General features: G+C 30.9%; 5 protein-coding genes and 2 long non-coding RNA genes across 15 annotated transcripts in view; 4 read left to right on the top strand and 3 right to left on the bottom strand.

Moving 5' to 3' along the window:
• The window catches only part of LOC145959871 (uncharacterized), a 664-nt gene extending 619 nt beyond the window's left edge, over positions 1–45 (bottom strand). Inside the window, exon 1 of the long non-coding RNA XR_014435204.1 lies at positions 1–45. This exon is cut by the window's left edge and continues 192 nt beyond it. This is a non-coding gene — a long non-coding RNA (uncharacterized LOC145959871).
• The window catches only part of LOC145959867 (F-box only protein 21-like), a 12,737-nt gene extending 5,992 nt beyond the window's left edge, over positions 1–6,745 (top strand). The window contains exons 3-9 of one of the 2 annotated variants that reach the window (XM_083079068.1): positions 1,111–1,349; positions 1,433–1,863; positions 2,002–2,129; positions 3,618–3,735; positions 3,835–4,029; positions 5,183–5,525; positions 5,631–6,745. In XM_083079068.1, the coding sequence (XP_082935194.1) occupies positions 2,104–2,129; positions 3,618–3,735; positions 3,835–4,029; positions 5,183–5,525; positions 5,631–5,788 (840 nt within the window). In that variant the 5' untranslated portion in view covers positions 1,111–1,349; positions 1,433–1,863; positions 2,002–2,103 and the 3' untranslated portion in view covers positions 5,789–6,745. The remainder of the gene's footprint in view (positions 1–1,110; positions 1,350–1,432; positions 1,864–2,001; positions 2,130–3,617; positions 3,736–3,834; positions 4,030–5,182; positions 5,526–5,630) is intronic. The other variant, XM_083079069.1, reaches the window with a different exon arrangement.
• A 1,838-nt stretch (positions 6,746–8,583) lies between these two features.
• LOC145959861 (uncharacterized) lies at positions 8,584–12,378 on the top strand. Its single transcript, XM_083079060.1, has one exon. The coding sequence runs from the start codon at positions 8,705–8,707 to the stop codon at positions 11,720–11,722; it is 3,018 nt and encodes a 1,005-aa protein (XP_082935186.1). The 5' UTR covers positions 8,584–8,704; the 3' UTR covers positions 11,723–12,378.
• Positions 12,379–15,346: 2,968 nt separating this feature from the next.
• LOC145959868 (uncharacterized) lies at positions 15,347–32,173 on the top strand. 2 transcript variants are annotated; one of them, XM_083079072.1, is made up of 6 exons: positions 15,347–15,654; positions 18,401–18,643; positions 18,737–18,802; positions 19,525–19,609; positions 31,287–31,391; positions 31,509–32,173. In XM_083079072.1, exons 1-6 carry the CDS (start codon positions 15,497–15,499, stop codon positions 31,539–31,541), a joined length of 690 nt encoding a protein of 229 aa, XP_082935198.1. In that variant the 5' UTR covers positions 15,347–15,496; the 3' UTR covers positions 31,542–32,173. The 2 variants fall into 2 exon arrangements, with proteins under 2 accessions (XP_082935198.1, XP_082935197.1); XM_083079071.1 differs by having other exon boundaries at positions 19,486–19,609.
• Positions 32,174–34,340: 2,167 nt separating this feature from the next.
• Positions 34,341–45,259, top strand: LOC145959864 (uncharacterized). Of its 7 annotated transcripts, XR_014435202.1 has the most exons (11): positions 38,714–39,681; positions 39,783–39,963; positions 40,050–40,231; positions 40,313–40,402; positions 40,933–41,151; positions 41,369–41,425; positions 41,636–41,844; positions 42,316–42,475; positions 42,607–42,684; positions 44,387–44,789; positions 44,874–45,259. XR_014435202.1 is itself a non-coding variant. In XM_083079064.1 (10 exons), the coding sequence occupies exons 4-10, from the start codon at positions 40,339–40,341 to the stop codon at positions 43,218–43,220; spliced, it is 834 nt and encodes a 277-aa protein (XP_082935190.1). In that variant the 5' UTR covers positions 37,100–37,377; positions 39,783–39,963; positions 40,050–40,231; positions 40,313–40,338; the 3' UTR covers positions 43,221–43,234. The 7 variants fall into 7 exon arrangements, 4 of the variants coding, with proteins under 4 accessions (XP_082935190.1, XP_082935192.1, XP_082935189.1 ...); XM_083079064.1 differs by lacking the exons at positions 38,714–39,681; positions 44,387–44,789; positions 44,874–45,259 and adding exons at positions 37,100–37,377; positions 43,174–43,234; XM_083079066.1 differs by lacking the exons at positions 44,387–44,789; positions 44,874–45,259 and adding an exon at positions 43,210–43,282.
• A 19,466-nt stretch (positions 45,260–64,725) lies between these two features.
• LOC145959869 (uncharacterized) lies at positions 64,726–68,830 on the bottom strand. Its single transcript, XM_083079073.1, has 5 exons — positions 67,883–68,830; positions 67,454–67,808; positions 67,196–67,323; positions 66,787–66,908; positions 64,726–66,711 (listed from the first exon to the last, which is right to left on the bottom strand). The coding sequence occupies exons 2-4, from the start codon at positions 67,593–67,595 to the stop codon at positions 66,843–66,845; spliced, it is 336 nt and encodes a 111-aa protein (XP_082935199.1). The 5' UTR covers positions 67,596–67,808; positions 67,883–68,830; the 3' UTR covers positions 64,726–66,711; positions 66,787–66,842.
• Positions 68,831–69,070: 240 nt separating this feature from the next.
• Positions 69,071–70,117, bottom strand: LOC145959870 (uncharacterized). Its single transcript, XR_014435203.1, has 4 exons — positions 69,902–70,117; positions 69,655–69,798; positions 69,388–69,563; positions 69,071–69,269 (listed from the first exon to the last, which is right to left on the bottom strand). It is a non-coding gene; the product is annotated as an uncharacterized LOC145959870 (long non-coding RNA).
• Positions 70,118–72,089: the final 1,972 nt, after the last annotated feature.

The following is a 72,089-nucleotide window of genomic DNA, read 5'->3' as shown; positions in this document are numbered from 1 at the left end:
TTAAATAAAAATGATAAAATTTTTTAATATATCAATAGAAATGTGTTAAAAATAACCTTTTTCAATAAAATGTTCATAGTTACATGATTCTTCAATTTTGACCCATACTTTATCGTCTCTGTATTGCAAAACGCAAAACAAATAAGTTGTGTTAACAAATTCATTCATGAATGCCATAATGAAAAGAAATAAAGACTGTAAAAATAATGAAGGTTATGATTGGTCATAGTGTGATGAAACATAAAAATTTGTCTACAGTTACTGTTATACAAATGAATAAAGAAGATTAACCAGATATTTACTAATATGTTAACATTGAAGCAAGTGGCACATGAAAACCATAATTCTTATTAAGTTATGAAGATAATAGACTATAATTAATCAATTTGTTTAAGGTTTCGAACACGAACACAGGTTAACACGAACATGGTATCACGCTAATAAACGATAGCCATTTATCAATCTACTATTTAACGGAAAAATATCAAATTTATTAACTATCGTATATTGAAATAATATTAACTTACCACACGTACACTTTATCTTCACTATATGTATAAAGAATATTATTCACATCACCTTACGCTTGAAACACAATAAAATGGCTTTAGCACGCGTAAATGTGTATGTCGCTTCTTGCCGCGCAGCAATCGTGCGCGGCAACCAGAAAAACAAAAGTCGATATCTCTTTATGATAAATAACAGAAGAGATACGTCGATTTAACATATGGAAACTGTTATAGAGAGAAAAATAACACAATTTATCTGTTCATTTTAACATATAACATATTTCATCAAAAATTCGTGCATTTACATATTAATTGTTGTTTTAACTCTTAGAAACGGTGAATATTAACTCAATGCAGAAATGTCAAAATAACACATCGACAATATGTTACATTAACATAAGAGTATATTGAAAATTTAACACAAAAATTTTTACACGAGAAAATTTTAACAGAAATATAAAATGTTTTTTACCGTGTATGTATTATATATAATTAAAAAATATAATATATGTGTTTACTTTGAAAAGTAAATATTGTGTATAATTTATTGCTGATATTTGTTGTTTAACATATTTTTGAAAAACATTCTTTTCAATTTTAGATTTCCCTTGTCGAAAAGAATACATAACAAAATGAAATTGGAGAAAGTTGTTAACCATTTGGAAGCAGGTGTAAAATGTATCGAAGAACTACGGCATTATGTGTCACTAATGTCTTATAATAAGATACAGGATATCAAAGAAATAGAATTGAATAGATTTCTGCGTTCCATATCTGAACATTCTATAATTTATAGTTTTGTTCTCGATGATATAGAATTATTTCTGCACAATTATCATGGTAAAATTTAATAAACCAAATTGCCACTAACATTATAAATTAATGTAAATATTGTACAATTAATATGTAAATTTTATTTTCAGGCACGATTCTAATTTGACAGTTAAATATTATTTTGGTCTAATTTATCATTGGTTAAAACAGTATCGGTTAGCATATAAGCAAACCAAATTTATATACATGCCAAAGGAAAAGCAACTTTTAGAAAAGCAAATTACTATTATCACACAATATTTTCGACCACATGTATCTTACTCATCCGTTGATACATGGTTAAATGATATTGCACAAGAAGTACTATCCCGCCTTAAAAATAAATATTCTACACATTCTCGACGTCTTCTGAGCAATTTACTTTATGGAGAAATAACAATATCAACGATAACTTCTGGAATCAGACAGAAGCCAAACAGATTATGTATATTCTTGATGAAATTATGTTTTCTAATTCAAGTATTCATAAATTACATCAATTATTAGTAACATTAGATGCCGAAAAAAAATTATAAATTCTGTAAGTTATTTTTTTAGTATATTAAATTATAATTTTTACATATTAATTTATAACTTTATTATGCACCGTGCAAACTATGCGTTTTATATCTTATAAATGTTCAATATAATTTTTTTCTAATAAAATTTAATGATATAGATTTTAAAACATTACGGAGGATGTCTACTGTCTATTATATATCACAGCGTAGCTAGAAGACTTGGTGTATATTGCTTCCTGAGTTATAAGAACAACTTTATAATGACAATCATACGGAAACTAAATTAGTTAGTAACAATTTTAGCTGCAGAGCTTTTCAACCTATCTGATATACATACAGGGTGTTCAAAAAGTCCCGGACCGGTTGAATATTTCATAAACTATGCACTTTAGAAAGAAATGTTTCAGACAAAAGTTGTATGGCTTGAAGGGGGCCATAAGATGGCGTCATTGGTTTGACCTTGAAAAGTCGTTTGAAGGTCACGTGAAGGTCACCTTCAATTTCTTAAATGGAACCCCCTATTTTTTGTTATGACCCCCTTATTCTTGTAACTTATCTCGAGAGCTTTCCAAAACACTATAATAAAATGTTTTTCCCTCAAGTACTTTTTGAGTTATAAGGCTTGAAATAATTTCTTAATTTTACATAAACCATAAAATATCTAGTAAAATATTCATTTTTCGATTATCTTACCTTAATACTTTTATGTACAAAATAATGAGAGGAATCAATTGGTGTAAAGAAAACACATAGTTATTTTTAAGAAAAAATATGGAATTGTTAATTGCAAATTACATATTTTTTCTTCAAAAATATTATGTGTTTTCTTTACCAATTGATTCCTCTCATTATTTTGTACATAAAAATGTTAAGGTAAGATAATCGAAAAATGAATATTTTACTAAATATTTTATGGTTTATGTAAAATTAAGAAATTATTTCAAGCCTTATAACTCGAAAAGTACTCAATGAAGAAATACTTTATTATAGTGTTTTGGAAAGCTCTCGAGATAAGCTACAAGAATAAGTAACAAAAAATAGGGGGCTCCATTTAAGAAATTGAAGGTGACCTTCACGTGACCTTCAAACGACTTTTCAAGGTCAAACCAATGACGCCATCTTATGGCCCCCTTCAAGCCATACAACTTTTGTCTGAAACATTTCTTTCTAAAGTGCATAGTTTATGAAATATTCAACCGGTCCGGGACTTTTTGAACACCCTGTATATATGTATATATATATATATATATATATTGTTACGCCCGGGGCGGGGACTTCGATAAATATCGAAGTCGCGCGGTAAAGAGATCGGCCGCTCGCGGGACGCGCTAAATAAACAAGCACCTTAAGAAACTAATGAACTTTAATGCACTGCACAATTACAACACAAACGGTAACTCAGAACGTAAATACACAATATTAATAACACGGATCGATTCGTAAGAGAAACGCGTCCACACAGCCTGACAGCTGGCTCCAGACTAAAATGACAGCCGCCGCTGTCAACAACCTCTTGACAACGGACTTCTTCTCGTTCCACGACGGACTCGACCGCGACCCGAACCAGGGACGTAACAATATATATATATATATATATATATATATATATATATATATATATATATTGTATATATATATATATATATATATATATATGTGTGTGTGTGAGTGTGTGTGTGTGTGTGTGTGTGTGTGTGTGTGTGTGTGTGTGTGTGTGTGTGTGTGTGTGTGTGTGTGTATACATGTGCAAATAATTGTTTTTTAATATTTTCAGTTGTATAGAAGGTTATCAACGGGCAGAATATTTTTATATGAGAAAATCGAGGCTACCATATCCCTGGAATATTACCAGAATAATAGATCGCGTTATGCATCCACCGGATAACTTTTTGGTAAGCAACTTTGTATGTATAGATTTTTTACTAATCTTAGTAGGAAGTATTTAATGAAGATAATTATCAATTATAAGTCTTATATATATCATTTTTCAGCAAATACGAAAACTGATATTTGATCTCTATAAATCGATAACTTATTATAATCTTCGGAATGGTTTACGATTGAAACAAGTACCTTACAGATGGAAAATGATGTACATATTGAATATTTTAACACGCAACTTAAGAGATAATATTGAAGATATACTTATGGATTATGAATACACATATATTACACGTTCAATAAAGGTAATGTATAACATATGTGCACAGCATGATTGTTCGTATCAAAACAATTTTTTTCTTTGGCAAAATTGCGTCTAAACATTACTTTTTAAATGAGAGCAACTTTAAATTAACAAATAAACGCTTTAGATTACACTTGAATCAGAGGCGGCGCGCGCACGGCATATGTGGCATTTGAGCGTATACGCTATTTTACTATTTCGCTAAAGGTTTTTCAAGAATTATCAATGATATATCTAAATATCGTTATTTTTAATATAACATATTTAATTAAGAGGAGATTTCTTTAAATTCATATTATCGAAGCAACGAATCTGAAAATAAAATAAGTAGATTAGATGAGACACGAATAATTTTAATGCAAAATTATTGCTTCAATGTTCTAAATATTTTTTGGCTCTGAAAAGGGCCGATTTTAAAGCACATATTCGAAATGCAAACCTTCCATTTGTATACACATATTCGTTCTGTAAATAGGTATATGAATATGCTCTAAAGCATTTAATCGGCCCTTTTCAGGGCCAACAAATTTTTAAAACATTGGAACAATAATTTTGGATCAATATTATTTACAAGTAATTTAATCTTACTTTAGTCGTTGCTTCGTGGTATTAATTAGAAAATCTTCTCTTATTAAGTAAATTGTATTGAAAATAATGGTATTAGATATCATGCATAATTCTTGTAAAACCTTTGGCGAAATAGTAAAATAGCGTACACGCTGAAATGTCACATATGTCGTGTCGCCTCTGATTCAAGTGTAATCTAAAGCGCTTATTCGTTAACTTAAAGTTGCCTTTATTTAAAAAGTATTGTTCAGACGCAGTTTTATCAGAGGAAGAAATTGTTTGTTTTGATACGAACAATCATACTGCATTTCTCATCCGCGAATTTTGATATATCCTGTATACACATATGTATATATATACAGGATGTATCAATATACACACACACACACACACACACATACACACACACACACACACACATGTATATCTATATGTATATGTATAGATATATGAGTTCAGAAGTCAATATACAATGATAACTGTCTATATTATTTAAATAATTACAATAATTACTTTTGAAAACATTTTATAAGAGATATTGATTAAATTTTATTATTACTATACACACATTTGTTTTGTTCATGTAGGATAGATCTAACATCGTCATAGATGAACAAGCGGAAATAAGAAAGAAAGAAATTAAATTTACGATTGGTATGATCGTAACATACTCGCTAAACTTGTCTTTCTTTGACAGAATTATAACTTACGATGGCGTGATAATTGGTTGGCATTACAAATGTAAAGCTGCATTCGTTCATAATAATGTGAATTCTTTAATTCCTCATCTGAGCGAATTCTACGATAATAAGCATTTACGTCCATATTTATGTAGTTATCAAACTTGCAAATCAGACAATTCCAGATTTATCTGTCAACCGCACTATATAATTCTTGCAGAAAAGAATATAATGTTTTACGGACCACAAGGTATATATGAAATATTAGTAGCATTCTCTTTTATAAATTATATATATTTTATATAATTTTTCATCTCTCTACACGCGCAATATAATATATTTCTTTTTATTTTAGATATGGTATCAAAATGTTCACCAAAATGGATTAGGAATGTAGACATAGGACGATATTTTACTAAATTTGAAAGCAATTATTACGTACCAAATGAAAAATTAGCAAGGAATTATCCAACTGATATCGCTGTTATGCATGAAATATGTTCTAATCAGTAGTGTATATAATAATATCCATTATATATATATATATATATATATATATATATATATGTATACATACACACACACACATGCCCTTTGCCAAATTGATCGAAATATTTGAAATTGTTGTATTAAAATAACTATAAGCTTTGTCAAATAAGCCTGGGACTAAAAGGGTTCAAATCAAAGTAAGTACAAAAACTTGGCATGGTCGCGCATAACTCATATATTTTTATTAACATATTGATAATAATTTCTGACAATAATTTGCAAATTTTAATTTTAAATATATAATTCGTGAATCTTGATTTTAAATACTTATAATATTTACTAATAAAAATTTATGAGTTATAATTCAGGAACATCAAGTTTTTATATGTCACTTTAGTCTTAACTCGTTTAGTTCAGGGCCTAATTTCAAAACAACTATTTCAAATATTTCGATCAATTTAGCACAGAACACTTTTAAATTCAAAATTAGCTTTCGATGACGCGTTAAAGGTTAATAAAGTCAAAATTTACTATTTGCAAGAAAATCTATAACATAATTGTTAGGGAAATGGCAGGTTGGGATGTGAATAATAATCTTAATTATTATTACGCGTACTATTTATTAAATTCGGCACTGCCCGTATCGAGTACAATTAGAAAAGTAAAAGAACAAAGGCTTGAACGGTTAAACGTGCACTCGCATGACTTGCCGGAGAGAGAAGGTCAGATAGTATATAAAGTAACTAGATTTGTAACAATAAGTAAAAGGAACTAGTCTTCCATCTAGAATCATATAATCTTAACATATAATTTAGGCATGAACAAAAGCACACATAAATCTACTACTTTAACAATAATAATGATATTTTATATATTATACAAAATATTTATCATACAGAAATTAAATTTATTTTAAAAACAAATCTCTTCTAATAAAAATAAAATGCATTATAATTTTATGGAAAAAATCTGTGTATAATATTTTTATGGCAAATATTATTTCAAATTACATACTCTTACAAATTGAATTGCTTCTCGATTAATTATAATTATTGATTTCATACTTGGTTTTGACTTCTTATTTTTTAGAAGATACTTTTTTTGGAAAAAATTGTTTTTAGTTTGTATTATTTTCCGAGTTTTAGGAATAAATATTTTTTAAGCTCTTTGTTCCATACAAGTTGGCATATTCTTTATGTGGCGTATTTTTTACCTTTGTCAGGTATTTTTAATGGGATCAATAAATATATTGGAAAAAATTACTTCTCTTTTTTGCACCATTCTGGGATACTTTTATAACCTTTAATCACTTTAGTATTTTTTTCTCGTTTGTTACACTATTCTGCGTAACTCTTCTAATCTCGCATATGCATAATTATCCATATGATGATATGTGATTTTATCTCTTAAAGCGTTTTTCACATTGTAGCAAATAATCGAACATGCGCGATGTGAACTTGAGACAAAATCGCTTTCCGTTTATGCATGCGAACATACGTACGTGAGTCTGAACCTGGAAAATATAAAGAATAAAAAATGTTACAATTCTATGTAAAATATCTAATTCATGTAATTCAATATACGAGACTTCCGGTTGACAGGCGATAGAGGAAAGTACTAGTAGTTTAGAAGGAAAGTAAAAGAGAGTGAAAATTGTGTAAAAAGAGGAGCTGAGCCGAAAGGAGAGTGAAGTGAGTGAGCAGAAGATAAAAGGAAAACGAGGAAGTGAAGAAGAAAGAGGAGGTGACGGGAAAACAGAAAAATCAAGGAAAAAGTCAGAAGGCGGCTGTAGAGGTTAGAAATAACCTCAAAGGAAAAGCAGAGAAAGTAGGGAAGAGAAGCCGGCGAGGATAGTCGGTAGGTAACAAAAGAGATCAGGAAGAAAGGTCAGAAAGTTCGAAAGGAATGCAACAGATGGCGAAGGTGGGCAGACCGACGGGAAGCAAAAATAAACCGAAAGAAAAAACGTTGGAAAATTTCGGGATGAGCAGGGACTCAGAGGCGGATACAGAAAGGAAGATAGAAGGAATAATGAGAGCTTGCAAAGACGAAACGGTAACAGAAATGAAAGAACATTTAACGATGGTGATGGAGGAGATAAGGAAAGAAATGATGGAAGAGATAAAAAAACAAATGACGGAAGAAAGGAAAGAGAGAGCAGAAGAAAGAAAAAGAGAGAGAGAAGAATGGTCGAAAGAAAAAGGAATGCTGGAGAGAAGAATAGCAGAACTAGAATGGATTAATGAGAGAAAAGAAAGGAACGAGAGGAAAAATAACATAGTGATCAGAGGAGTAAGTTGGAAGACAGAAAATCTGGAACAAGAGATAACGGAATACATCAAAGAAAACATAGAAGTAAACGTAGAGATAAAAAGAGCGAACAAAATTGAAGTGAGAGGGAGCAAGGAGATAATAATTGCTGAAATAAACAAATGGGAACAAAAGAACAACGTGATGAAGAAAAAGAATAAATTGAAAAAAGGAATAATAATAGATAACGACCTAACTAGGAAAGAAAGAGAGATACAGCGAAGACTGAGAGAATTAGCAAGAGAAGAAAGAGAAAAAGGCGACGGAAGAGTAAAAGTAGGATACAAGAAAATATATATGAGAGGAAAATGGTACAGCTGGAATGAAAAAAAAGAACAATTGGAAGAAAGAGGAGGAGGCAAAGAGTGAAGGCGCGATGGACAAGGAAAAGAGAGAGGAGAAGAAGAGGAAAGAGGCCTAAAAATCTGCTTCTGGAACACAGCTGGAGTAATAAACAAATGCGAAGAGACATGGAAATACTTAGAAGAATTTGATATAATAGGCTTAACTGAAACATGGCTGGAAGAATACACATGGAACAAAATCAGGAACAGATTGCCAAACAAATTCGAATGGTTCTGTATTCCAGCAACCAAAGAAAATAAGAGAGGCAGAGCCAAAGGAGGGATAATGACGGCAATATGCAAGGAACTGAAAGGAGTAAAGGTTAAAGAAATTAATAAGGAGGCAATGGAGATAAGTCTAACGCATAATAGAAACAAATGGAGAATTGTAACACTTTATAGCAGAAATATCGAAGAAATTCTAGAAGCAATAATGGAGGAAATACAGGAGGAAGAGGAGAGCCATCTCATGCTGGGAGGAGATTTCAACGCGAGAACGGGAGAAGAAGGAGGACCGGTAGGATCAGGAGAGGAGGAAGAAGAAGAGAGAAGAAGATCAAAGGACAAGGAGATAAATAAAGAAGGAAGAATATTGATAAACAAATGCAGGAAAAGAGGCTGGATGATTCTTAATGGCAGTTATGGAAAAGAGGGAGAATGGACGTATATCGGGGAACAAGGAGCGTCAATCATAGACTACGTAATAACAAATGACAAAGCTATAGAAGAGGTTAAAATGGTAGGAGAAGGAAACAGGACTGAATCGGACCACATGCCAATAGAGGTGGAACTGACGGGGATGGAAAGGAAAAAAGGAAAGAAAAGTGACATGATAATAAAAGAGAAAAGCGTTTGGACGGAAGAAGGAGTGATGCAATATCACGAAAAATGCGAAGGATGGCAATGCACACAAGAAGAGAATGGGCGGATATGGAAAGAATTAGAAGGGAAAGTAAATAACTCGATTACGAAAATCAAGAAGAAGATAATACCATGGAAGTTCGGAAAAAGAGAATGGCACAGCAAGGAATGGAAGATGAAGAAAAGGGAGCTAAGAAAGACACTTAGGAAAGTGAAAAGAGACAAGATAGACAGAGAAGAGTATATTAAAAGAAGAAAGGAATATAAAATATGGTGTAAGGAAGAAAAGGAGAAACATGAGAAAGAGGAAGAAGAAAGAATAAGATTAATCAAAACAGAGGCAGAAGCATGGAGATATATAAACAGATACAGAAAGAAGAGAGAAGGAGTAGATGAAGAAATAAGTACGGAGGATTGGAGACTACATTTCATGGAATTACTAGGAGGAACGGAGGAGAGGTGGACAATAGAAGAGAAGGAAGAAGAAAAAGTACAAGAAAGGGAGGAATGTTACAAGGAAGAAGAAGAAGAAGAAATAACTAGAGAAGAGATGATAGAACAATTAAAGAAGCTGAAAAAAGGGAAAGCACCGGGAGAAAATGGAATAGAGAACGAAGCATGGAGGTTAATGCCGAAAGAAGTAGGGGAAGTATTGTTTAAATTGTTGAACAAAATCTGGAAGGAAGGAGGAATACCGGAGGAGTGGACCAAAGGGATAATAAGCCCAATATACAAGAAAGGAGACAGGAAGGAGGCGAAGAACTATAGGGGAATAACACTAATGGATACGGCATACAAAATATATGCTAGCATACTGAACGGAAAGATGAAGAAGGTGGCGGAGGAAAGGATGGAGGAGGGACAATTCGGTTTCAGGACAGGAAGAGGGACAACAGATGCAATCTTCACACTGAACTACATAGTCAACAGAGAATTATCAAAGAGTAAAGGTAAGATCTTTGCCTTCTTTGCAGACCTCAAAGCGGCATTCGACAGAGTGGACAGAGCAAAACTAGGAGAGATGCTGAGGGAGGCAAGGATCGGAGAGAGACTGAGAAGGAGAATTATGGAAACATACAAAGAGACAAAGAATATAGTAAAGGTTGGAAATAGAAAGTCCAAAGAATTCTGGACGAAATGCGGAGTCAGACAAGGATGCCCCATGAGTCCAACATTATTCAATATATACATAATGGATCTGGAAAGAGAAATGAAAAAGGAGCAAACGGGAGGCGTAGTGATAGGAAAAGAGAAACTATGGTCGATAACATATGCAGACGATATTGTGTTGATGGCGAGAAGCGAAGTAGAACTTAAAGGGATGATGAAAAGATTTAAAAGATACATTGACAAGAAAGGATTAACCTTAAGCGCAGGGAAATCAAAGGTAATGGTATTCGAGAAAGGAAGAGGACGCACAAAGAGAAGAGAATGGAAATGGGGAGAAGAAGAAATAGAAGAGGTAAAAGAAATGAACTACCTAGGTTACATTATGCAAAAGAACGGCGGAGCGGAGAAACATATAGTAGAAAGAATGAGAAGAGCGATGGTGGCGATGAAGCAGACCTGGAGCATAGGAGAAAGGATATTCGCGGACGACTACGAAAGAAGAATAAAGATGTTTAATGCGTTAGTAGGAAGCGTGGCTCTATACGGGGCAGAGATATGGGGATGGGGAAACGAAGAAAGGATGGAGAAAATAAAGAGGAAATATATAAAATGGATACTGAAACTAGACAGGAGGACACCAAACTACATACTGGAAGAAGAAACAAAAATGAAGGAACTGAGAACGGAGGCCATAAAAAGAGCAATAAAATATGAAGAAAAGGCAAGGCAATCGGAGAAGAAGATAATAATAGAATGTATGAAAGAAATAGAGAAAAGGAGAGAAAGTGGAGAAGAAAGTAAATGGGAAAAGAAAAGGAGAAGGATACTAGAGGAGGCAGACATGGGTAAAGAAGAACTGAAAAAGAAGAGAGAAGAAGGGGAGACAGAGATATCCGAAAAGATAATGGAAAGAATTGAAGAACGACAAAAAGAAGAGAGGAAGAGGAAAACAGAGGATTCAAGATATAACGATATATATAAAAAGATAAAGACAGAAGGAGTACCGAATTATCTGAAAGGAAAAAAGAGTAAGAAAGATAGGAGCAGAATTGCAAGATATAGATGTGGTAGCGAAGTGAGAGGAGGATACTACTGGAAGGAGGAGACAGAAAGAGAATGCAGGATATGTGGAAAAGGAGAAGAAAGCCTAAAGCATGTACTAAAGGAATGCGAAGCAACAAAAGACGAAATATCAATGGAAGAATTCTTGAGCGAAGAGGGAAACGGATTGAATATAATGAGAAAAATAGACAAGATACGAGAAGAGAAGAGGACGGAGAAGGCGGATAAAACCATCGCAAGTCAAGGAAACCCGAGGTGCAACGAAAGATAGAGACAAGAAGTAATAATGACTAAGAACAACAACAAAATAGGAAGCCAAAGAAGCCAAAGAAACCAAAGATACCAAAGATAATAAAGATAGAACACAAAGAATTACTAAACTACAAAGGGAGATCTAAGAGTTTTTACACACTCCATATAACATATAATACATAACATTTAACATTTTACTCATTTAGACTAGATTAGATTAGATAGGAGCTAAGACAGATAATGTTTTCTTATTCGCAACGTTATTTTCATTATATTTTTATTTTATTTTTGATTTTGATTTTATTCTGATTTTACTTTTATTTTACTCTTATCAGCAGTTACAATTTAATTTAATTTTATTTTATCTTATCTTATTTTATTTTATTTTATAATATCTCATATTACTTTCCCCGCCTGTTACGCTAAAGTTTAGATTTTAGATTTTAGATTTTAGATTTTAGATTTAGATTTTATTTTATTTTATTCCATTCAAGTACTGTAACTTACACCTTACACTCTATACACTTTATATATTATACTTTATTCTATTTCTATTTCTATTCTATTTTAATTTTATATATTATATCACATTTTATATTTTATATTTTATACGTTAATGAATACAAAACTTGTAAAGCTCTGTAAGACTGGAAGTCCATCCAAAGCCGTAAGGCATGGATTAAGAACAATAAATAATAAATAATTCAATATACATCATTTCTTAAGATTGCCTGCACCAATCTTATTCAAACTGGAATCGCAATCGAAAGCTTGTATTCACATTATATTATAAAAGTGTCATTAAATTTTTGATTACGGCTTTAGTTTTTGAAATATCTTGTCGAAAATTTACTTGATATGAAGTTCCGGATAAGTTACTTGATAGCGCCGTGATTGCACATAGGAAAAATCGTTGACAAGCCGAAAAAAATGTTTATGTACTTTTGCTTCCTCGTTGCTTGATTACATGGGATAAGGATCTTATGTAATCTTTTAGAAAGAAACATAAAAAAACGAGACAATTAATAGTCAATTAATAAATTAATTCTTAATTTATTAATTGGTTATTAATTTTTAATTGATAAAATAAATCATTAATTATTAATTATGTTGTATGCTATTATTTATTACAAGATTTAAAGCAAAGAAAGAAAAATATTATTATTAAATTATTGATTATATAGTGAGATCTTTATGATAAATAATAATTATATTTGAAAGTATACGGGGACATATATTACATTAGCATGTGTACATCTATATTAGTGTATCATTCTTGTAGGTGTTACAAAAATTTGGAAGTCATCACTCAGAATAATGTTAAAAACTTATATTCTGACTGCTTATTAATAAATAATTTAAAAAAATAAGAAGAATAAAATAAAATCAAACTGTGTAAATAAGTAAAAAAAATATGTTTACATGTAAGAAAAGTCAGATTTTTTCTTATCTTTATTAAGGCGAAGATTGATACGAAAAGATCAAAAAATAGCATTCAATTCTCGAATATATTCTTAAGTTAAAATTTAATATTTAGATCGTAAAATTTATTTGACAAGATTAAACTATATTAATATTCGGATATTAATATTCATCTATGTCGGTTTTTTCCATTCTTGCGGTCGAATGTGATTTATTTAATAGTTATTTTAAGTTTCATTAAATAAATAAACACAATGAAATATAAAAATGTCACGGACGGCCTCCGCAAGTCTGCCAGCCGAATCGGATAACCGCAATCGGGATCAGGGCTCGGGAGAATAACACTGAAAAAAAATGCGATTTGTTTGGTGTCAAAATAAATTAAAATAAAATATATACGTCCTTTGATGTGCGTGCGTGCGTGCGTGCGTGCGTGCGTGCGTGCGTGTGTGCGTGCGTGCGTGTACACGCACCGGCAGGAATGGTGTCCCGGTATGCTTGTGTGACACTTACTGACGTCACACTCACACAAACAAAGCGCGCATGTACGCGGGCCGGGCAGCGAGAGAGAAAGTAGGGATAGAGTAGTGGGGGGCATTCTTTGTTGCGTCCTTCGCGCACGGCACAAGAGCGAGAGGGAAAGCACTATAAGACGTGATACCGATTTAGAGGTGTCCGATAATCGTCTCTCTCGCTCGACGCTCGAACGAGAGAGTGCGAGCGAGACAACTATACAGGGTGATTCCAAATAACCCCCTTGTCCCTGAAATGACACATTCTTGAATCAATTCTAAGACGACTTTTCCTTTGGCAAAATTTCGTCCGAAGCTTAGTTTTTGAATTATTAAAGGAAGTAGTTAACGTATGACGGGTCGAATACAAGAGGCAGGCAAGGGTGACGCGATTCACCGTCAGACGCGGGTGCTTACGCGGGGCGCCTGCTGCGATCAGCTGGTCGCTATACACATACAGACACACATGCGAACACATACATTCTCTCTCTGTCTGTCTGTCTGTCTGTCTATCTGCCTGTCTGTCTCTCTCTCTCTCTCTCTCTCTCTCTCTCTCTCTCTCTCCCCCCCCTCTCTCTCTGTCTCTCTCTCTCTCTCTCTCATTCGCTCATTCGCCTGTTTTTTTTTTTTTTTTCACGAGAGAGGGGAAAATGCATTTTATGCATACCCACCGGTCGATCCAGTGAGTTATGTGGGACTCGAGTACCAAGTCGAATTACCAACTCGGTACTCCCTACCCACTAAAAACCCCTCTCTTTTCACGAATTTCCTTTGACACACTGTCCCTCTGACTTCCCGAGATCTGTTTTCACATAACGTCAAAAAATAGTTATTATTACCTTGTTCGATGACTTTTGATGTATTGCTGTAATTGCTTGAAGGAGAAATGAATTTATAGATCGTACGTTCTCAAATTTAACGTAGATATCACGTTGCAAAAGACAAGAAATCCACACTAAATTATTAACTGAAAGTTTTTCTTCTTTCATGAACTGTATTCTTTTATAAACTTTAACGTAATCACGTTTATTTACTCACTCGATGAGACGAGAAATTTACTAATGACTCTATCACTAATCACTATTAATCACTGTCGAATAATAATTGTTGGCGATTAAAAATCACTCGATGAAAGAAACACGCGCGGACACGTTACTACACGACGCGACGACGCGACAATGCGACGATAATTATTCGGCGACTGCAAGCAGTTTTTTGTCATGGTAGGTTGCGGTAGGTTAAGGTACTACTGGCGCTATCGAACGCGATCATGTGTTCGATTGAAGAATGCGGTAAACATAATAAACATTTAACATATTAATATTATTATTATCATGAATGTGTGTGATATCCATACATCGTATGATATCTATTTAAAAATTAATTAGATTAAATAAGTGTTTTTAAAATATTTATTACTTTTACTATTATCATATAAAATATTAATATTAAATATTTATTAAAGGCAAAAAATTCCATTGAAATAACATTGGAATAAGACCATAAAACTATACATCTCAAGAAGTGAAAAAAAATTGTTCAGAAATACTCTCCAAAGAATTTGTCACACGTACTTGCTGCTATGGTCCGACTTTTTTGACCAATCAAAACGGAGGTGTCCCTTTTGTTCTGATTGGTAAACCAAATGCTGTGAATCATTTCTAAAGAAAGTGCATCTTTAGTTTGAACCACGTGCAACGTCAAACGAAGTGCATGTGATAGATGCAGTGTTACAAGTAGGAGTAAAATTTGTGCGCACACATTCGTGATTAATTATATAAGTATATAAACGAAATTAATAGTGCGAAAATAAATAATATAGGTTGCGAGCTATTTTATAAACCATTGAATTTTTTACGATGACTACAGTAACACATTTGCCAGATGAAATAATTGCTACAATATTGGAATATAAGAACATTAGCGTGGAGGATATTGTGAATCTTAAATCCACGTGTAAGAGATTACAGCATACAACATTTAGCACCAAATTTTGGGAAAAGAAATGTTTTCAGAGGTATGATTTTTAATATTTTTTAATTAAATTTTTTATATTTATTTCATATTTGGTCGATTTTCATCGCTCAACGAACTTTCATGAAAATAATAGTAAAAAAATAAAGTTAAAGTTATTACATTGTTATCTTATTAATTTATATTGCGTTTGTTGCTTCATTGTATATTGAGCTTTTGATATTACAATTTAATAACGATTGTAGTAAAGGATCAAAATTTGGTAAAGCCAAAATTTTAATACGTCTAATGGCTCAACGAATCACAATAAATTTTGTTAATCATTTCCAAGTTGTTCTATTGATAAAGATAGTTTACTATCATTCGAAATATATGACTCATTGTTATCGTAGATTATAATTTCATCCTTTTCTTGCATAGATTTTATTATTAAGTTGTAAACATATTTCCTTTTTTTATTATTGTCTTCAGTTATAGCACGTTAAAAATGTATTTTGACTTGGATTATTTTAAATTATTAAAAATATATGTTTAAAAATATAGTCTATTTATGTGTTTAGTAATTTTTTAAATATTTTAAAATTATCTTATTATGTAATTAAGAAGAACTCTATTTTATAACATAAAACACATATGAAACGAAATTAAATAAAAGTGCTGTCACGATTTTTCATATTTTAATATTAAAATTTGTAATAACGTGATTACTTAATGTTCACCTATATTAATATTCATAAAGATGTTTCTTTTTTACATTCATTTGTTTCAAGCGTTTTTTTTTATATTTTTCAATATTTACTTATATAATATTCTAATTGGAAATCATACATATAGTATAATGGAATATCTGGAACTCATAATATTACAGGTATTTTATTCTTGAAATTTTCTGTTCAAACTTAATGGTATTTACAATGTTATAAGACCTAATCATATGCAATCAAGTTTATCTATTTGTAGATTGTAAAAATTAAATACTATTTTATTCTAAAATATTTTATCAGATTTTATTTTTATTTTTAAGGGCATGCGTAGACCTAAATATCTCTATACAATTATTTTCCACTTGATTTTTCATTCAAACATGATATAAAATTAAATTAAATTAAATTATGCGAGATTTTATTGCAGTAGATGCATTTCGATATTACAATCTGATAATTATGCAGATATAGACAGCCATTTCCGATTTCAGTAATTTTCACATATATTGTCATGGTCAATACTCTGAGTAATTTCATAAAGATTTTTGCCCGCGCTAGTTGTTTATTAAGTTATCATCAAAAAGTGTTTAATGATTAGAACACAATTTTACGTCATACAATGGTTATATAATGTAATTCAAACCGAATTTTAGCTTTAAATCAGAAATAAGTTTGAATTTTATATCTTCCTGAAGTGGAGTTTCACCGTAAAGGAGAGAGAGGGCAGAACCCACTGTATTCACGCATGTACTTTGTAAGGCAAAATAAAATTTACTCTTATTGTTAGCGAGTCAAGGTTAGATGCACAGTGAACTTCACTTCGTCTTGCAAAGTACCTGCGTGGACGCAGTGATTTGCGCTCCCTAATTTTACATACACACACAAACACACACACTCACCCACGCACGCACACATATACTCACAAACACATACAAACATTCATATATATAACATACTCGTACGTGTGTGTGTGTGTGTGTGTGTGTGTGTGTGTGTGTGTGTGTGTGTGTGTGTGTGTGTGTGTGTGTGTACGAGTATATGTTATATACATATATATAGTATTCGAAAATTATTAAATTAAATATTATTAATATTTTAACCAAAAGTGTTGGACAGAAGGGGACATTTGATAGTGACATTGATTTGACCTTGAGTGAACGTGCCAAGATCATATGGAGTTCAATTTTGTCTCTTGAAAATCCTGCGGAGGCCAGAAAACGCTAAATGACCTTGTACTCTCTATTTTTCATTTCATTTTCTTATAGCTCATCTCGAGAACTTTCCAAAATACTATAAAATATTTTTTGTCAAGTACTTTTCGAGTTATGAAGATTGAAATAATTTCTTAATTTTAACCATAAAATATATCTCGTAAAATATTCATTTCTCGATTATTTTATCTCAATACTTTTATGCACAAAATAATGAGAGGAATCAATTAATGCAAAGAAAACATAACTGTTTCAAAAAAGGGTCTGTAATAGTTAATTTCAAATTACATATTTTTTCTTAAAAACAATTATGTTTTTTTTACACCAATTGATTCCTCACATTATTTTGTGTATAAAAGTATTGAAGTGAGATAATCGAAAAATAAATATTTTACGAGATATTTTATAGTTTATATAAAATTAAGAAATTCTTTCAAGCCTCATAAAAGTACTTAACAAAAAATATTTTATTATATTGTTTTAGAAAGAGCGAAATAAGCTGCTCTCGCGAAATAAGCTGCAAGAATATATAATAAAAAATATGGAGTTTCATTTAATAAAACAAAGTTCAATTCTATATGACTTTGTTACGTTCACTCAAGGTCAAACCAATGTCACCATCAGATCTCTCCCTCTCCGAACCCTACAACTTTTGTCTAAAATATTTTTTCATTCGACCACTTTCTGCGATATTAATCGAGATGCACAATTAAAATAAGACACCCTGTATATATATATATATATATATATATATATATATATATATATAATTAAAAAATGTAATGTTTTTATTTTGAAAAATAAATATTGTCTATCATTTATTGCTGATGTTTGTTGTTTAACATATTTTTGAAAAATATTCTTTTCATTTTAGATTTTCCTTGTCGAAAAGAATATATAATAAAAAAAAACGGGAGAAAATTTTTAACCATTTAGAAGCAGGTGTAAAATGTATCGAAAAACTACGGCATTATGTGTCACTAATGTTTTATAATAATTTATCGGATATCAAAGAAATGAAATTGAATAGACTTCTGCGTTCCACAGCTGAACATTCTATAATTTATCGTTTTGTCTTAGATGATATAAATAGAATTATTTCTGCACAATTGTCATGGTAAAATTTAATAAACCAAATTGCCGCTAACATTATAAATTAATGTAAATATTACAATTAATAAGTACAATTAATATGTAAATTTTTTTTCAGGCACGATTCTAATTCGACAGTTAAATACTATTTCGGCCAAATTTATCATTGGTTAAAGCAGTATCGGTTAGTATACTAGCAAACCAAATTTATATACATGCCAAAGGAAAAGCTGCTTTTAGAAAAGCAAATTACTATTATCGCACAATATTTTCAACCAAATATATCTTACTTAATCATTGATACATGGTTAAATGATATTGCGCAAGAAGTATTATTCTACCTTAAATTTCAATATTCTTCATTCAATATTCTTGACATCTTCTGAGCAATTTACTTTATGGACAGATAACAATATCAACGGTAACTTCTGGAATTTCTGGGAATCGATTATACGTGTTCTTAAAGAAATTATATTTTCTGATTAAGTGTATATCAATTATTGGTAACATTAGATGTCGAAGAAAAATTTATAAAATATGTAAGTTATTTTTTATTATATTAAATTATAACTGTTATGTACTGTGCAAACTATGTGTTTTATATCTTATAAATTTTCAATATAATTTTTCTCTAATAAAATTTGATAATATAGATTTTAGTATATTACCAAGGATGTCTATTGTCTCTTATATATCACAGCGTAGCTAGAAGACTTGGTTTATATTGTTGTCTGAGATATAAGTCTAGTTCTGTAATGGCAATCCTATCGGGACCAATATAGTTAGTAACAATTTTAGCTCCAGAACTTTTCAACCTATCTGATGTATATATACATGTACAAATAATTATTTTTTTAATATTTTCAGTTATACAGCAAATGGTCAATCGATAAAATATTTTTATAGAAAATCGGGGCTACCACATCTCTCGAATATCGCCAGAGGGATATGTCGTCTTACGCATCCACTGGATCCATTACATAACATATTGGTAAGCAATTTTTTATGTATAAGTATTTTTATATTAATTTTAGTAGGAAGTAATTAATGAAGATAATAATCAATTATAAATCTTATAAATAATATATTAGTCAATGAATCAATATATTCTATGAGCAATAAATAAAATTTTATTTTCTTTTATTTTCTTTTCTGTAATTGAAATATTGTTTATATATATATATATATATATATATATATATGTATGTATACATATACACATGCAGCATCAATACATACCCATTCCTCGTTGTTTGTTACGGTGCAACTTTTCTTCACTTTTACATATACATATATTACACATTTATTGATACTTTTACATTTATTTATTAATATATTTATTTTATATATATATTTTTTTATTTTATTTTATATATTTTATATACAGGGTGAGCCATTTTAATTAACGTACGCAATTATTTCGGAAACAAAGCATTTTAGAGAAAAATGTTTCAGACAAAAGTTGTTTGGTTTCGAGGGGACCATAAGATGGTATCATTGGTTTGACCTTGAAGAGTTATTTGAAGGTCACATGAAGGTCACCTTCAATTTCTTAAATGGAACCTACTATTTGTCATTGCACATTCTTGTAGCTTATCTCGATAGCTTTCCAAAACACTATAATTAAGTACCTTTTCGTTAAGTACTTTTTGAGTTATGAGGCTTGAAATAATTTCTTAATTTTACATAAACCGTAAAATATCTTGTAAAATATTCATTTTTCGATTATCTTACCTTAATACTTTTACGTACAAAATAATGAGAGGAATCAACTGGTGTAAAAAAAACACATAGTTGTTTTGAAGAAAAAATATGTAATTTGCAATTAACAATTTCATATTTTTTCTTAAAAACAACTATGTGTTTTCTTTACACCAATTGATTCCTCTCATTATTTTCTACATAAAAGTATTAAGGTAAGATAATCGAAAAATAAATATTTTACAAGATATTTTACGGTTTATGTAAAATTAAGAAATTATTTCAAGCCTCATAACTCAAAAAGTACTTAACAAAAAAGTACTTAATTATAGTGTTTTGGAAAGCTCTCGAGATAAGCTACAAGAATATGCAATGACAAATAGTAGGTTCCATTTAAGAAATTGAAGGTGACCTTCATGTGACCTTCAAATAACTCTTCAAGGTCAAACCAATGATACCATCTTATGGCCCCCTCGAAACCAAATAACTTTTGTCTGAAACATTTTTCTCTAAAATGCTTTGTTTCCGAAATAATTGCGTACGTTAATTAAAATGGCTCACCCTGTATATAAAATATATAAAATAAAATTAAAAAAAAAAATATATATATATAATATATAAAAAAAAATATATATATATATATATATATATATAAAATATATATACAGGGTGTTTCATTTTAATCCGACCAGTCGAATATCTCGAAAACCAAGCCTGGGAGAGAAAAATATTTCAGACAAAAGTTGTTTGGTTTCGAGGGGGCCATAAGATGATGACAATGATTTGACCTTGTACAGTCATTTGAAGGTCACATAAAGGTCACCTTAAATTTCTTAAATGGAATACCCTATATATTTTTGCACATTCTTGTAGCTGACATCGAGAGCTTTCCAAAACACTATAATTAAGTACCTTTTCGTTAAGTACTTTTTGAGTTAGGAGGCTTGAAATAATTTCTTAATTCTACATAAACCGTAAAATATCTAGTAAAATATTCATTTTTCGATTATCTTACCTTAATACTTTTACGTACAAAATAATGAGAGGAATCAATTGGTGTAAAGAAAACACATAGTTGTTTTGAAGAAAAAATATGTAATTTGCAATTAACAATTCCATATTTTTTCTTAAAAACAACTATGTGTTTTTTTTACACCAATTGATTCCTCTCATTATTTTGTACATAAAAGTATTAAGGTAAGATAATCGAAAAGTGAATATTTTACAAGATATTTTACGGTTTATGTAAAATTAAGAAATTATTTCAACCCTCATAACTCAAAAAGTACTTAACGAAAAGGTACTTAATGATAGTGTTTTGGAAAGCTCTCGAGATAAGCTACAAGAGTGTGCAAAAATATATAGGGTGTTCCATTTAAAAAAATTGAAGTGACCTTCACGTGACCTTCAAATGACTCTTCAAGGTCAAACCAATGATACCATCTTATGGCCCCCTCGAAACCAAACAACTTTTGTCTGAAATATTTTTCTCTCCCGGGCTTGGTTTTCGAGATATTCGACTGGTCGTATTAAAATGAAACACCCTGTATATATATATATATATTTTATAAAAAATTATCTTTTTTCAAGAACTCTTATAAAGAAAAGGGTCTTGCCTAAGAATATCGTATTATTTGATATAATTATATTTCCTATTCGGCACTAATTTGTGCGTAAATTAATATATTAGTTTCAATGGTTTGTTTGATGCAACTGAAAAGATTTGTGTTCTTTCATATAATTAATTCTAAATTAATTGATCTTAGAGAGATTGAAAGATGTTATTCATCGTCGTGATAATATACAATTGCTAATCGATAGATTTATAAAGTGTTGATTATAAATCGATTATTTATTATAATGTAAAGCAATATGCCATTGAATCAAAATGAATGAAATGTTGATTATTAAGTAAAATACATTCCTCAATTTTAAAGCATTTCTCCTCCCACTTCTACAATTTTCCGTATATAGTTTTTCAAAATAATTCAATTATTTTATGCGGGTTTGGTTTTATTTTATACAACATTTCGATAATCTAATTTTATATTAACTTGATATATAAAAATCTATTTTGATTAAAGACCGCTTTAAACGATTATAATTTGCTGTCCGAAATATAATTATATTTGTAATTTTACATTTATAATTTTTTTTGTCATTTAAAATACAAAGAAGTAAAATATACATATATCCAAATTGTGAATGTATACATATTAGGATATGTCATACAGAAAATTATAAATTATAAATATATATACTGTTTCGAGAACGTTAAATAACGCTCGAAATTTAGAATGCCGGGACACGCGTCGAAAGACACGTCGAAACAAGGGATATACGGAAAGAGGAGCAATGATCAATCAAGGAATAGAAGTCAATGGTCGTAGAATGGTTTGCACACATAAAATTTAATGTTTATTTCACTCAACGAACTGTTGTACACCCGAATTTACTTACATAATTGTTCAGCACAGAGAAACGCGAAGAGAGTTTCTTGGTCCGACGGCTCCGTACGTGAGCACCGGGAGCGAGCGAGAGCGCACTATGGTAGAGAAAGAGCGATAGTCGCACCGAGCCGCTCAGCTGATGCGTGAGAGCGCGAGAGAGAGCTGGTTGCGGAGGGCGAAGCGCCTTGATTTCGCGAGAGGGTCTCGGGCTTTCGCGGATGCACACGAAACTTGCAAGCTGCACGATAAACGAACGAGACTCGCCAATGATAAGACAGAAAATCGCGTTGTGATGCGAAGTATTGAAATGCTCACAGAAATGCTCGCGTATTTTACTGAGTCCGTTTAAAACGAGAACCGAATTGACTAATAACGAATGTCTTACTCGAGTGCGATCTTTCGGTCGTCTGGGTTCACGGGAGAGGCTTTCTTCCCTGTTTTCGCTGTTCTGCGAAAACAGGTGATTTCGGAGAACCAATCCTCTCGCGTTACGTGGAATCGCGTGATTTTATTTTCGAGTGAGAATCCGACTGTTTTTGCTTGTTTTTGGATATCAAACAAAGAATCGGTGGGTACGTAAACGTTGCGAGATTATCGCTCGACATTGGGTGCCAGGTTTTTTCGTTGTTGTTTCGCGACGGGGTCTCGAGATTGCGCGCGCGCGGGGGGTGCAAGAGGGGCCTTTGGCCCCCTTCCCACAACCACCACGCCGGTAGACAAGGGGGACCTTGCTTCATGTGGAAAGTCGCAAACCTATGTGAAATTTTGCAAATATACACCTCGTTTCACATCATTTATATCATTAATTTCATTTGTTAACAACTTTTTAATAAGCAGCGACCTCCAATTATTTTATAAGCAAAAGTTACTTAGAATGATGCCCTTAACAACATATATGAAAATAAAAGTCATCGGGGCAGAGGTTGGAATTGTATAGAATTACCAAGCTTTTTAATAGCCTCATTTTTTGTTAATAACTTTTTTGTCCAAAATCGATATTTTCAAAGATATTCAGCGAAATGGCTGCGTTCAGCAGAAAAAGCTGCTTTGCAACTGTTATAAAATTCGTGAGCCTGATTGATGTATGCTCTTAATTTTGACTGAATCTAAGAGCATACACCAATCAGATTCACGAATTTTACAACAGTTGCAAAGCAGCTTTTCCTGCTGAACGCAGCCAATCTTTTGAAACTTTGAGATGGAGGTAGGGGCTAAACTATTCGAGTCCGCCTATTATATATATACATGAAATTACTCGGGATGTCCTTGACAACATATGTCAAGGTCAAGATCATCGGCGTATAGGCCGCAATTGTCTAGTTTTACCATTTTGTTTATCATCCGCCACCACATATAAAATGTTTAATGAGTGAACTTTCGATTAGCATACAAACAGCGATTGATTGATCTTCCTTTTATTGTCGAGAGGTAAATTATCTACGTTATTATTGTTCAATTTTTTATTTTTAAATTATTTTTTATAGATTTTTGAGTTTTGGGTGTCGCGACAAAATTTGCAAATTGGTAGTTCAGATCACATAGATGAAATTGACGAAGCAAAAATTGGAAAAAAAAAATATCAGAAAGGTCGAGCAGTTACGGGTCAATGGGTGTTCGGTGGCATCGATAAACAAACAAAAGACAAACAAAAGACAAACATAAGACAAACAAAAAGAATATTCATCGAACCGGTTGCAGCAAGAAATTCAAAAACTTTATTGGCAGTCATAAAACGATGAATCGCGTCACATTCCATCATTTATTCTGATGATTGTTGGAAATCTTACAATTGTTTAAGAAAAGCAGGATTTGTTCATTGCACTGTAAACCACAACATGAATTTTGTAGATCCGGAATCAGGTGCTCATACGCAAAATATTGAACACGTATGGCGAGATTTATGTGCTGCAATTCCGAAATATGGAATTAGACAAAAACATTACAGTGCTTACATCGCTGAATTTTTATTTAAACGAGAATATGAATACAGGAATAGAATCGAATCATTTTTTCAACAAACAATAGTAAACAATGTATCCTATAACAGCCACAGATTATTTAAACTTATAATAAATCATATAATTGTAGCTTCTAATTCATTTTTTTCTAAACTTACGAAAGTCGGTGACATATGTTACAAAGTTATGTAGAACCATACAAAACGGTATACATTATATCTGCGACATCGAATGTTACCTAATTTGTAGGTATGTACTGAATACATTGCGCATTTAATGCATGTTTTTACTATGTTTTTACTACAGAATTAAATTGTTAATAACTTCTTAAACAATGATCGCCAACTAAAACTTTTTGGAGGTTACTCAGGATCATGACCTTGACCACATATATCAAGGTCAAAATCATCGGTGAAGTTGCCGTTCTTCTAGATACCATGATAAATTTAATATTTAAATTAAATAATAAATATTAAATTAAATAATTTATTAAATAATTTAAATTAAATAATAATTAATTTAATATTTAAATAATTGCTTTACTATCAATTGTATTTTTATATAATTTATTTTATTTAATTTAATATTTAAATAAGTGCTTTACTATCATTTGTATTTTTATATAATTTATTTTATTTTATTTAATATTTAAATAAGTGCTTTACTATCATTTATATTTTCATATATGGTATGTATACAATAATAGAATTGAGTGAATTATATAACATCTATAAAAATATATGTATATATATATTTTTTTTTATAAAAATACAAATTATAGTAAAGCATGATTGTTTAACTAAAACAATTTATTTAAAATATCTAAAATATTGTAAGAGAAAATTACGTATTTCTAAAATATATTTATACACTTTATATTTTCTATACATTTTTCTGTATATAATTTTTAAAATTTTATATATATATATATATATATATATATATATATATATATATATATGTATATTAGGGTGTCCCTTATTTCTACATGATAAAAAAAAAATTGATTTTTTTCGGTCTCACCCTCTAAAAAGTTTACAATTGGTATAAGAATCACACACAAAAAATTTCAGCCTTCTAGATTAATTACTTCCCGTGCCGACAAAGGCTTTAAGTCTGATAAAAAAGAACGTAATTAAAAAAAACATCAAAATTGAATTTTTTAATTTCTGTAGGCAAATAATGTTTTACAACCCCAAATAATTATTATATAATATATAATATATAATATATATATTTATAATATATAGAATAGATATTTAATAGAATAATAAGGCAAAAGAATTTGAGCTCTATGTTTTAAAAAACATAAATGCCAAAATAGCTAATAAATTTATATAACAGGTAGTAGGGTTATAAATTAATGATAAATAATTATCTAAATAGCAAAAAATATTTTTTAATAAACCAGAAACATAAATATAACTTTTAAAATTAGTAGGGTTCTTTTAAAGTATCCTTGTTACAATTTGGATATAAACGTCTGTGTTCTTGTACACAACGCAGAAGAAATTCCTATTGCTCTGCATTTCTTACAACACGTCCATTATAATCTTAAATTAACTTCACTGCCCTTTCAGCGATATCATTTATTACTTTTAAGGATTTTATAACTTCTTTTCCATTTAGATAACTAACATTTGTGTTCCATGTAATTGGATCTTGGTTCAAAAAATCTGTATTGATTCTGAATCGTGAAAACAATTTTAAACTATTATGTGAAATGAACACATCTATAGTTTTTTCTAAAAGATAAAATAAAATTATTAGCTAAACATAAATTATATTTTAAATAGTTAGATTAGTTAGTTATTGGTGAGAATTCAATGTGACAATAAATTCAAAACCGAGAAACTGAAACATACCTGTAAAATTATGGTCAATATCTTTTGGCAGGATTATGAAACGCTTTGTAGGATTAATAGTGCCTTCATTTTGAAGCGATTTTACCATAAGTTTTTTGGTTTCAATTGATATAGTATCATCAAAAAACGCTAAAGCTGCTGTTTCTTCGGATAAGTACCAAAGGTGACCGCATAATTTTTTTATTGCTGCCTTTGAAGTGTCTGGGTCGATTTTTTCATAGAATTTTAAGTTTTTTATAAAATTTAAATCTTGACATGGAGCTTTGTGTAGTAATAGGCAATGAAACCATGCTTGCACATAAAATCGGATGATGAAAATACAAATGTCACGCAGCGAATTTCTTTCGGCGGAAGAAATCGTATACTCTTTACGAAATAAATAAATTTTTAAACAATAAATGCTCGACTCATCCATCGAGCTTGATGCATTGCACCAGGAGGATGAATTTTTAAATTGCTTTCTGAATCGCCATTAAGAAATATAATTACCAATTCAAGTAATTCATTATAATCATGTCTAAAATGTTTATTTTGCAACTTGCACTGAGTAAAATTGAGAATTTCTTCTTTTACATCTTTCAAAGCAGTATAATACTCACTGTCTTCTATGCCTGACACATAGTTAGTCTTATTAATCTTATTCCAGTTTTTCTGAAATTTCTTGAATAGTGGAATATCAGGGCTTGATGTTACCTGTGGAAGTTTACATTCGAAAACACTTCGGAGAATAAGTTCATAAATATGATGTCGACAAAGTAGATCTTTCTTAAATTTTTGTTCTATCAAAATCATTGCTCCATTTAATCGTCCTGTGTTAGAAGCTGTAGTATCACAACATAAAGCTTCGAGAATGTCTGAAAAGTCCCAATTTTCCAAAACATTACACACGGCCGTTACTATTTCTTCACCTGTGGATCTTTCTAATTTTGGTACACCAAAGAGTTGTTCCATGTTTTGACTACTTACAACTATTGGCATACGTTCAACAGGCGAGTCTCTAACATTTAATGATGATAAAAGCTTTCCATCCCAATGAGCAACAACATAATTAGGTGATATTTCTTGAAATCTAGATTTAATGATTTCAGCACGCTCAGCTCTTAAAATCTGTCGATATCGATGGATTGAAGATCGATTTATTATTAAATCATCTGAATTATGCCCTAAAGCCTCCGCCACTGCATGCAGGACATACACTGAATCTCTCACACTTAATCGACATCTGTCTAAACTTCCAACGAGCGTAATAAAATTGATGCGACCTCTCCTTTTTTTAACTGCAGGTGGTGATAAAGATTCTGACTGTTCTGCATTGTTCAAATCTTGTTCGGAAACATTTGATTCTGATTGCTCTGCATTGTTCGAATGTTGTTCGGAAATATTTGATTCTGTATCAAACTTATCAGATAATGACATTGACGCTGTTGTTGACTGAAGTGCTATTTCTCTCTTTTTCATACTGAATTTTTCTTTCTATTTCCTTGTTCTTACGTTCTTGTGATCTTTCTTCTATCATTGTTACTTTTTTATCAATCGATCCAAGACAGCCTATCCTTTCTCGCTGTCTTTGATTTATTAAAAATTGTTTATCTTCTTCAATTTTAATAATATTTAAAGCATCTAAATGTGCAATGTCAAATAAGTTATCCAAATTTTCCGTAAATTCTATTTCCTTTTGCCTATAAATTTCTCCATTTCTTTTGAATTTTTTTGTAAAGAACGCCATTTTTCATACAAGTTCATTAATTTAGACACGCAGTGTTGAAGAGTCCTGATAGGAATTCTTGCTTTTTCCCAAAAAATGACACATTCACGAACAGCTAAGTTTGCACTTTCACGTACATTTTATTTTACGCATCTTATATTATAAAATAATACTGAAAGCACTTGTCTATTTGATGGTAGTATTGAACCAAGAATTTGAGTATTTATACTACCAACTAAAAATATGTTAGTATCACGTCGAAGTACTACAGCCATATTAATAAATTTAGTAAAATATTTAACTTCGTTTATATGCACAACATCCGTCAAGGAGCTAAACTTGTGCTTGACTGATTTAACACAAGTTTCAACATGTCAGCGCACGATCAACAAAAACACATCAAAAACTTGCGAAACAGTGCCTTCATCCAAATAAATTTTTATAACTATCACGACGTCAGAGACAAATTAATCATGAAAACTTTACAATTCTTTTTGTTACATTTATGAAGTAAATACACTAATGTGGTGTGTTTATTATGTATTGAATTAATTATTAAATTTACATCATACAACAATATAGAACGTCATACAATAATGTTGTTGTATTGATGCAGCAACAAATTTACTAAAAGTTACATTTCGATTTTCATATTATACGTGCCATTTGACATATTGTTTGGCGTAAATTGTGATTATTTTTTTTCACATTTTTTGTCATTCTAAATATGAGAAATATAAATTAAGTCTGATCAGTCATTAGAAATTCAACATTGATAAATTTCGTGAATTAATAATGTTTACGTACCTATCAAGTTTACGTACATCGGTCTATTTGGATTCTTAAAAAAAATTTAAGTTTTTACAAATAACTTTAATTAATATTTTTTATTTTTACATTTAATTGATGTTATAATTATAAGAAATTATAAGAATATAATATTAAATTATAAGAATACATTTAATAAGAACATCTTTACTTAAACAGTCTATTCTAAAAACATCAATGGCTTGTCGGCACGGGTTAACAATGATAAAAAAAATTTTAAAAAATTAGAGCTTATTTTTATCCACATTGAAAAGATTTTATGGGGTGAGAGCAAAAAAATTCCGAGATCGAAAAATAAGAGACACTCTAATGTATATGCATAAAATATAAAATTTTAGAAATGAAATATATTTTTAGTATTAGTCATAAAAATTTCTTGATCGTAAGATTTAAACAGTGCAACGAAATTGACGACAGAGATACGCTTCTCTTGTGCATTAAATTTACCGGTTCTGAGAGCCGAGGCAAAATGTAAGTTGCAAAGTAACTAACGCACAAGTGCCCCGCAAATGGACGCAAATAAATGCGACGTCTCCCTTTCGCCCCTCGGCGAGCGCGAAGGGCACATCAGAAGCAACACGACGACAGAACGATGGGTCCGTCGACGGATAATATAATCCGTCGAATATACTTTGTCCGGAATTATCAGCAGATTGACCGGCAGTTCTCCCCTTCCCTCTCTGTCCTTCTCTCTCTCTCGCAGAGAGATACCCCTTAACGAAATGTCTTTCTCTCTCTTCCCTACCTCCTCGTCCTTCGGATTCACGGATGTCGTTATAAAAGCCGGCGCGCTTTCTTCAACGGCTTATTCTAGTTCTGATCTCCTGACTTGTGTGCGCGATCAATCCTCACTTTATATCGATCATGGAGCATGTCGTCGGCAAATACCAGTACATAACGTGCGAGAACATAAACGAGTTTCTCAAGGACATCGACAAGTCCGAGTTCTCGGGCATTTTGAAGTCTACACTGACCGTGGAAATCCAGATGAACGACGATCAGTTTACGGTCACCATCATCAATCCGGAAAGGAGTGTCACCAGCACCTTTAAGCTCGGCGAGGTCTATGACGAGTGGTTTCCGTCCCAAAAAGTCCCTTTCAAGGTGATGTGAGCACAGAGTGTCAAAAGAATGAGCGAAATAATCAGAGAAATAAAGCTTCTAAGAAGATTCTGAAGGCGCTCAGCTAGATCATTTATTTATTAGTATGAACTAAGTTTCTTCTGCGATAGCTCTGAGGACTAGATGGTTTGATGATAAACATAAATCTATCTTATCCAAATATGTAATTCGTAAATTAATAGGTAATTGATATCTTTAATTTTATCCTTGAAGAGGTATGTGTATCCCCAGGACGTAAATGATAGATTTATTTATTTAAAAAATTAAAAAAGAAAATAAGAATCAACGCGCGGCAGTTGGAGCTCAGAGAAGCAACAACACTTCTTTCTTTTTTCAATATTAGTTTATTAAAAAACTCATATTACAACAACAAAAAACGTTTTTTAATAAATTAATATTGAGAAAAGAAAGAAGTGTTGTTGCTTCTCTGCGCTCCAACCGCGCGTTGGTTTTTATGCCATTTTTTTTTTAATTTTTTGATTATTTGAGCCAAATCTCTAATTATTAAATTTATCTATTTAAAATTTATTTTTAAATTGATATTAAAATTTACTTAATATTTATCCTTTCAAAAAATTATATCTGAATGATATTATAATTGAATAAAATAATTATTGTGTTTATATAATATTAATTATTATATAACATTAATTTGACTTGTGGAGGCGATTTTTCAATCTTTTAGAGAGATCTTAAAGAGGGAACAAGTTCGTGTTTAATGTACGTACTGTTAATGAGTATTTTGAAATATGCTAACAAACAAAAGAAAAAAAGGAATTTTTTTTCTTCCTTTTTGCGTTTCAATTAATTATTCAATACCTTTGCTCTCACTTACTAATTTTATCATTTAATTATTGTTATTATTTGAGCTAATTTTTATTTTTATTTTAATGGAGAAACGAGTCTTTTCTTTCTTTTACAAAAAAAGAGTCACTTTCAACAAGCTCTAACTGACAATACAAATAATTACCTCCTTCGTTTCATCACTTTTATAAAAAACAGATATATAATTGTTATGTTTCTCTCGATTTTGCTGCAGAGCGTGACCACGAAACACGACTTAGGCTTCCAATCCGAGACTTCCTTATCTGCGGATCTCAAACTGACCAGAATCTACGAATTCACCGGCACCCAATTGATCGCAGTAAGTGCAGTTTTCAACACAGAAGAATGCAATAACAGTTATTTAATTTAAGATTAAAGATTCTTACGTTAATTAAAGACTCTCTTATATACATTTCCTTCCTTCCTTTCGTTTCAGCATATATCCACCAATAAGAGCGACATTACATAAAGACATGATAACTAAGCTTTGTTGTGTAGAGACAGTGCCGCTGTTTATTGCGTACTTCACGCGGCGTAATACAATTCTCAATAAAAAAAAACAAAAATAGAAATAGAAGTTTATATATTTGCTGCGTAGCCAAGAATGATTGTAGAAATATCATATAATCATAATTATATGGCTATGCAGAAGATTATTTTCTCTGATTATGTTATATTATATTATTATTATGACTTTGTGTTATATTATATTATTATTATGATTTTGCTGTAAATATAATTATTATTAATAATAGAAAGAGAGAAAAGCTTACCTGTTTAGGAACACTTGCTTCAAATATATCCATGCTGATTTTTTAATAACTTTACAATTTTTCACAATTTATTATCATTAATCAACAATAATAATTTGACATGTAGGGTTATGTCAATTATTATTGCCGCCACTACTTCGAGATGTCTCCAACTATATTTTTCCCTATACGGATGCTTAGAACGAATCTTATTGGTGAATCATTTTTGCTTCTTAGTTTCGCTCGCAGCCAATGAGAGAACGTATCGGCGAAATAATATTGTTTTTCCGCTTTTTATTAATAGAATAAAGAATAATAATTATATGTTTTAAACCTTGGTTAATAAAAAACTGATGTGCAACAGATGATACCGAACTATGTTATTGTTATCGAGAAAAGCTGTGAGTACCGATCCGAGCTCGGTGAAACGCATACTCCCTCCGTCTTTTGCCAACCGTAGGTTGGCAGCAGTCGGGAGTAAAAACGACGCTATTAAAAGTGCCGCGATCTCAGAAGTATAGTGTTACGGCAGCTCGATGCGATAAGAGAAAGAGGGAGACAATAGATTTTCAACTGTTTTTATATTCGAGACAGTCGGTACTCGGCAATCAGTAGTAGCAATTCATGTAGTTTCGGTGATTTCGATCGAGTGTTCAGTAAAAATATAAAGTGATTTTATAAGTGAGATTAAGTGTTCATTCTATTTAAACTGGTTAAAATGATCAGGAAAAGGGGAAGGCCTCAAAAAGTTAATGTGAAACTATTAATAAATTGTTTCCAAAAATGTAAAAATGATATTGTGAACAATAATCAAATCTGCTCAAAAGATAGCAAAATTTGGCTTGAAATGTCAGAACAAATGAATGAAACAATTACCCCATTTTCCTTATATACATATGCTTGTAATAATATTTATAATATTGAGAATATTTTATTTAACCGAGAAAATTTAAACAAAGAAATAAACTCGACATTAGAGTCATCAGCTAATTTAGAGTCATCAGCTAGTTTAGAGTCATCGAAGGATATATCAGAAAGTTTAATAACGGACGACGAAACTGATACTTTCGAGATTTCTGTTTCGAAACAAGAATTTGATACAATAATCGAAAACCGTTTACACAAGAGAATCGGCCGTAATTTAAATAAAAAAGTAAGTTACAAAAAGAATTTAAGATTTAGATCAGGTTTTTACCAAGAATTTTTTGCAATGTTATTTTGGATAACAAGACGGTTGCAATCCTGTGCAATAAATTATATTAATTATTACATACCGCAAAACATAGATGGAGGATACCTTAATGGTAAATATATTTGGAAATACTTCTATATTCTTCTTAATGATGAATCTTAATAATTATTACTTTTATTATAAATATCTTGAGTCCTTTATTTCTTTTTATTCCCAAATCCATTTCAATTTTTTTTGATATATATATATATATATATATATGATACGGGCGAAGTCCGCAAGGTGTGCAGAGCCGACATTGCCCGAGCGATGTCAGTATTGCATAACGTTTTTGCATAAAATTAAAGAATCTATCAAAAAAAAGCGTCGCTCTGCACCGCGAACCGAAATATTCACGATTAAAGTTCACTACTATTTAAGTTAGGATATCTGTCATACCGATGGCACACACACATACACGCGCGCGCGCGGGAGGGGTGCAAGGGGGGCCTTCGGCCCCCCTTCCCACACCCACCCCGTTCCCCTCGCTTCGCGTGGAAAGTTGCACCCTCCTGCACCCACCCCCCCGGTAGGAGTGCCTACGGTAGGGTGCAACTTTATATATATTATATATTATTTGTTATTATATATTATATATTATTTGTTTTTAAATTAGGATACTGTCGGTGTGGTAGCACCATTAATGTAAAATTTGAATTAAGAGACTGTAACACAAATGTCATATTATTATGTAATTTTAATAAAGGCAAAAAAACTAAAAAATGCGGTCCATTATATTTACGAGGAGAAACTCGAAAAAAGATGATCAAAGACTTCGAAAAAACAAATGTTTACACTCATCGAACAACACAAGCTGCAGATTTAATGCAACCTGGGGATCCAAAATGTCGCTTAATTAGATCCAGTAATGTATTACATGTTGCACAAAACGAAGAAGTTCGCATTAATTATCTACATTCAAATCCGATACAAGCACTTGTCATCATGAAAAATATGACAAAATATAGCAATTGCATTGGAAATATAGGGTTAGACCCTTTTTATATCCATTATTGCGTAAATTTGCAAGTTCAGATTTACAAAAAACTGTATTCCAAATATAAGAACAATTTAGAAATTTTTATTGATGCGACTGGAGCACGATTTAAAGAAATAATGATATGTGATAACAAAAGAACTGCCTATATATTATTATACTTAATTGTTATAAATGTCGAAGAGGGACAGTTTCCTATTGCTCAAATGATAACAGAGTATCACTCGGTCACAAGCGTACAACATTAGCTCAATGAATGGTTATCACTAAAAATTCCGTTACCTAACCAGATATGTGTAGATTACTCTTTCGCACTTCTTCATGCGGCAGCGAGAACATTCGATGGATGTTACAATATCTACGATTATGCTAATAAATGTAGAAATAATATTCCTCGCTGTTATATACGCATTGATCGAGCACACTTCATAAAAAAATATACTCATTTATTAAAAAGCTCCACAAAAATATTAAAAACATTTTTTGCTTCGTGTATTGATGCTCTCTGCAACTGCAAAGACGAAATGGAGGCGAGAAAAATAATCAAAGCGATATTAACGTTATCACAATATGAGACAGAAATCAATCGATTTAAAAAAAGAGAACAATATTTAAAATCCATCATCACAGGTAAGCGTAACACAATCTAAATAATTCTCGAATATTAATATTATATTTTATTATTAGTATTATAATATAATATATAATACATGTATATTATATAACTTCCCAGACAGCAGACTTTTCATAATATGTTCATAAAGAGTTCATATTTTTGACCTCTTTATGATTTGCATTAAATGAATTCAAAATGAGATCTAAAAATGTTACTTTTCTAAGCTCTTGAACACTAAATCATAAGCAGCTCATTATGAGTTCTCATATATGATCCTGTATAACATTCATACAGTGATCAGAAAAATGTCATTTTGATATCAGAAATTTTCATGATCGAATATATGCGTAATCCATATACATATATATATATATATATATATATATATATATATATATATATAGTAGATATATTAAAGTATTTAATAATAATTATTTAATATAAATATATAAGGGTGGAATAAATATAATTATGTTCCTTTCTCGGTAAAAAATATATATACATATACATATACATATATATATATATATATACAGGGTGAGCCATTTTAATTAACGCACGCAATTATTTCGGAAACAAAGCATTTTAGAGAAAAATGTTTCAGACAAAAGTTTTATGGTTTCGAGGGGGCCATAAGATGGTATCATTGGTTTGACCTTGAAGAGTTATTTGAAGGTCACATGAAGGTCACCTTCAATTTCTTAAATGGAACCTACAATTTGTCATTGCATATTCTTGTAGCTTATCTCGAGAGCTTTCCAAAACACTATAATTAAGTACCTTTTCGTTAAGTACTTTTTGAGTTATGAGGCTTGAAATAATTTCTTAATTTTACATAAACCGTAAAATATCTTGTAAAATATTCATTTTTCGATTATCTTATCTTAATACTTTTATGTACAAAATAATGAGAGGAATCAATTGGTGTAAAGAAAACACATAGTTGTTTTTAAGAAAAAATATGGAATTGTTAATTGCAAATTATATATTTTTTCTTCAAAACAACTATGTGTTTTCTTTACACCAGTTGATTCCTCTCATTATTTTGTACGTAAAAGTATTAAGGTAAGATAATCGAAAAATGAATATTTTACAAGATATTTTACGGTTTATGTAAAATTAAGAAATTATTTCAAGCCTCATAACTCAAAAAGTACTTAACGAAAAGGTACTTAATTATAGTGTTTTGGAAAGCTCTCGAGATAAGCTACAAGAATATGCAATGACAAATAGTAGGTTCCATTTAAGAAATTGAAGGTGACCTTCATGTGACCTTCAAATAACTCTTCAAGGTCAAACCAATGATACCATCTTATGGCCCCCTCGAAACCATAAAACTTTTGTCTGAAACATTTTTCTCTAAAATGCTTTGTTTCCGAAATAATTGCGTGCGTTAATTAAAATGGCTCACCCTGTATATACAGGGTGACCCATTTTAACTTAGGCAGCCAAATAACTCGAAAAATAAGCAAGATAGAGAAAAATGTTTTAGACAAAAGTTGTATGGTTTCGAGGGGGCCATAAGATGGTATCATTGGTTTGACCTTGAAGAGTCATTTGAAGGTCACGTGAAGGTCACTTCAATTTTTTTAAATGGAACATCCTATATATTTTTGTACATTCTTGTAGCTCATCTCGAGAGCTTTCCAAAACACTATAATTAAGTACATTTTCGTTAAGTACTTTTTGAGTTATGAGGCTTGAAATAATTTCTTAATTTTACATAAACCGTAAAATATCTTGTAAAATATTCATTTTTCGATTACCTTACCTTAATAGTTTTATGTACAAAATAATGAGAGGAATCAATTGGTGTAAAGAAAACACATAGTTGTTTCGAAGAAAAAATATGTAATTTGCAATTAACAATTCCATATTTTTTCTTAAAAACAACTATGTGTTTTCTTTACACCAATTGATTCCTCTCATTATTTTGTACGTAAAAGTATTAAGGTAAGATAATCGAAAAATGAATATTTTACAAGATATTTTACGGTTTATGTAAAATTAAGAAATTATTTCAAGCATCATAACTCAAAAAGTACTTAACGGAAAGGTACTTAATTATAGTGTTTTGGAAAGCTCTCGAAATAAGCTACAAGAATGTACAAAAATATATAGGGTATTCCATTTAAAAAAATTGAAGTGACCTTCACGTGACCTTCAAATGACTCTTCAAGGTCAAACCAATGATACCATCTTATGGCCCCCTCGAAACCATACAACTTTTGTCTAAAACATTTTTCTCTATCTTGCTTATTTTTCGAGTTATTTGGCTGCCTAAGTTAAAATGGGTCACCCTGTATATATATATATATATATATATATATATATATATATATATATATATATATTTATAATAAGTAACTTCAGTTAAAAATTTACTAAAAATTAACTCAGCTGCAAGAATCTATAAAAAATTTTAGAAGAACGACATTAAGCCTAAGGTCTGTTCGTTTTAATTGAGCTTGCTACATCATTGCAGCTAAAACCGATCAGACTTCTATTCTACAATGGTCCGCAAGACGTAGCCTGCAGGACGAAAGACTGGTGATTGTCTGAATAAAATTGAGCAGCATTATAACTTTTCTATAAAATTATATAAATTGATTGGAAAGAAAATTTTACAACTACGATTAAAAGACACGCAGCAGTAGAGAAAAGTTCTTCTGACACGAGACACGACTGCAATAAATCGCAAGTTTTGAGGTTAGTACATATTCATTGTTTCCTATCCATGGTTAGCAAAACATTATGTAATTTATATAATAATATTAAATATAATAATATTATTAATAATATTAAAGTTCAAATAAATACAGTTTCAATTGCATAAGCTTTTATAAAGGAAGTTAATAGATTATTCAGTCACAATAATTCTTATTATAAAGAAGTACAAATATAAAATTAATAAATAATTTAGATAAATATGTCAATTCACTTCACACAAATTAATTTTTTCATTTTGCCAATAGATTGTATAATAAATTTGGGAAATCTGGATTGGTCTCTAAATTTGAGACTTGTGTAAAACATGAAAAAACGATTTAGTGAATTGTCCCGCAGCCAAAAAAATCGAAGATTAAAAGTTTTAAAAGAAAGTTTTGATAGATCAAACAGTGCTGGTAATATATTAAATATTTATGACAATAGTAGATTTGTTGAATCTGAACCAATCGACTTTGGATCATTCGAACCTAAACTAATCAAACTTAGATCAAGTGTAACATCCGCAATATCAGAATGTGAATTCAATATTCAAAAAAATGAATGTGACATAAAATTACGAGAAAAGTTAGCAAATTGGGCTATTCTTTTTGATATTTCTCAAGAAGCAATCAATAATTTGCTATTTATTTTAAAAGAAGGACTAAACTTACCTCTTAATGCTCGAACATTATTATCTACACCAGTGCAAACTAATATAGTACCATTACATCCATGGGGTTCTTATTTCCATTATGGATTAGAAAACTCTTTGAAAGATCAACTTCGAGTATTGGGAACACCGTTCAGTGGTACAAATATCTCCTTCAATATTAATATTGATGGATTACCATTGTCGAAAAGTTCCAAGAGTCAATGCTGGCCCATATTAGGAGAAATTGTTCCTAAAATCGGTGAACCATTCGTTATAGGGGTGTATCATGGACACAAAAAGCCTGCCTCTACTGAATTTTTTGACATATTTATAAATGAATATAACCAATTAAGAAAATATGGATTCATGTACATGAATCATAAATATTCAGTTTCGATCAATGCTATAATATGTGATAGCCCAGCAAGGTCATTTGTTACTGCTACAAAAGGCCATAATGGCTATAATGGGTGCAGTAAGTGCACTGATGAAGGCGAATATCGTAATTATAAAATGCTATTCTTAAAATTAGATGCACCACTGCGAACTGATGAATCTTTTAAACAGCGTTTGGATGAAAATCATCACACTGGATTTTCGCCTTTTTTAAGAACAGAAGTAGCAATGGTCACTCAGTTTCCTCTAGACTACATGCATCTTGCCTGTTTGGGCGGTAAGGTGTAATGAAAAAAATGATAAATTTATGGATGTATGGACATTACAATGTAAGGTTGAGTGCTGCAAAAATGAATGAGTTATCGCGTGACTTAATTGCATTAAGAGAATGGATTCCAGTAGAATTTCAGAGAAAACCCAGACGTGTAGACGAGGTGGATCGATGGAAAGCAACAGAATTTCGCTTATTTTTATTATACATATTTAGGAATAACCTTAGTTGATAAATATTTACCACAATCATATGCAATTCATTTTTATGCTTTGAACTGTGCGCTTCGTATTTTAAGTCATCCCGAAGATTGTATTCGCAATAATGTATTTGCTAAGGAATTATTGATTTACTTCGTAGATGGATGCAAAGATTTATATGGGGAAGATACTATAATTTTTAATATTCATAACTTAATACATCTTCCTTCTGATGTGCTTAAATTTGGACCTATTGATTCGTTTAGCGCATTTTCTTTCGAAAATTTTCTGAAAAAAATAAAAAAGCAGATGAGAAAAGGTGACAAATCTTTAGCTCAACTCCACCGAAGAATTGTGGAGGAAAATTCTAATAAATTATCAGTAATAAACACCACATTAATAAAGAAGCCTACTTTATTACGAAAAAATAATAAACGATTAATAATGGGATGTTCTTTTTCTTACGACAAATTAATACTCCAAAATTTTGTGATATCAATTTTAAAAAAGGCTGATTCATATTGTTATCTTAAAAATAATAATGTAATGTGGGTTAATTTCATAGGAGAAAAAAATAATAAACCAATTCTCGTTGGTAAAACATTGCTCAGTCTAGCAAACTTTCCGAATTATCCTTGCCAATCCAGTAATATACAAATTGTAATAGGGAACGAATGGTCTAATCAACAATCAGTCGAACTAGAAAACGTAGGAAAAGCAATGGGTCTTCCATTTAATGGATCCATGTGCTTTATCTTGCTACTTCATTCAATGTAATATATCTTGTAAGTCGATTATACGCATAAATACAGTTGTTTTAAAGACTGGAATAATTGAATTGAATCGTTATTTCCTGTATAATTACATTAATATTTTTTTCTTATAGATGTATCGCGTTGTTATGGTCGACGATTGGACGTCAGTTGTACCTAGTAGTTGGATAGAGGCTGATAACACATGTCGATGGCCACCGAAACATATTAAAACGGCAACTGCTATTGTGAAACGTAGTCAACCCGGTGATAATTGGATGGTCTTACATTACAAATAAGCACTTGGACCATTTGGTAAGTGAAAAAACGTAAGCCTACATGTATGTTTAAAAAATGTGCTTCATTTGTACGTTACATTTCTAATTAAACTTTGTTAACAGATTCTTATGCGGCAGCCAAGGAAGCTAAAATTATTTCGGTGGACCTTTCTTCAAATGATGACGATGGTTTTCAACAAATTTCAATTCCTTCGAATACAACGCAATTGCCAAAGAAAAGACTAGTCAAGCGCCTATATTTTTTGATGAATTGTCTGATAACAGTGATGAACCAGAACCAAAACGTAAATTAAATGTATATCTCGTTATATGTCTGATTTGTTCCCTTAGTTTTGTCATAATTTGAAATTATAAATATTTTTCAGACATTCCTGCAAAGATAAAAAGAGCCATGCCCAGCCTGTATCAAACGAGTAACGACAAGAATTTACCGACGACATCAAATTCTGATAAAAGTAAGAATTTTTTGATCTTTTAAATATCCAAACATTTTTTGCATTATGACTAGATATTTGTTATTTGAAATCTGTAACTGTTACATGCAATTGTAAGTATTTGTTATTTGAAAAGTTATCGATAATTATCTAATTATTAATAAATTAGTAATGAATAACATGCAGGTACAAAGTCAATGTAAAAAAAGAAATAACTTTGTTGAATCTATTTTATCTATTTTACTTGGAATAATTTTGTACAAAATTTTTTTATTTTTAAAATTTAAAATAGCATCAAAATAAATTTACTTTATTAAATGTACATTTAGATTTAGAATTTTATATTTAGAGTCTAATACTTTTTTATATTGAAGGTATCTTAATATTCGTGAATAATGTTCGATATTCTCTAGGATAATAAATAATTGTGCATTTAAATTTAAATGAACAATTGGTATTTTATAATATTCCATATGGAAGTTTATTTTATATGTTTGTAACAAGTAAATTTTTATCATATAGTTTAATTTCGTTTCTATTCTATACATCAGACAACAATCTTTCCACTAATAATGAATTAACGAATACTGCCTGTTCGTCGAGCTGTGCAATCAATCACGAGACTGAACTTCTTAATAGAAAAGAGGACAATTTTAATATTCCCAGTGGAAGTAATGACAATAGAAAAAACAAAGAGAGGTGCCTACAAGATATAACAAATAATGTTAAAGAAATTACTGGGATTCGAAGGAAGAATGTCATCAACAATGGTGAGAATTACAAATAATATTACAGTTATAATGTTTTATTTTAAACAAAAATTATCAGCAAGTTGCTAATATAAACGATAATTTCAAAATAAAATACAAATAATAAATATTTAAACTAATTATGTTACTAATATATCTGAAAGAGAAATATCTTCGGTTATTTGCAACTAATTATTGAAATCTATTATAGTTGAATTTAAATAATTTATTTTTTAAGATTCAACGAATGAAGAAAGGGCTGAGGTTCCACAAATTTCCAAAGAATGTGGTTGTCGTAAGTTTTAAAATTTTATTTACAAATAAAGCAATCAAATAAATGAAAAATCTAATCTTTTTATCGTACGGTTAGGATTCTACCGGAATTCTACTTACTGTTGGACAGTTATTCCGATCGCAAGAATGTAACAACAAGCTGCTTATCTATAAAACTAATGTACTAATAAATGTTATTTATAATAAATCTTATTTATAAATTATGTTTCAGGAGGATATCACGAAAAAATAGAAAAAATATATAAAATCATATGCGAAATGTATGCCCAGATTATGAATAACGATGCAGGATATCAAAGCAGAAAAATCACTGAAAACGACGATACCTCATTGCTACCACCAATGCCACTGAAAACCGTAAAAGATTTTGACGAATTGGAGGCGTTGCTGAGCGAAGAGCCGCAAGCTCGACGTCAATTGGTAGGGCCATTTCTTTATATGGTATACTTTCGGTGCAATAGCAAGCGGTAGTAAGTTTGAAATCGTATAGTATTTTTATTGCATAGTAAAGAATTTCTATTTGAAATTATATACCGTAGACATAAGGAAAATACTATTTCTATTTGAAATTATATATCGTAGACATAAGGAAAATACTATCATTTTGAATTTGGTACCAGAAAGTGTACTATTTTGATATCCCTGATGAGAAAATTTTTTTCTGAAATTTATCTTATTTTTATAGTTTTATGGAATTCTATATAGTTATACATTCTGTAGAAATTTTATTAAAATTTTTCTCTGAAATTTCTCTAAAGAATTCAAAGAAATAAAAAATATTTCAAAGAAATAAATGAAAATTCAAAGAAATTAATAATTTTTGCCGGGATAGCCTCAGAATTTTACACAATACAAATTAATTTTGTTTAATATTCTGTTTCAATTCTTCAGCGCATTAAATTTGCTCGAATTGGAGGAAATACGCCAGCCAAACATACGCGAAACATTTTATATGGTTCCCTTAGCAATCAGCTGGCCTACCAATTGTCTTGGTCAGGACAAAAAAATACAAAAGGGATAAGCAGCACCAAATTCGTTGATACTATAATAGGTAATATATATATTACCCTCTTGTAAACATTTTTATGCATTATTTTAATTAATTATATTGTAAATTAATTACTTGCAATATAAACATTTGTTTCATTGAAATTAGTAATAATATTTCTATTATATTTACAGATAGTGTAATCCAGTTCACTCCAACAGCAACTATAAATGGGGTCCAAACTGTGATAAAATTCTGGCTCCAGCATGCAGGTGATCGCATTAAATATGAAGTAAAAAAGATTAATTAATATTTTTGTTTCTTTAAAGTTTCTTTTTATTAATATATATTTTAGTATTATAGTATATTCTAGTATTATAGTATATTCTATATAGTATATTATATAATATATATTCTAAAAAACTTATTCAACCTATATAATATATATATTATAAAAAACCTATTATATTTGTAAAAATATATTCTATTAAATGTTTGAACATAACGATTTTTAGTATTTTAAATTTTATAATTTATCATAAGAATCAGAAAAAATATTGGTTGTGCACATTATTGCAAATTGTAAAAATTTCGGTAATTACAGAGAAAGATTTAGAAAATCATTAAAAATCTATTACAAATTGCACAAATTTTCTTAATTACCGAAATTTTTACAATTTGCAATAATGTGCACAACCAACTTTTCTACGATCTTGAGATCAGAATAAGTTCATAATAAGTTCATAATACTATTCTTAAAGAATTCATTATGATCAGCTCACAAAGTGTCCATTTAGGTGGCGCATAAGATCACAATCCGAGTACCTTAGCACCTCTTTTTGAAAAAAATTGAGGAACTCATAAAAATTTATGTAACTCATAAAGAGCTACTATAAGATGTCTCCGTGCTGTCTGGGCTTTAGGTATAATTAAAGACGAAATAGAAAATATTATATTGAACATGGAAGATGAACATTACTCAGATGATTTTACGGAGGACAAAATGCACCTTATGGAAACGACGTTCAATAGCTGGAAAGAATGGCTTAACATTATTGAAAAAGAATTAGAAGCAGAATCCGAAAGTGAAACCGATCAACCAAATGCCTATCAGAACATTCAATTCGTAAAAATTTTCAAAAAAGATATATTATTATTACCATTATGGACAAAAATATTGAAGACCAAAATAGGTTATGGAAGTACGGGAGGGTCCACCGCAAGTTGCGAAGGAGAAATTAATAAAATAAAAAATATAGTTTTCAAAGACATAAAAAATAAAACCATAAGAGTAGATACCTTTGTCCAAAGACATATTGAACACTTATTTGGAGAAATGTTGTTAGTCGATGCTAATTCCAAAACAGAGCAATATAAATTCGATAAAACTACTTTAAATGAATCACAAGATCTCCAAGAAAAAGAAAACTGGAAAGGAAAAATTATTAGAAAATGTAAAGTTCCAAAGTTAGATTTCACTGGTAGTTGCAGTACATTTAGTTATAATAATAAAGAAAATATTATAGAAGAAACATTTGAAACACATACAATGACAACTGATAAAGAAAATATTAAAGAAAAAGTATTTGAAACACATACAATGACAACTAAATTTCTAAAGAATGAGGAAGATGATAATAATATATTGAAAGATATCACAAATAAATCATGCACTAAAAAACAATTACCACTCTATTTGGGACACCAAAAAGATCGCATTTTACAAAAAGTTGCAGTATAAACAGCCCATTGATGTCGGAGTATTTGAACATTGTTCAAACATTCATTTAGCAGCACATAAAATAGAGAGTACTTTAGTGGCATTTCATATTGCTTACTAAATTCATGTCCATTTGACAGTATAATACAAGCATTATTTGTAATTGAAACAGACGATGACAATATAAAGAAAATGATAGATAAATAATTTTAACAGAAGAAAAGTATAAGTTTCTCAAAATATTTTTTTTACAGGTAACTACGATCGAAAAAAACGAATTATTTGATATAATAAAATATCTTTTTAAACATGGCATTACCAATGAAGCCTATAAAAGCAGAACGAAACTTATAGCAACCCATGGAAACATCGTCGCTTACAATAAAAGACTAGAGCAAAAAATAATTGATTGCGAAAGTAATGTGAAAGAAATGTTTTTAAAATTAATTCACAACAGTTTTTACTCTATAAAATATATCGAATATTGCAAAAAGCAATGTAGTAAAGTAATAAACCATCAATACGAAATGCTATTTATAAAAGAAACACAATTAAGAAAAGAAAATGTGGATATTAATGAAATAGAAGAAGCATTTCCACAAAAACGCAAATGTGATATCTGCCAAGAAATAAAAATCAGAGAATTTCAGAAAATAAGTAAATAAAAAATAAGTAAAAATATAAAAATAAAAAATAACATAACACAATATAACACAAATATAATTTTTTTTAATGTTACAGATGATTTAGTAATAATAGATATAGTTACTTCCGAAGAATATATGATAGAAGAAATACCTAAATACCTAATAAATAAAGAAAACGAAAAAAGGCAATTATGCAGAATTATAAGATATGTAGGCACCATAGACAAAGGTATTGGACACTATACAGCTATATGTAAACGACCCAATGGAAATTGGGAAGAATTTGACGGACTCGCTAAAAAGAAAAGTGTTCGACAAATTAAACAAAAAAAAATAATACCATCAATTATTTTTTATAAGTTATAAAATTATGTTTTTTCATATGTATATTTATTTCTATATGCATGTATGTAAATGTGTATATAAAACACACACACACATACACAAAATTAATAAAAAATATATATAAATAAAAGAAGTTATGTATAAATAAATTAAATGTGTTTAGAGTTTAAATGTTTAACCACACAATTAGTTCCGTAACTAACAGAGATATAAAAAAATGTAGAAAAAGTTGTTTTATTTAAACGAGCTAATATAATGAGTAAAATAAAAATTTTTTAAATATTTGCGAGCAAAAAATTTAGGACCTGGATATCTTGAGAGCAAATAGTTCAGGGAATATTCTGATGCTATAATAATGCGAACAACTAATTTTTTTAATGCACTTTACTCTTGAGCGCCGCGTTTTGTTATTGGTATTTTCTTAAAAACTGGAGCAAAAAAAATATTTTGGGCAGTAAATAGTAGCAAAAAATTTTAGTATTATTAATTTTTTTCTCTGACTTATGCATATGCTATTTTTTACAATGGCTAGATAGCTTCATATTAAGCTATCTAACCCTTCGTAACTTTTTAATGGTTTGAGCAAAAAAATTATTTTTTACAGCAAAAAATAGCAAAAAATTAGCAAATTAATTCCATATATAATTTATTGTGTTTTAATGATTTGGCTTAGATAGCTTAATATACCTGCATTCGCGTGGGTAAAACGCTAAGTTATGCTCTCTGATAATACATGAGGCCGCATTATAATGCATATCAGGTTGAATATTGTGCGTGTGTACAACAAGTCGGTATCTCAAAGGACTCTCGCGCGCGCATCCGAACTTATTCGGTTCAAGTAGACAATCGCATCTTCCGAATTTTTCACTGGAACAACACATTTCGCTGCATATTTAAAGGCCATCAATGCAACACGACCCATACAGCGTAGAACATTGTTGTAACATTACAACAATATTGCGGCAACATTGTAATATTGCCGCAATATTGCTGCAATGTTACAACAATGTTCCGTGTTGTACGGGGATTCACCGAACAAAATAAATAGATCAGATGTCAAGTAGGATAAAAAAAGCTGTTTCGAAACGAATTCCATCCGATCGATTTTTTTTTGTTAATTTTTTCTAAAACTGTTTCTCTATAAACCGAATTTCTCTTTTTATATTATGGTTCAATTATTCTTTTGTCTCGTGATCATATCTGAGAAAATAAAAAAAGTTTTTTAGAAAAAAAAGTACTTCCGACTGCTGCCAACAAAAAGTATAAGATAAAAAAAAACAAAAATAAACAAAAAATGTAAAATAAAAAATAAAAAATAAAATAAATTAAAAGAAAAATTAAATAGAAAAATAAAGACAGAACGAAAAAGTAAATAAAAAATAAAAACAAAAAAAAATTAAATAATAAAAAAGAATTTAACAAATATTTAATAATAAAAAATGTAAGATTAAAAAAGTTTGAAATAACATTTATATCTATTTGTAAGTACTAATAATTAATAATTAACTTCAAATTAATATTAAATATTACATTTAAAAAATTATACATGAGGGAAGTAATAATTATTATTATTTCAATTTATTCATATTTGAATTTACTCTTTCCACATATAATTTATTATTATTAATTTCACATTTTACAAGATCAGTCGGGAGACGCCGCGCTAGATTTAAAACATACGCACATACATGCATACACTCATGTACACATACGGAACATACTTACAAGAGGAGTATCAGGTAGTGCGAACACCAATTTTGACGAACTTTAAATATGTTTTAGAGCTTTAACGCGGCGTCTCCCGACTGCTCTTGTAAAATGTGGAATTAATAATAATAAATTATATGTGGAAAGAGTAAATTCAAATATGAATAAATTGAAATAATAATAATTATTACTTCCCTCATGTATAATTTTTTAAATGTAATATTTAATATTAATTTGAAGTTAATTATTAATTATTAGTACTTACAAATAGATATAAATGTTATTTCAAACTTTTTTAATCTTACATTTTTTATTATTAAATATTTGTTAAATTCTTGTTTTTTATTATTTACTTTTTTGTTTTTGTTTTTATTTTTTATTTACTTTTTCGTTCTGTCTTTATTTTTCTATTTAATTTTTCTATTAATTTATTTAATTTTTAATTTTTTATTTTAGATTTTTTGTTTATTTTTGTTTCTTTTATCTTATACTTTTTGTTGGCAGCAGTCGGGAGTACTTTTTTTGCTAAAAAAACTTTTTTATTTCATTCTTTTAAAAGCTGTAGAGCCAAAAATACAACGCGTTAATGCATTGTACGTATAAGAGTTTTAAATATGTATAATATACAAGAGCTAATAATACTCGCTTTCAGCAGAACAATTACTTAATTTATCTTTTTTTATTTACTTTTTTGTTTTGTTATTATTTTTATTTTTATTTTTTTTTTTGAGACAGGAAATGCTTTGCGCACTTAGCGGTGAGACCCGAGGGAGGTACTGACCGCCGTCGTGGGGGACTCCCGGTTCGTCCCAACCCACGTGGGTTGGGCCGGTTTACCACCCAGTACTGACCCGAAATGTCAGCACCGGACCCTAAAACCTGTCTATAGCCCCTGGCCTTTAATAAGGGATTTACGTCCACCGGGAACCGCTTTCGCATAACATCCAGTGGACACCCCTATAGCCTGGTCCGAGAGGACCCTTCCCGAAGGGAGTTACCCCCCTTTCTGACTCATCCCTGACTCTTAAGAGTCTGGAGAGAGAACGGCCGGGCTATTAGCCATTCTCCCCTCGTCCCGGGGGTACGTGCAATGCGAGCAGGAGCCCTCACTCCTGCTCGCTTCTCCCCGAAAACGGAAGGCGGACAAAACACACCTTCCCCACATACAAAAACGGAAGGCGGACAAAAACACCTTCCCCACATACAAAACGCAGAACGCGAAACCACAAGAAAAAGACAAATAATAAGGGAAACAACAACAAACCCACCCAAAACGGGGGGGGGGGAGCACATTTACACGCAATAAACGTATCCACGGCCATGGGGCACAAATATATGTGCCACCATTACAACTAAACAGGATTGCACCAATATACAAAAGGATACCACATTAAACTAAAAACCCAAGACTATAGACAGAGGGCGTAACCGAACCAACCACTTCCGGATTTCTCCGGAAGAAACATGGCCGCAGCCCCCATAACTACACTAACGTCACAGACAAAACCAATCAAGGGGACGACGACATGGGCTCCGTAGAGCCTTGCGAGTCAGGAGGGGGTCCATCAGCGTCCACAGACGCGCCTCGAACCTCCTCTCGACTACTTACACCCGTTAACACCGGACTTCCGGGAGTCGGCCCTCCATCCGGTCTGCCTGGCACCTGACGCCTCTGCGTAGGGTTATCTTCCCGGTCTCCCGTATTCTTCCTCGGAGGAACGAACGGGCGAGCACAAACCCGAGAGCCTGCTCTGTGATTCGCAGGCTTGCCCTTCTCAGCGCACGGCGTGCAATGAGGAGACGCCGTACAACCAGCAGCCTTGTGACCCTCCTTGCCACAACGATAGCAGCAACTGCTGCGGTCCGTCCCTGAGTCACACCTCGCTGACGCATGGCCAAAGGCCTGACATCGGTAGCACTGAAGGGGGTGGCGACCCAACGGCGTCACCAAAAGGGTAATCCAACCCACCCTCAGTCCACCAGCCCGAACGAGGCTCCGCGCCACCCGCTCGGGGCAACGAAGCCACATAGTCCCCACACTCGATCCCGACGAGAAAAACCTAATGGGACCTGCGCGAAGATCTTCTAGCCTGCATTCTCCAGCGGACGCCACCTCCATGAGAATTTCTTCCCGCGAGGAAAGACTCATAAGTCCTCGTATACGCACCTCGCCTTTTCGCATGGGACACTGTACCCTCACATCCTTAGCTGCTGAGAAGGCCTGCGAGAGGGAATCGGCCAATGCATTGGCCTTCTCGACCGACTGTTTACCAGTTACCGACATCAAAAGGCTGCCAGTAACACCCCGGCGCATACGCAACTGTTGGATGCCTAATGCAGGCAAATTAACCTTAGACTTAGCCTCGGCCAAAACCGAGGCATAAGTCCTATCCTCTGCTCCCTTCCTCTTACCGATGGTAAGCGATACCACCGACGTCGAGGGGGCGGGAGCCACCGAGTTACCCCTATCTTTGGTGGAAATGACCCTATTCCTAGGTGCCTTTTAGGCCTGCGCCTTTTCCGAGACCCGCCAGTGGCAACCCTCACAGAAACCGCCCCCGATCCCGGGGCATCCGCCGAAACCCCCGCAGAAGCGGGGGCGGCGGAGCCCCCGGAAGCAGTGGCAGCCACGCGCCCAACAACAGCGCGAACTTCCGCACCCGACGGAAGGGACCCTGTCTGAGAGGCCCCTCTCGAAAGAGAAGCCCCAGCACCCTCCTCAGGAGGCGACCGCAAGGTAGCCAAAACTATGGAGGCGATATCTCCCCTCAAATCTACAAGTCGCCGATCCAATAGGGACGACACCTCGGCCAAAGAAACGGGTCGATCCCCCGCCCCAACGACGGCAGGATCACCCGCGACAACATTCGGCGGAGACTCCCCGGGCGAAGCCGCACGAGGTCTCTTCTTCCCAGGCTTCTCAAACATCCGGGCCTCTATAGAAGGGAGCGCCGCGCGAAGGGCGGCTAAACTCCCAGAAACACGCTCCAACTCTTGCTCGAGGGAGGATATGCGACCCCTTAGCCCCTGGTTTTCACTCCGAAGAGCGTCCACCCGAGGATCCGCGGCCACACCCACCCTCGCAGCAAACTCATCAACGATGCCCTCAAGTTTCATCGAGGATACGAGAAGCTCCCTGGAAAGGACTTCATCCATCCCAGAGACTCCCGCGACTCTCTCAACTTGGGAGCTAAATGTCCCGGCCAGCTTCCTGAGTTCCAACGTAGTGATCCCCTGCAAACTGGCCGCAAAAACTCCTCGAGGAGGAAGGTTCTTCCTCCCGACCGCCGTAAGAATTGGACCTGATGTAGGGTCCAAGAGCCTCTCGATGTCTCCCAAAAGGAACTCCTCCCGCTTGGCCGCGTTGAGGCGTTCTTTCGCCTCAGCGAGACCGACGTAGTCGCCGGTCGTGGCCGGACGTCCGCGTGTCTCCTTCTTCTTCCCAGAGGAAGAAGGATTTAGGGACTTACCTCCTTTGGGATGCTGTTTCCTTCCTGTCAGCAGGCGCTTGTCCTTCGGGGTCCATTCCTCCGAAGCGCGCTCCAAAACCTCCGGAGAGCTCGGCGAGGAAATGGTCATAAAGGAAGGATCCCCTTCCTCTTCCCCATCTCCACTGTCTCCACGAACCACCTCGGGGGAGCGAGGACGCTCAATAGAGTCCTTCCTCGCCACACCAAAACCATTCACAAGTTTACTTAATTTCCGGTGTTCATTGTTCACCACAACACAATATCGCGGACACCTACGTTCACCGAGAGTCGCTCCATCCCTGATGCGAGACACAATCTCAAAGAGTTTTGTGATCCCGCACTCATCCACACACGGTGCACTCAATTGCGCGTAGACCCTGCAAACCCGGCAGTCCTTCACGCATTCCCAAGCGGTAGCCAGTTCCTCTGGATTCCCCGCCGGCAGAAATCCAGATGGCCCGTCGTACGATGACGACGAGAGGGTGGCCGGGACAGTACCACCCTCCCGCCGGCCCCTGGTATCCGAACCCAGGGAGTTCTTCTCCTTTGTGACGTCTTCCATGATCTGTAACAAAGAAACTGGTTTTCTGTCAGGGTTTTCCTTCCCTTAGGAGGAGACCTTACCTGGTTAACGAAGCCTCCACTCCAGGTGTTACATGGTGTTTTCCTTCACCAAGCTCGGGTACCTCGGGATCGCAAATGCCCGTACACCAAAGAGACAAGCTCTATGATGCCCCTGAGGGAATTATTTTTATTTAACTTATTTCATTAAATTTATTTTTTAATTCAGATTTTTGTTTATTTCTGTTTTTTATTTTATATTTATTTTATTTGTTTTCTATTATATTTATTATTACTTTTATTTATTATTACTTATTTATTATTACTTTATTACACATTTACTTTTATTGCTTTTACAATTTTTTCCTCATGAAGTCCTTTCAGATTTTATTCTAAGATTATGACTATTCTTGATATATTATTTATTAAATTCAATGATGGCCAGTTGATTGATTCAGTTAATTACTGTTTTCCTGTCTTCAGTTGATTCCTCTTCTCCTGTCTTATAATAAGCGCGATCATGTTGCCAGTATGCACATTGAGTGCAACGCAACCATGCTGCCAGTATGCACATTGAGTGCGGCGCAACCATGCAGCCAATATATAGGGTGTTCCTAAAAGGTCTCGTCAAACTTTAACCATAGATGCTACGTATCAAAACAAAGCAAAATGTCCATATAAACATGGGTCCGGAAATGCCCCTCTTCTGAGATAACACAGGGTGAAGTCACGTATCTTCATAGGCCTATTTGGTTCAATCACTGTAGTAATGATTTGTATCAGATAAGATGTTCAAAGTGGCCACCATGAGCAGCAATGCACACTCCACAGCGTCGCATCACAGATTGTCGAACATGTTCGAAAATTCCGGGAGTACCCCGAATTGTGTTACACCCATCAACAATACGATCGCGCAGAGCCTGTCGATCAAGAACTGGTGTAGCATAAACAAGACTCTTGAGGTATCCCCAAACGAAAAAGTCTAGAGGATTTAGTGATTGAGCCAAATAGGCCTATGAAGATACGTGACTTCGCCCTGTGTTATCTCAGAAGGGGGGCATTTCCGGACCCATGTTTATATGGACATTTTGCTTTGTTTTGATACGTAGCATCTATGGTTAAAGTTTGACGAGACCGTTTAGAAACACCCTGTATATAACATAACTATATTGCATTCTTCTTTCTCTTCTCATGTTCTTATCTTCTTCATCCTACAAAATATATACAAATTTTATTATAATAATTAAACATACTACACAAAATATTATACAGGGTGTCCGATTCGTGAGGGACCAAACGAAAAGTGATGATAGATTGGGTCAAACTAAGAAGAAAAGTCCTTTACCATTTTGCAAAATTCGCAATAATTATTAAGTAATAAGCAAAAATGTCACATGAAGGTTACCTTTAATTTTTTAAATGGAACTCCCTATTTTTTATTACGTATTCTTATAGCTTATCTCGAGAGCTTTCCAAAACACTATAATAAAGTATTTCTTCATTGAGTACTTTTCGAGTTATGAGGCTTGAAATAATTTCTTAATTTTACATAAACCATAAAATATCTAGTAAAATATTCAATTTTTGATTATCTTACCTTAATACTTTTATGTACAAAATTATGAGAGGAATCAATTGGTGTAAAGAAAAAACATAGTTGTTTTTATATATATATATATATATATATATATATATATATCAGATAGGTTGAAAAGCACTGGAGTTAAAATTGTTACTAACTATATTGGTCCGTATAGGATTGCCATTCTGAAACCATACTTATATCTCAGAAAACAACGTAAACCAAGTCTTCTACCTACGATGTGATATATAATACACAATAAACATCTTTGGCAATGTTTCAAAATCTATATCATATATATATATATATATATATATATATATATAGATATAGATATAGATATAGATATATATACATATATATATATACATATACAGGGTGTCAGGAAAATTTTGGCCCATACGAAGTAAGGAGGTAGATTGGCTCAAATTAAGAAGGAAGGACTTGTACTGTTTTGTGATATTCGCAATAATTAACGAAAAATTAAATAAAGAATATCCGCCAATCTGCGTGAGTAGAAGCGCGCGGCGACGAGAGTCGTCCCACTGTAATCTTATACTAGGCGCGCGGCGAAGCGATGGGCGGATCGCTCTCCGAGACATGATGGTGGCGTGCGATATATCGCCATCCCGCGCCGAAAAATAACCCGTCCTTTTAGTGGCGAGAAAATGATGCGCTATCATTTCCACACCACCTTGCGGTAGATAGCATGGTGCGCTTTTTTTATAGTGGTTTCCCCCATAGGCCTATTTTCCACTCTCAATTTAAATATTTGTGAAAATTGCATAAAATGCCGTTACTGTACGCTGAATGTATCGTAAATGTAAAAAATTGATTATGACAGTACCTTCAGAAAAATTGGTCCGTGGTTGAAAATCCCTCGATAAAATGTGTTGCACACGTTGGTAATGATACGAGCGTAATCCGTTACACGTAAAGCGTTACATGTACCACGTATCGCGAAAAACCAAATTCATGTGCCACACGACGCACGCTAGTTCCAGGATTTTCATAAAATGCTTCCAGAATCCTTTCTTCATCTCGTACACGAAGACGCACTGCTGGACCGGTTATCCCGATATTATGCACGATACCCAGTTTCACATAATTATTGCACAACACGTAAAACTGTACGTTCACTTGGCTTTCGTGCACGCCCGGAAAATCATTCCACGTAAATTACGGCCGCGCGATAAGTATTTTCTCCCGCTAGCCCGTATGCCACAATCATATCCGTATATTCCTGCAGAGTACACTTCATTTTCACTATTAATTTACTACGCGAACACAAGATTTTTACTAAAACCGTCTGAGCTCTCGCAGGCTGTTGCCAGAGTGCATACGCCAGCAGCACGCAACTACAGCTGAGCGGACATGTGAGTGTAATCATAATGCGCAGGCGCCGAGCTCACACGTACGTTTACACTCGCATGTCCGCTCAGCTGTAGTTGCGTGTTGCTGGCGTATGCACTCTGGCAACAGCCTGCGAGAGCTCAGACGGTTTTAATAAAAATCTTGTGTTCGCGTAGTAAATTAATAGTGAAAATGAAGTGTATTCTGCAGGAATATACGGGCTAGCGGGAGAAAATACTTATCGCGCGGCCGCAATTTATGTGGAATGATTTTCCGGGCGTGCACGAGAGCCAAGTGAACGTACAGTTTTACGAGTTGTGCAATAATTATGTGAAACTGGATATCGTACATAATATCGGGATAACCGGTCCAGCAGTGCGTCTTCGTGTACGAAATGAAGAAAGGATTCTGGAAGCATTTTATGAAAATCCTGGAACTAGCGTGCGTCATGTGGCACACGAATTTGATTTTTCGCGATACGCCGTACATCACGTTTTACGTGTAATGGATTACGTCCGTATCATTACCAACGTGTGCAACACATTTTATCGAGGGATTTTTAACCACGGATCAATTTTTGTGAAGGTACTGTTATGATCAATTTTTTATATTTACGATACATTCAGCGTACAGTAAAATTTTGAACAATTTTCACAAATATTTAAATTGAGAGTGGAATAGGCCTATGGGGGAAACCACTATAAAAAAAGCGCACCATGCTATCTACCGCAAGGTGGTGTGGATATGATAGCGCATCATTTTCTCGCCATTAAAAGGACGGGTCATTTTTCGGCGCGGTATTGCGATACATCGCACGCCATCATCATGTCTCGGAGAGCGATCCGCCCATCGCTTCGCCGCGCGCCTAGTATAGGATTACAGTGGGACGACTCTCGTCGCCGCGCGCTTCTACTCACGCAGATTGGCCGATATTCTTTATTTATTTTTTCGTTAATTATTGCGAATATTACAAAACAGTACAAGTCCTTCCTTCTTAATTTGAGCCAATCTACCTCCTTACTTCGTATGGGTCAAAATTTCCCTGACACCCTGTATATATATATATATATATATATATATATATATATATATATATATATATTCTATTAGTATTTCTAAAAATATAACAATTTTTTAAATTAATGAGAGATTTTCTGTCTACAGTCCGCTACATTTATATATACATATGGTAGCACTTGAACAGACTTTTATGTTATTTTTTTTGAATTGTTAAAATTTCTTTATGTTTTTAGATATTTATAATAACATTTATTGATATATAGTGTAAGATTTATATTAATTTAGATTGCATTTTATGAAATTAATTTAGAAAGTTAGCATCACCTCTTTGTATTATGGATAATTATATAACGGAACAGAATTAAATAAATATCGAGACAGAACGTCGAGTATCTGTCCAATGGAACTTCAAATTAACTGTGTGTAATGTTAATATTTTAATCGACAATATATGCAATAGCAATCGCTACAATCACGCTGGAATTTATATTAATTTTCATTGTACATATATTCATTTATATATAATTATGTGCACATATTCTTATCGAGACATTATTGGTTTATACTATCATGTTATCCAGGATTTGTTTTTATTAAAAATATAAAGATAACCTAGAAAAGATTTGACAAGATTATAGATAAAAGAATTTATATAATTTCTTTGAAAAATATTTAATAATTAATAACTGTAAAATAATAATACTTTTAACATTTTTATTCTTGAAGTATAAATTAAAACTTTAATGATATCGGATCAATTTTTGAAAAGAAATATGAGTTACGGTAAAATTGGAGAAAGGTTAATCTATCGTGAAAGAATCAAATCGTTAGGCAAAATTGTTTCAACAAGTGGAAAGAGTTACACATTCAGTTGTACTATTTGTTAAATGTAGCAGTTATAAATCCTTATTGACTCTTATTGACCTATTGCATGACTTTCCTTTTGATATACAGGATGTCCCATTATAAATAATACGCTCAAATATTTCCGAAACGGTGCGTTAAATAAAAAAATGTTTCAAACAAAAGTTGTATGGCTTGAAGGGAGCCATCAGATAGTGGCAATGATTTGATTTTGGAGAGTCATTTGAAGGTCACGTGAAGGTCACCGTTAATTCCTTAAATGGAATCCCCTATTTTTTATTGCATATTCTTGCTTATCTCGAGGGCTTTCCAAAACAGTATAATAAAATATTTTTCCCTCAAGTACTTTTTGAGTTATACTTAAGGCTTGAAATCATTTCTTAATTTTACATAAACCGTAAAATATCTTGTAAATTATTCATTTTTCGATTATCTTACCTTAATACTTTTATGTACAAAATAATGAGAGGAATCAATTGGTGTAAAGAAAACACATAGTTATTTTCGAAGAAAAAATGTATAATTGTTAATTGCAAATTACATATTTTTTTCTTCGAAACGACCGTCAAATGATTCTCCAAGGTCAAATTATTGCCACCATCTGATAGCCTCCTTCAAGCCATACAACTTTTGTTTGAAACATTTTTTTATTTATTGCACCGTTTCGGAGATATTTGAGCGTATTATTTAAAATCGGACACCCTGTATGAATCAAAATGATGTTTGATATACAAGATGTCTTAAAAACGAATAAAAAATAGACTTTACACAAATAAAACTACATTGTATTTAACATATTATCAATTAGGAATGGTATGTATCAAAGCAATATTATTAACCAAACAAGAAACGAATGATAATTTTTTGTTTAATTTTATAATTTATATAATTTAACATTAAAAACGTCAGAAATAAATTGCGTTTCTGTTACAACGATATTATTTAAATCTTTTCGTATGTTATACTTTATTAAGGATATTTCAATGTCCGAGAAAAGTGATCATCATGTATTAAATTTTAAACCTGATCGAAGTCATTCCGATAGTACGACTGTGAGAAATGAGCGAGAAGTTGATGAAGTTCCACTTGCAAATATTTCTATGATCCCAGAATCTATCGGTAAGTTGCAAAAAGAGTCATAAAACTTTAATTAAAAAATCTATAATTTAAATTCAAGAGAGAGTGAAAATCAAATCTAAAAATACTTGCCAGTAATGAAAAGAATATAAATTCTATTCTGTCGAAAAGAGAAATAAAAGAAAGAAAAGCATAATATAAACATAACATTGCATGTAAAAATTGTGATGATTTAAGGTAAGGTCAATATTTTATTAATTTACTACTTTGTTTAAATTTTTAGAAAAGTACTTATCATTTTATTAAAAGTTACTTATTCGTTTTTGCTATGGATTAACAATTACTTTTCTAAGTCTTAAATGACGGAAAAATATAGATGTTATTTTATATTTTTAAAGATCAATAGTATACGCTAATTTCCATATTTTGTAATTTATATTTATTCTTTCTCTTTCGTTTATTTTCACATGAAATTGTACTATTTGATTTACTCAGATAATCCACCTAATCTTATACATAATTAGGTTAATATGTGTGATTTTAGAATCTGTAGAAAGCAGGTTGAGCAAGCCAACATCTCTTAGAGCATTTGTAGAATTCTCTCCTCGATTCACGAAGGAAGTAAACGATATTTTTGTGACATTGAGGTAAAGAATCTAAATTCTCAGTCTGTATTCTTTCTTTTCTCTCTCTTTTTCTTTAATTCAACGACATAGACATATAAAAAACGCTAATTCTGTTATAATTTTACTAAATATAAAAAGGTTAAAATTTTATTCTTTTACAGATGGAACCAATCTGAATTTACCGATGAAGTACAAGGATATACAGTGCAATGTTTTTTCAAGGACCTGAAAGAAATTCAAATCTGCGACGATAAAAATATCACAACTACAACATTGGAGCACACAGTGCACAATCTAAAACCTAACACAACATATTATTTTCAAGTACGTGCACATTCTGAAGTTATTGCTGGTCCTTACACGGATTTAATCAATGTGTCGACTACGCATGAAAATCCAATACCTAAATTGTTAGTGACAACGGATAAAGGTATCGACATATTGGACCTAGATTCAAATATCTTTATTAATCTTGTTGAACAATCGAACGTAAGTGATATCGCTTACTCAGTACAAGAACATAGAATTTATTGGATCCACATAAATGACCTAATGACATTAGAGATTAATAAAAATAATATCACAAGAATAGCTACATTTCTTTATCTTCCACGTTATCTCTGTATTGATTGGGTAGCAAGAAATCTATATTTGGAAGTTACGGACATAGCAGGTGATTTACATATTATAAAATTCGACTTAACAATGTGGAAAAATAGCACAATTAAATATAAGATTTCACGTATGCTTTGGTATTCTCCAATATTTGTATGGATAAGAGACCGGCTTTTATAAAACTATTACCATCTATAGGGTACGTTTATTATCGTTCATTTGGAAAAGTAATAATTTTAAAAATAAGAAAGTTTTTTACAAATTTGTAATTTTTCTATAATTTTGTGATTTTATAATTAAGATCATAAGTAATAAAAAAATGATAAGTTAACATAATTATACGAATTTTGAATTTTTATTACACATAAGTTTCCGTTCTTGTTAATTAATGTTTTATAATATGTAAAATAATTATATATTTTTTTAGAAGTTTACATTACATCTCACTTGATATAACGTGTGAACAAATTTATATAATGCAATGTGATCTTGATGGAAAAAACACACAAATTATTCAGATAAATTCGCTCAATATGTGCTCCTGCCAATTTAATATGTATTATTTTAAATACATGATAATTGATGATATGAATAATGAGAAGCCGTTAATTTACTGGGTAAAGAACGATTACATAATTGTGACAGACATTAACGTTTGTATGTGCAATATGATTTTACACAACAAAGACATGAATGACACAGTGGAATTCAATTTTATAACGATTGACAAAACGAACATTTATATTTTTATACGGAATTACATGGTTACGGTCGATATTTCTATAAATTACTTTTACGTTTTGGAAAAGAAGTATGCACTTTTCGATAGCGTAAACGCATTCAAATACGTTTAAAAGATAGTAATAACTCCAAGAGTTTTCTCTTTATTCAGAGAAACTTGATTTTTAAAATATTTAAGATCAACACTAAATGAGAATTAGGATTCTTTTAATTCCTAAAACATTTTTTTTATATAATGTATATAATTTAAAAAAAACGTTTTACGCAAGTTTTAAATCGGAGTAAGTTATGAAAACTTGGTGTGCCGGGATTGTAATCAAACACAGATTAAATATTTAATTGTATAATGTCTAAGATTTTACATTTTATTGGGAATATATTTGTTTATAATGTAAACGATCCGGGCACGCCAAGTTTTCATAACTTACTTCGATTTAAAGACTGTGCGATTTAAAACTTGCGTAAATCGTTTCTTTAAATTATATATACATTATATAAAAATGTTTTAGGAATTAAAAGGATCCTAATTCTCATTTAGTGTTGATTTTAAATATTTTAAAAATCAAGTTTCTCTGAATAAATATAAAATGCGTTTTAATTTCTTAGAGAATTTATGTATAATATTTCTACAATGTAAACTTGATTTCATGGCAAATATTACATCAAATTTATAAATTGCTCTTAAGTACTTGGCTAATAGTAATTATTGATTTCCTATTTAGTTTTGATATTTTATTTTTTAATATTATTTTTTTGAAAATTATTTGTTGAGGTTTCGTTTTTTAGAAAAATGGTTTTGTGAGGTAAAATTATTGTAAATTATTTTTAAGGACTTTCTTCATTAAATATTTTGTCGCATACAAGGTAGAACATTTTTTATATACTTAGTGTATTTTGTTTACCTTTGTAAGGTCTTTTTAGAAGAATTTCACACCTTTTTGTAAAATTTTATCCTTTCTGCAAATTATTTTTTGGGAGAAAATATTTGTAAATTATTTTTAGGGATAATTTTTTATTTTTGAAAATTGTTACTGTACGGTAAATTAGTCTTTCTATATGTCTTATCTAACAGCACAGGTTTCATATTTCTGTGATAGACCGTTTCTGAAATATTAGATTTCACCCCCAAGGGGTGGTTTCTAAAAATTATTATTATACGCTAAATTAGTCTTTGTAGAAACCTTAACTAACGGCACAGGTTTTATATTTTTTTGGTACACCGTTTTTGAAATATTAGATTTCACCTCCAAAGGGTGATTTTTAAAAATTGTTATTATACGCTTAATTAATCTTTCTACAAGTCATAACTGACAGTATAAGTTTTATATTTCTATGGTGCACTGCTTCTGAAACATTAGATTTCACCCCTAAGGGGTGGTTCTTAAAATTGTTATTATACGGTAAATTAGTCTTTCTACAAGTCTTATTTAACGGTATAGGTTTTATATTTTTGTGATATACCTTTTTTGAAATATTAGATTTTACTCCCAAGGAGTGGTTTTTAAAAATTGTTATTATACGATAAATCAGTCTTTGGAGTAACCTTAACTAACGGCGTAAGTCCGATATTACTGCGATGTATCATTTTCGAGATATTATTTTTCATCCTCAAGGGGTGATTTTTAAAATTTGCTTTTAAGGAATAGTTTTTGTTACTATACGATGAAATTACTTTTTTTTAAATTTTATTTAACGGCAGAAGTTCCGTATTTTGACGGCTTTCTAAGATTTTAAATTTCATCCCGAAGGGATGGTTTTTGACAATACGATAAATTAATCTTTCACACATACGTACACACAACATAAACATATCACACGTGTGCACGCATATGATTTTGTCTTTTAAAGCATTGTACATATCGAAGTAATAAATGTATACGCAGCGGTGTGAACGCCGCTTGAGGGACAAACTCGCTTTGCGTGTGTGCGCGCGAGCATATGTACGTGAGTCTGAACCTGAAGGAAAAGGAAGAGAAGAACGAAAAATGTCACAATTCTGATATTCGATCGTCATTTCTCAGGATTGACTGCACCGATTTTATTCAAACAGGTCGCAATCGAAAGCTTGTATACATATTATATTATAAAAGTGTCATTAGATTTCTTATTACGGCTTTAATTTATTAAATATCTTAATCGAAAGTTTACTTGACGTGAAATTCCGGATAAGGTACTTGGTAGCGCCGCGTCGAGAACAGTGACTCTCAACTCAATGCTTGGACCTGTTTTTTTATGTACTTGGCGTCGCGACGCTATCGCGTCGCTTGATAATATTTTATTTTACTTTACTTTACGCGTATAGGCTATTTATTTACCTGTGACAGTTCACCAGGCTTATGGTAAAAAACTATGACCTTATCGATATCAAGCATAGTTATTATTTCCTCCATTTCTGTAAGATCGACGCGATGACCTCTAATTTTAATCTGCGAATCCATTCGCCCTTCGTAAATTATCGAACCTTTGACGATTTTATCGCAATCGCCAGTTCAAATCTTCCGATATTCTGCAAATGAATCAGCACATTTATTTAAAATAAATATTTGTACAACAAAGAAATATAATATAATATAAAGTAATAAACAAATAAACAAAGTAATATAATATAATAAGATCCCAGCAAACACCGAATAACAGTAATATAACTGTTAGTTATAATTTCCCACTCAACAATATACTGTTACATGTTATGTAACTGTTACGTAACAGTTATATTGTTGATTGGGAAATTACAACTAACTATTATATAAATGTTACTTGGTATTTTATAAATGTTATATAAATATAATGTTTTATAAATGTATTATATAAATGTTACTCGGTGTTTGCTGGGATATAATTATAATATTTCGAGTATCGCTTCTTTTCGCGAAAGAGATTACGAATGGGAATATTTGCGAGGCAGTAAATTCTTTAATATAGATCAGTATCTGATATTAGTACGTTTTTTTTATTTTTTCTTCTAGATCAAGCATAAGAATAATTGTCCAAAAATTTATGTGTGTCTCATCCACATAATCTGCGACAAGATTCCTTCCTGCTACGATCAAGCTCGCTGATTTCTCCCTCAGGATCAATCGCGTGTCCTTGTTCACAAGATAAATTATGCAATTATCGATTGGCCTTCCTATAACAAGAGTCCGTTGAGCGATATAGATGTTGTCAGCGATAATTTTGTACAATTTTTATTAGTTATTTTTTTATTAGTTATCACATTTGGCGATCGGTTTACTAGAATTTTAGATATTACCAGGATATCAAGTCATTGTCACTATTATTTTTTCATTAATTTGTCAAAATTCAACATCTATATCGCTCAACGGACTCTTGTTATAGGAAGGCCAATCGATAATTGCATAATTTATCTTGTGAACAAGGACACGCGATTGATCCTGAGGGAGAAATCAGCGAGCTTGATCGTAGCAGGAAGGAATCTTGTCGCAGATTATGTGGATGAGACACACATAAATTTTTGGACAATTATTCTTATGCTTGATCCAGAAGAAAAAATAAAAAAAACGTACTAATATCAGATACTGATCTATATTAAAGAATTTACTGCCTCACAAATATTCCCATTCGTAATCTCTTTCGCGAAAAAAAGCGATACTCGAAATATTATAATTATATCCCAGCAAACACCGAGTAACATTTATATAATACATTTATAAAACATTATATTTATATAACATTTATAAAATAATTATAAAATTACTTATAATCAATAATATCAATTCTTAAATAAGGATCGATTAAAAAATTATCTAATTTGCACTGAAAAAAAATGTATGCAATTAAAGAAAAAATAATTTGTTTCGAACAAATTATTTGCTTAAATGGTATCAATGGTCCATTAATTCGAATTAAATTAAAATATTGTTCAAAATGAGATGCTGTCTGCTGAAATGTAATGAATTATTTATTAGATTCGACACAATGACACAAAGTAAAATGTAGAGAATATTTATATATACTATAACTATTTCATATACTATCTTTTAATGTTGTACTATTGAAATTGAATAATTATTAACCAAATTTGAATAAACAATTGTTCAATTTAAACAACTTACAAATTAAATCTTAGTGAATGCTTATTACAATAACAAAATATTAAGTTCAGTTCAATTAATTGTTTCATGAAAAATTGTTTTGCAAACTTCAAATGGGCTAAATATTTATTTAAAGTTTAGCATCCAATTGTTAAAATGAGAAAGCATTATCTCCTTCCAAATTAATGTTTCAATCATTAGATAAAAATGACATTGTTTTTTAATAAATATTTTATAAACTTATCAAATATTTATTGATATGTAATATATCATTTATTCAAAATAATTAATATTAGCTTAAAATTTATTTGATATTAATTTCATCTTATATGCCTTATATATCTCAAATTGAGTAAAATGTTATTACGATATATAGGCAAGTAGGCAATATATCCGCTGTTGACAAGAGTGTCGAACGCTGTACAACAGGCTGCAAAGCACTGCGATACGTACAGAACTTTCTGCACGTCGTAATTAATATATATATATATATATATATATATATATATATATATATATATATATACATACATACATATATATTTTGATTAGTACGTGCAAAAAGTTTTGTACGCATCGCAGCGCCTTGCAGTCTGTTGTATACAGCGTCCGATACTCTTGGCAACAGCGGATACATTACTTGCTTGCCTGTATATCATAATAACATTTTACAAATTATATATTAATAAACAATTATATATTAAGAAATTCTATAAAAAATTATTCAATCACACATCACTATCAATAGTCAATCACACACTATCACTAACATTAAAATATGAAAAAGGTACAATTTGAAAAAAATTAAATTAGAGCGTTTATTTTTTATAATTATTATACTATTTATTAATATTCTTCAAGTACAAATTTATATATAATTTATATATAGTAAAAATGTTTATTTTAGAACTCACAAAGTCAACTTCTTTTGCTTATATACTAAGAACATAATGTACATACATGGAATATAATTTCTTCCATTAGACAAAAAATGTTTTTTATAAACCTTATAATCTATGAGTATGTTTTGTTGTATTATAGTCCAATTCTTACTTTGTTTTACTTCAAACGATTGAAAATAATTGCAATAACAAACATTTGAGTATGTTTGACATAGAAAATAAACTTCATTCAAAGAATTTACTAATATATATTTAATTTTTGCAAATGAAAAATTAAAATTATTACTCGTATTTATCATATTATTGCTTGCGTAAAATGTACCATTGACTCTAATCCATGAAACCGAATCATAATCATAAAACGACTCAGAAGGTAGAATCTGCTTAATGTTATTAAAATCTTCAACTAAAAATAATTTTGATTGTGTTGTTCCTTTATATATAGTTATTAATGAAAGTTAGTAATGAAGTTAGTAATGAAAAACTCTCGTCATTAATAAATCTATTACAAAGATATAACTGATACCTCAGAGCGAAAGTATAAGGTGGATTCTTGCGCGATGTAACTACTTTACTATTATTCTTAAACATTTTATGCTTATCTTCGAAACGAATAGAAGACATATACTTTAATGGGCCAAATTTACGCATAAGTTGACTATAATGTAGTAAATTATGATGTTTTAGTTTAAGTTTATCTTTAAAAAACTCCAAGTATAATTTCAAATATTGCGAGACGGTGGATGAAAAAAAATCTATTATTTCATCAGAAACAATATCGAATAAAACAATATTAGTAATTTGACGCATCATGAGATACAGTTTCCATATAGGATTTCCTATAGGGACTAAATCGCCAACAAAAATGACCAAATTATCAACAAGATAATGCATTTCCGAGGGGGGGGGGGGGCACTAAGAATAATTTTTTTATTTTTTATTACATCATGTTTTAAAATAGGACATATGTTTTTATCATAATTTGAACTGATAGTACAAATTCTTTCGTTTAATATTTCTATAGTAAAGAACTTATGATTATCAATGAAATCGCTCAAAACTTTAGCCATATCATAACGGCAAATGCCTTCAAGTATATCGTGCATAGGGTCGACTGATGCGTTGCTTATCATATGATATTCAGGAATATCATTGAATATACATTTCTCTATTACACCAAAAGAATGTTTAGAAGCATGTTCTGAATAATTGTCAACTGTCCTCAAAATTTTGGAACTTTCTAGTGTCATGTTTTGTATCTGTTTTTTAGTAGCTACACATATTCTACAACAATACGACTGATTAAAATTTTTACTAAATCTAATAATAGTATTTAAACCTAGGTTATCACCTACCATGTAACATAATTTGAAAAATATCTTTCTGTTTTGATTATTTTTATTTATAATAATTCCATGACTTACAAGCTCTCGAATTTCATTCACAACTTTGATAAAAATTTTCTTATTGCCTAATAATTTATGATCCTCATATTTATGCAATTGAACTAAAAATGTTTTCTAATTTACTCGCGTATTCTGGTGACAATGGAATACAGCAGTACACTGCTCCGAGTTTATTTTTACATTTTCGAGAACCCAATGGATTGTTGATTTCAAAATCATCAAAATAAATTATCAAAGGAAGAATATATTCATTTGTTTTGCTTAACGCAAATTCCCAAAATTGACCTTGAAAAATTGATCGCAAATCTTTACTTATTTTACATTTTTCAACAAATAAATCTATTGTATCGAGCACATTAGGAAGCTCCAAAGAACGTTTTAAAACAAGTCTTAAAGGAATAAAGCTTAATTTACTGCAATAAACTTTAGTTTGAGAAACTTTTCTGACTTTTCCGAAATTCAAGTATGTCCGAACAATTATATTTTTAGGCAAAAAAAGACAATTTATTTGTTCTAAATACTTGAAAGTCTTTATCTCTGATTTAAAGAATGCAAAATCATTTTTTATTATGTCTAACGAAATATTCAAATTATTGTTATTTCTACAACATTGTTGTAAAGCTTGTATACACATTGTTAAATAAGTTTTACTTATAGTTTTAATAATTTTAAGTATTGTCTCTCTACTTAAGGTTAAGTCAGCATACATTTTTACTATAGTAGAAAGAGCCGATTTAAAAACAATTGATTGATAAACATCAATGTCAAACTTTTCACTTTCAACACTTACAGAATTATTCGTTTCAATCATATTATAAATATTTTCCTGCTTCACTAGAATTATTTGAATCAAAATTAGAAATAGTTGAAGTCACATCAGAAAAATCAGAAGCGTTTGTGTTAGAAACAGTATCATTTATGCGCTTTGAAGTTATACTTGAAGCTAATTTTGTTTCTGATGTATAATGTTTACTAAGAATATGTCTCCGTAATGAATAAACATTAGTAAATTAATCATTACAATTGTCAAACTTACACGTAATAGCAGAATTTAGCATAAATTTATGTTTCAACTTTATATGATGCATGACAAGATCCATGGTTATAAATTTTTCTTCACAAAAAAAACAATTCATTTTGAAAGAAAAAATAAAAATCTAATTTTACAATGAAAAATAGAAATAAAATGTTAACTGAAATTAAAAAAAAAAAAGATTTATGTAAAACAAAAGATTCAACATTAATCTAAATCATATGCATCAATAGTATCTATGTTCTTTTGATCGGACTTAAGAATTTTGCTTAATATATTTTGTATATGAGGTATTTCTGCATCATATATAGTATCAAACATGTAAATATCTTTTTGAAATAGTAACCACAAATGCTCGTAAGTTGATGGTATTTTACATTAAAAAATTGAAATACTTTGAAGCAGACATCAATAGCTTCTATAGTACTATTTGTTTTATATAAAATGTCATCGACACAAACGTATATTTCATGCAAATCCTCTCCATCGATATTAATGATATACGGCTGAAGCGTAGTTTTTAACATTTGGGCATTCTGTTTTGCTTCATATCTTATTGTAGTAACATCTCCAGCAATCTAAAAAGAAACAAATAGAAACAATAATTAATCTAAAACAATAGTTGAAACAACAATGTAATAGATATTTTTTACCAATTTTGTAAACACTTTGTTGTGAACATTTTAAAAACGCTATAATAAGCATTTTTTTAAATTTCATTTTCTTTCTCTTCACGCATGCAACGTTCAGCACATTGCCAACTAAACATCCCCAACTAAAAAAATATTCCTATATGATTGAATGTTACCTTGTTGTCTTTTGTAATCTTTTTCTCTATCTTACTGCATATGTAGCATTTATCAATTCCGGCGTTTAAAGTAAAAAAAAAAATATAATATGGATAAATATAAAATGTGCAAAATTTAACTTCCTAGAAAATTACAAATATTAAGAAATTTCAAAATTAAATATAATGAAAAAAATCCACAGCCAATTATAATTTAAACAAAACAGAAGTGTAATAGAATAGAACATAAAAGTTCAATTTTCTTAAATACATACTTTCACAATTCTTATCATGCATTTCTCGGCATAAAGAGAAGCTCTTTTACAAACTCCATCTATTTTTTTCATTGTTTTCGGGGGTATTAGATGAGGTAAAAGTTTAAACATTGTCAATATTTTTTTATCTAAAACATGTAACAGATTTTGTCATCTAATGTAATATTTATAGTAATATTTAAATTCATAGTAACATATAATTCATAATAATGTATAATATTCATAGTAATGTATAGATAATGATAAAAAAATAAGTACCATTATTTAAATCTTCTTTTTTCAGTTTATCGAGCATTTGATATCCATCGTCATCCTTGGGATTAATTGAAAAATTTTGAAGAATGATATTGAAAAAATGTGTAAAATTTGATTCGCTTAAAGCAACATTTGAAACAGACATTTTTTTGAAATCTTGGATTATGAGGTTATAACCTTGTGGATGTTTGTAATGTGTCCATTTGGAGAAAATATTAGACAAATCTTTATCTTGATTATTGTATAAATCTTTTTTTCTTAAATCATATGTTGCAGACCAGTGTAATAGAACTTCTGTCCAAGGAGCTTCATTAGCTTCTAACCATTTGACTTTCTAAAACCTTTTCATCAACTTTTTCTATAAAAAAATTATAAATTTTGCAACAGCTAAATTTCAACATTATACATACTATAAAATAAATATAATGCTACCTTTCGGAACATCGTTCCCAACCTCTTCTATTGTTTTTGAAATTTTAGCATAAAATTTTTTATTCCTGCTTCTTTTATTTCTCCACATAGATACCAATTTGCCTTTAGACGCTTTAGATTTGTTATCTGCCGCATTCTCTCTTTTTATTGGAGAAATATAATAAGTTTTTACAACTTCAGTTGGAAAAAATAAACATAAAGAAAAGCTCTCGAAGAATCAATTAATATCAATATAAAAGGCAATAGAGAGCATATAAACAAGTAATATTGCAATCAAAATGTAGGAAAGAATATAAAACAAATATAGTTAAAAATACAGTAATTTAATAAAGCAAAAAAAATACAAAAATAGAAATCGAATTATAACGGACGTTTCTGGCTCTTGTTTTGAGCCTTCTTCAGCGCAAAAAAATTAAGCAATATAGGAAGTTACAAAGATAAAAACAGAAAAAAGAATGAATTAAGATCAATAATCTAATTTAGACGAGGTGTCAATAACGCATGAACGCAAAATTAATAGGCGTTTATCCAACCGTTGGCTCTCCAGATTAAAAGAATAACATTATTGTTTGGCGGAAATGAAGAGTGCAGAATCAAGATTTGAAAACATTGACAAGTGCCTCCTAAAAATGGCACCATCCGAATTAGTCCGCTAATAAAATATGAAATACAAAAAAAAAGGAAAACTTACAATAAATTGTTCTGCCAGAATATGATCGTTGGAGAGGCAACGTGATATGTATGACGATCGATTACTGTCGAAAACGCTAATGAGAAATAAACATATACCCTATATACCTAAGTATGACATATACCTAAGTACTTTTTGTATTTTTGTATTTTTGTATTTTTTTTGCTTTATTAAATTACTGTATTTTTAACTATATTTGTTTTATATTCTTTCCTACATTTTGATTGCAATATTACTTGTTTATATGCTCTCTATTGCCTTTTATATTGATATTAATTCAGTTGGAAAAGTTTCACAAATTTTTTCAGCAACATATTTGGCTAAATCATTTGAAAATCTGTGAAAGTATGTACTATGATTATTATATTCAATATTAAATAAATAAATAAATAATTCAATATTAATTAAATAAATAAAATGAATTGTAACCTACTTTGAAAATCTTTCATCAATGTACGTAAGTATTATATTGCAAATTTTATTTTTTTGAGCTGCAGTGAAATTTTTTTCTTCTTCATAAGCTGTAATAATTCTTAAACCTAATTTTTGTTTAGAGAGAATTTCCTTTATTGGTAAGAAAGTTTTTTTAATAAAATCTGATTTTCCTATAAAACAATTTTCTCTCTTCAATTCATTTTCTTTTTCAATATTTGTAGTAGTAATTAAATCTGTATCAATGTTTTCATAATCTAATTTCTGGAAGTTTAAATGGTAGAATAGTATATAAATATAAACAAAATTAAATAAATGAATAACAGAACTAAATAAATTCATTCAGAAACTTTTCATTTGAGAAGCATAAAATTTATTTTACCTTTTTTTTCAATGTAGGCTATGCATCTTTTCCTTTATTTTCAGAATTTGTTAATGATCTATTAAAATTACGTTGCCAATATTCAATAAAAATGGCTCTATCACCTATTGTTTGGATCAATTCATTGATCATAGATATTGTCAAATTTTTTAATGCTTTTATATTAATTCGTTCTTCTATAAAACATAAAATTTTACATTTGTATAAAAAGAAGTTTATCTTATTATTAACATGAATTCATGAATTGAATAAGCAATGATTACTTACTTGCGAATGTATCAATCAGATTTTCCAAATCCAAATCAAGTAATATTTTCTTAACTTCGTCATCAGCCATATTTATTATTTTCTTCCAAATAGAAAGCACTCGAGTTTATTAGTAGAAAAACACACGTGTCCTCTGTTAGATCTCTAGTAGAAAAATACACACAATACGTATTTTATGCAATTAATCTAATCCAAGAAAAGCAACAATGCCGATAAAAAAATGTGTACCTTATTTATGTCTACTTACCTTGCTCACAAAAATCTCGGTTTTCGACTCGCAGCACTTGTACCGACTTACTTCTCACACAATTAATAGTTTTGCCTCGATGACTGTTTGTCTCGATGGCTCGCGCTTTCAATTTCCTTCGATTTATGCCGGATGTATATAGCCTCTGTGTTATTTGTACATTTAGCAAAGAAATAAAAAACATACGTCGAAATATGTCGGCATGCGTTCGCTCACTTATCCGATTGTACTGATCGTTCACTTGTTCTCAGTGGTGGCTTGTAGCTTGCGATGTTGTTTTGTCTAACACATTAACTCACTCGCACACGTTGGTTTTCTCAACCCGCGTAATCAAAGATACATTCATCGTCAGTTAGTATCGACTGACATCGAAATCAGTGTATCAGAAAATTATTTTGAAAAAATATTTAAAATTAGATTAAAATTTAAAATCAAATGATATTTATTAAAATTCTTACAAATATTTATTAATTTCAAATTAATATATTTAGTATTTGAGTCAATTAATCTTTACAAAATAGATATTGTTATTTAATAAATTATAAAATTGGTTGGAAAAAATAAATATTCAAAAATATTTTACTCAATTTTATAATACCAGAAAATCTAATTTTAAAAAATGAGTCTTTAATTTGAGTAAACAATGTCAAAATGATTTAATATTTTAAAATAAATATTTCTTACTTTGAATCAAATAACTTTTACAAAATAGCATATTATTATTAAGTACAAAAAGATTAGTTTAAAAAAATATTTATTTAAAACTATTTCCTTAATTTATATGAGATTTTTCAATTTTAAAGAATAAATTATTCAATTTGAGTAAAGATTATCTTAATAAAAATTATTTGTTATTTGTTTTATAATTATTTAAATTGAATAAAGTCTTTTGTTAATTGGTCTACATATATATTTAAAATAAATTATTGTTTATTACAATCTGATATTTAATCTCTTAATGTGACTATATCATATTTGGATCAATATATTTATTAAGATTGAATAAATTTTATTTTCAGTTTATTAAAAGGAAGCAAATTTTCTGTATAATTATTTTCTTGAAAATAGAATATATATATACATATACAAGAAATCGTCTTATAAAGTGACAATATTCAATTTCATTTATACCCAGATTTTTTTTACACGAGACAATTTTTAATAAAAAATTTGCTAAAATGTAAAAATCTTTGACATGATAGTGAGATCGCTCTTGTTAGTAAGAAATACATAAATATAAATTGTATCTTTTTTAATGTGTAAGAGATTGTATATTTATATAAGAGAGAAATTTTTAAGTTTATAATAAATTTGTAATATGTAATCTTTCGAAAAATATGTAATATAATTATAATAATAAATTTACTTAGTTTTTATATTATACATTTTTAAAATGTATATATGTATGTATGCAAGTGCTTGTTTAAACAGATTTTTATGCGACAGCTTTTGTTATAATTTTAATAAATATTTAATAAATATATTAAAATTATATAACTAAATATTCTAATTTTATTTTTTTTATGATTCTACATCTTAAGATAGAACCAATAATTATTTTTTACTCATAATAATCTCACAAATTATATATTAAAGTTTTTTTACACTTATTATAAAATACTTTGTATTGTTGCAATTATTAGGCAATAAATTAGTAAAATTTGAGAGTTACTGATGCTTCTCCAAGAGTGACACGAATCTCTCTGGATCTATAAATGAATTGATAAATCCGCTAAAAGCGGAATCATATTTTTATTTAATTGTTTGAGAAAAAACAAATTAATCTCACGCGGAAAATATTGATTCTTCGGAAATTTATTATTTCGAATTTATATCAAATCGGAATCACAAACAAATAAACAAACGCAAAAACTCGAGATCTTTTCGCGTGTAGTTTATGTCAACTAAATAATAAAATATATACGTTTTTTCTGCAAATTATGTATACTTTGAAATGGTCTATATAGTTTCAAAATAGCGCCAGTAAATATTTGATTTTGCGCAAAAGGAGTGCATAATTATAGAATAAAAATTGTGCTATAAATATTTTACATTTATCATTGCTCAATTTACCCATGAACGGATAATATCGATTTTAATCAACGTTAATCTCGATAATCCGCTATTATAACACTATGTCGAAATATTTTTTAATAAACGAGATTATGAGATATATTTTATAATTCGT

The sequence above is a fragment of the Camponotus vicinus genome, unplaced genomic scaffold (genome assembly GCF_025532165.1).
Source record: "Camponotus vicinus isolate PSW18456_S1 unplaced genomic scaffold, iyCamVici1.0 SCAF_1, whole genome shotgun sequence".
Lineage (NCBI taxonomy): Eukaryota > Metazoa > Arthropoda > Insecta > Hymenoptera > Formicidae > Camponotus > Camponotus vicinus.
This window is presented reverse-complemented; position numbering and strand designations above follow the sequence as displayed.

Excerpts from the sequence above, each read along its gene's own strand:
- LOC145959861 (XM_083079060.1), top strand. The coding sequence starts at position 8,705 with ATGACGGCAATATGCAAGGAACTGAAAGGAGTAAAGGTTAAAGAAATT.
- LOC145959868 (XM_083079071.1), top strand. The coding sequence starts at position 15,497 with ATGACTACAGTAACACATTTGCCAGATGAAATAATTGCTACAATATTG. Across the intron at positions 15,655-18,400 it reads GAAAAGAAATGTTTTCAGAG|ATTTTCCTTGTCGAAAAGAA; the intron begins GTATGATTTTTA and ends TTTTCATTTTAG. Across the intron at positions 19,610-31,286 it reads ATCCATTACATAACATATTG|AGCGTGACCACGAAACACGA; the intron begins GTAAGCAATTTT and ends ATTTTGCTGCAG.
- LOC145959864 (XM_083079064.1), top strand. The coding sequence starts at position 40,339 with ATGCCCAGCCTGTATCAAACGAGTAACGACAAGAATTTACCGACGACA. Across the intron at positions 40,403-40,932 it reads GACATCAAATTCTGATAAAA|ACAACAATCTTTCCACTAAT; the intron begins GTAAGAATTTTT and ends TCTATACATCAG. Across the intron at positions 42,476-42,606 it reads ATTCGTTGATACTATAATAG|ATAGTGTAATCCAGTTCACT; the intron begins GTAATATATATA and ends TTATATTTACAG.
- LOC145959869 (XM_083079073.1), bottom strand. The coding sequence starts at position 67,595 with ATGTCTGTTTCAAATGTTGCTTTAAGCGAATCAAATTTTACACATTTT. Across the intron at positions 67,324-67,453 it reads AAAAGAAGATTTAAATAATG|ATAAAAAAATATTGACAATG; the intron begins GTACTTATTTTT and ends TACATGTTTTAG. Across the intron at positions 66,909-67,195 it reads GCATGATAAGAATTGTGAAA|TTGGGGATGTTTAGTTGGCA; the intron begins GTATGTATTTAA and ends ATATTTTTTTAG.